At 34.6% G+C, this 72,089-nt stretch overlaps 1 non-coding gene and 1 pseudogene across 1 annotated transcript; both read right to left on the reverse strand.

Moving 5' to 3' along the window:
* Positions 1–36,253: 36,253 nt before the first annotated feature.
* On the reverse strand, positions 36,254–44,597 carry LOC114098621 (solute carrier family 2, facilitated glucose transporter member 3-like; annotated as a pseudogene).
* An 18,557-nt stretch (positions 44,598–63,154) lies between these two features.
* LOC114098658 (small nucleolar RNA SNORA13) lies at positions 63,155–63,286 on the reverse strand. Its single transcript, XR_003583765.1, has one exon. It is a non-coding gene; the product is annotated as a small nucleolar RNA SNORA13 (small nucleolar RNA).
* Positions 63,287–72,089: the final 8,803 nt, after the last annotated feature.

Consider the following 72,089-nt stretch of genomic DNA (forward strand, 5'->3'; position numbering starts at 1 on the left):
AGAGCAAAATACTCTAATGACATTAATTCCACTGCTCTTCCTTTAGAAGATAATCTTAAAGTAATTTTGGCTCAAAGACTAAAGAAAAAAAATTAATTTGGAATTTTTGATTACTACACCTTTTGCCTAGCACTTTAGAAAACCATTAACAAGAAAAACCACTGGTTTTCAAGATCACTGGAAATTGAAAGAATGAGAGTCTGTTTTTAGGAGTAAGAGAAAAAGCAAATCTTGAATACAGATTTTAAAATGTTGAACCTCAGAAGACTATCAAACATGTTTTAAGAATCCATTTTGTTAAAAAAATTTGCCACATACTTCAAATATTTTCACAATAACATTCAAAACAGTACCATAAAGTAAGCATTATCTTAGCTGTTTTGTAGTTAAGAAAACAGACTCAGAAGATTAAAAGAGATTTGCCTGGACCTACAGCAGTTGTGAATAGGGACAAGGAATGTTTACCCAATTATCCTCTTCTACCCAGGACACCACAGTCTTCCTTCTCCAACAACCTGAGGCCTCTACACTCTGTGTTATCCCTTGTGGATATCTGAATGGTAACTAGTGATGTTTATAAAGCTGCCTACTACTTAGCCCCTCAGGTACATTTAGCCCTGCTGGTTATTCCCACTTTGGCATACCCTGAACCACCATGTGCTTCTTCCCTTCCTAGCTGTAGCTACTTGTGGGCTTTCCCTAAAACATTTGACCCACTGCTCTTCTTACTACAAAAATTTCATTATTTCAGTTCCCCGTAGTTTCTCAATGCTTGGAATTTTTCTCTGAATGGAGTATCATTATTGAATTTATGTTTGGGGCTCATATATTCATAGATAAGAAATGCATTTTATTCTTTATATACAGACTGTATTTTATGTTGCACACTTATGCAAAGGACATGTTCTGTATAAATCTTACAAATGAAAATGTGAATGTGAACATGCAAATCTGGTAACACTGTGAATTGAGATATAAATAGAGGAGTCAAATACATGAAACATTTTCTTCAAGGCAGGAAAAATAGATCAAGGGAGACAGAAAAAGATTTGCTTCAGTGCTTGGGACCTTGTTTCTTGCCAAACTCGAGGAATACAAACAACAATATTGACTTTGTAAGGTCAAAGTGACTGAGTTTTAAACAAAATGACTGCAGTGGAAGGAATATTTTCAATGCACATCAAAAAAAGGGAAATACATATCTTTCATAAAATAGCTACAGCTTGCCAATCATTAGCATTTTAATCCTAAGGCACATAAACTACTTTTTAAATATTCTGTAGCATCACAGGAATGACAACTAGAATGTATTAAGAACCTATAATATTTTAGGAATCTTATTAGAATAATTTAATAAACACAAAGTACTTTGAAGATATTAATAATACACACATGTATACATATATACATCATTATATATCTATAGGTATATATTTGATATCTATTTCTATTTTAAAAAGCGAATATTTTGGCTGTGAAGTTAGATGACCTATCAAACTCTTAAATTTAGTGATCAGTAGGGCCATGATTTGAAATTAAGTTTTTCTAATTATGGTCAAGAATTATAATTTTGAATAAAATTAGCATTCAAAATTTGACCTCCAAAGGTGCTTTTATGACCTTGATATTCTGCAAATTTTAGAAGAATCTACTTTAAAATCCTTCCAATGGGTACTATAAACACGTAAATTTAAGATATATTGAATTTACTATTTTTCACTATAAATGTTGTGTTCTAAAATCAACCTCTGATATCCTCTCCATATTTGGATTTCAAATAATTTGGTTTTGTACCATTAATATATATCTAAGATGAGATATAATTTCCAATGATTCCATATCAGCTTCAAAATAACGTGAAAATGGAGCGTGGGATTAGAACATGGTATACAGGGACTGCCTGCTTAGATTAAAATTCAAGCTTAGTCACTTGATGCATGTGTGACCTTGAACAAGTTGCTCCATCTTTTGTGCTTCAGTTTTAAGACCAGTAAAAGGGGTAATTACAATTCTTAACTCACAAAGTTATTGTGAGGATATAACAACTTCATCCAAGCAGCATACTTGGAACATTCTCCTGCTTATTGTAAACATTTAATAAAAGTTAATTATTATTACCTCTTCTATCCCTTTGCATTTCTATCCTCATGTACAAACATTAAATCCCAATCTACAAAATTACTTGTGGATTACTGGATACTCTGAGTTCCTTTTGTTATTATTATTATTTATTTATTTTGTAGGAGGGATTGAACCCAGGGGCACTTAACCACTTATGCAAATCACGAGTTCTTTTTATTTTTTATTTTGAGATTTGAGACAGAACCTCACTAATTTGCTGAGGTTGGCTTTGAACTTGCGATCCTCCCACCTCAGCCTCCCCAGCCACAGGGATTACAGGTGTGTGCCAACAGTCCTGGCACTACTCTTGAGTTCTGTAATAACTGTTTGCCTTTGTCTGCATTGTTTCCTCTGTTTAAAATTGTTATATACACTTTGTTTACTTCATTATTCTTGGCAGAGTTAATTGCTATTTCTTCAGGTTCTACAATATCCAGGTATTCCTCTATGCAGAACATACAATATAATTTAAAATTCTGACTTTCATATACATTTTTTACTATTAAGCATAGTTTATCAGAAAAAATAATAATATTAGTTTCTATACCTTCAATAAGTACTATGATTATAGTTAACACTAAATAAATGCATTTACTCCAAATGGATAAATGATTTGGGAAGGCAATGCAAGTGTCATTTTCATGCCAGATGGTATCTTCACTATAATGCTTTTAGGAAATTCTTGCAATTCTTGCCATTCATCTCACATGATATGATTAATTAATAGGAACCTTTTAATATTAACCATTTGGGCATAACATGACTTGTGTCCTATAATTGTGAACACTTTAATGAAGTTTTAGGATATTTGATATAGGATTGTGAAGAATAAAATCACATTGTGTGTATGTGTGTGTGTGTGTGTGTGTGTGTGTGTATGAACACTGAAATCTCACTTTTTTGAGGGAAAATTAGAAAAGGAAATTGAAATACAGAAGATGGTCTACTACTTATATTACTGAGTGTCGGTCTGACCTCAGGCCTTTCACATTCACTTTCTCAATTTTCAGTTTTAAATATGGTTAGGTTATCTCCAACTTCACAAAGGAACAGAGAATTTTTTTAAATTTAATTTTAGTGATAATTTGAAAATGCTATGTCAGAGTGTGTATACATTTTATCAAATTGTAGTTTATATATAATAAAATGCCTCTCTTCCCTGTATGCTTTCTGTCACTCTTCACCATAAATAGGGTGACCTTACATTACAGTTTGCCAAGGGTTTCAGGTTGGTTTCCCTGAGCTGACAGTCTGCCATGGATGATGGGCTTCAGAGCAAAAATGTTGACTAGGAAGACCCTGAGGATTTTTCCCTGTGGGAAGGACAGAAGGAAAATTGGGAAGAAGGGAGTGTAGAAAACGCTAATGCGGTTTTAATAGAGGGCCCAGAAAATCTTTGGGAGCTCTGAAACTGAAATAACCCAGCAGAGCTCTGAGCAGAGGTGAGCAGGCTACCTCCTGGCCCCTACACACACACACACACACACACACACACACACACACAGTGGAATGAAAATTAAGATGTGCACTGCTCTGAGAAAGGGGTGCTCCTCCTTCACTAAGGCCACGTCCCTGAAGGGGGATATGGGCAGCACATCACAGTTTTGACCAGGCCTGGTTGTCCCTGGTTCAGGTTGTGTTCCAATTAATAATGCTCCCTTTCACACTGGAAATTATCTTAATTTGAAGTTGAAAACATATTACCACGCTGCCCTTTAATTTTGTCTCCTGGCCACAATAGACCTGGGGAAAAGAAAGTATATTCCAATGGAAAAGAAAGAGAAGTTCGAACTCTAACTTATTTTAACGTTGAGGAAGCTTAGGTGAAAAAATGACAGTGTCCCCACTTTCTGTCAATATGGAACCTAGGAAAGCAATATGTCATAGAAATCTCAGAAGGGCATGGAGCCTAGGAACACCTGAGAATATTCTAGGTGTTAGAAACCCATTTCAATAGGTAGTTTGTACCCTTAAACCTCTTGGCCTGTAGTCTCTAGAAGCTCTCTGTGTGAAATGTGGGATGGAGACAGATAGGTGGACACTTATGCATGGAATGACAAATCCCACACCATAGAATGATGTATGCAGAAATATGAAAGTACATCCATGTCTTGTATGGAGATAGCAAGACACTGATAGACCTACAAAGATCTCCTGTGGGAGCAGGAGGATTTCCAAGGCTCCCAGTTCAACAGTGTGTACTGTCACATTGAGAGCAGACCAGATAATCCAGTGTGGCAGAGACTGAAGGGGAGACAACGGAGTGAATTCTGAGATTTCTTCGGCTGCCTCACCAAAGACAACATTGAAAGTCTCTCACTCAAAATATTGTTCTTACAGAGCAATGATTCATCCATACTGGATGGAGGCCCACTGATATGGTACTCCCAGACCCTGTCCATGTCCTCACTTACACCTATTGTGGCTTCACGGATTTGTGAAATATGAACAAGAAAAGGAGTTTTGCAGCACAGCCCTTCCTTCTCTATTTCTTTTCTACTTGTTTGGGGCAAGCATTGATAGACCAGAGTCTCTGGGTAAGTAGTATTTTTTGTTTTCTTCCCAGCATTAGAAAAAGATTACTTGCCCATAGACATTAGGCGATTTTTAAAAACTCGACTTTATTGTTAGGAAAGGCAATACAGCATTTCAGTGATTCTAAGGTTCATATCCTTGCTGCATTTTGACAGCAATTGGTGCACATCTCACAACAAATAGGGTGTGACAGTCACTGTTGGACAAGTGGTAGTCATAACAGTGATTACTGACTACCCACTTGTTGATATCGAATACAGCAGTGTCAAAACCAGCTTAATGACTATCAAATATACATGGGGAATCCTGACAATTGTTTTTACAATTTAGGAACCAAACATTGAGGAAGTACATCAGATATGTTTAGGAACATTCTCATAGCATCAGTTAAAATTAGGCTAGACATTGAAAAGCCAGCTTAAAAGTCCAGGAACTATGGTTTCCAGATTTTGTTGTTATTGTCACTGCTTAAGGGACTGTTTTTAAATTGCTTCACCACCAAGACTTCTGCTTACAATAGGGGAATACTGCATAAAAAAGCTTGAAAATTGACCATCTGAATGAAAAACAAAATGCAAAGATGCTTTAGGAAAACTTTATAAATTTATTTGGTTTATATGTTCTCTTTGTATCTTCATGACTAATGCTTGGCCAAAAAAATGAATAATTTAACTTCTTTCATCATAAATAAAATAGAAATTATAAATTTTAAGAAAGTTCATTGCCAAATATTAACTAGCGATGTTGTCTTCCTAAAATCTATATAATAGTGGTTTGTTTATTTTAAAAAATGGTGCATTTACTGGATTCAAAGAAATGCGGTATTTTGGCCATCTAATTTACTCCTTTAAGTCTCAATTGGATCAAACCATGAACAAAATAATGGCACTATTTAGAAGATACTTTTAATGACTCCAACACCATTTTTTTTCTTTTTTTTTTTTCAGTGCTGGGGATGAAACTGAGGACCTGGCACATGCTAGACAGATGCTATACCCCTGAGCCACATCTTCAACACCAAACACCATTCTTGAGGAAGACAAAAAGAGAGAGAATTCTAAAAGACTGAACTTTTGCATAAACATTATTATTTTAAATAAAAGAATCCTTTTTACTCTGAAAGAGAGTCAAGAACATTGAATTGGCAAACTTAAGCTGCAATAGCATCCAACAAGTTGAAGAGGTTTGTTTAATAACAATTGGACTAGTTACAAGAAATGAAGAATTTATGTTGAATTCATGAACATTCATAAATACTCAGTAAACATACACCAGAAATCTCATTTCAGGACCCTCTTTGATCCCAGTGTACTATCTTGTCTTTCCTCTTTACACATTGTGTTTGTATTGTAAATAGTTCAATTCTATCTCGACTCAGCAATTTATACTTTGCAAGTAAAGTAGGTAAGGACAGGGAAAGGACCAGTGAACCCAAAATGCATGGAAGGCATTTGTTTTCTGGTTCAATAATCTTAACTTTTGGGGTATAAGTGAGGGCATATATCTGCAATGATAAAGAGAACTTAAAAAGGAAAGGTTGTTCAATATACACTTGAAATCAATCCATGGTTAACAAGGCTTAGCTTTGAAACTAATGAATATTTAATTAAATGTCCTCATCAAGGAGACTTAGTAAATTACTGTCAAAAGTGTTATGCCTATTAACATCCTTTCCAGCTCATGAATGTACCTAGAGTTAAAGTGCAGACAAGATGATCAAGATTCAAAGAATGTTGAGCTGCCAAGGTCTTTAGAGATCACCTCATCTGGGGCTTTCCAACACGTGTTCTGTTCAACACAGTTCCCAGATCTTGTCTGAGAACAGGGATCCTTTTGTCAAATGAGCAGACAGGGCAATCACCTGGGAGACTCACATGGCCCATTACCCAGCAAAAACTCCAAGAAAAAACAGCTTATTAAGTCAATTTAACTCAACCTTTCCTTAGACTGATTTTGCCATTGAAAACTAGTATATGTATTTGAACACATATGAGTAGTCTGTGGATCAGGTGGCTCTTGAAATGCTGAGTCCATTTCCTTTAACCATAATAAAATACCAGATGCTGAGAATTGTATTAAAAAAAAATAAAGTGATATTTAGCTCATAGTTTTGGAAGTTGAAAGTTCAAGACTGGAAAACCAGTTTGGTCTCTTGTGAGGGCTCTGTGACTGTGTAACACCATGGCAGAGGAGCAAAAATAAAAATGGCACCTACTAAAGGAATCAAGCATGTTGGGCAGCCTTACTTTGTAATAAGTTACTCTCCTGGAATGTAACCCAAGGATGCAATCCTTGGAGAAGAGCATGTGTGCCTTCATAGAGCAGTGCCCCAGGATCAAATCACCTCCCACGGGTTCCCATCTCTTAATGGCCCCATCATCTTTCAACATTGCCACTTTGAGGACCAAGCATTCAAGTACATGAAACTTTGTGAGACATAATCACACTATATCCAAACCATAACAAATGCATTTTGGAGAATGGTGATTTAATAAAAACAGCACACCATTTTTAATTAAAGTAAAGAAAAATCAAGCCCAAATTTGTTGGTGACCTAGCCAGGAACATCTGGCAAGCTAATGTTAGAGCTTCTGCGTCTATTAGCCAAGCCCCCACAGTTTTTCCCTAATACAGAGACTTCAAAATCAAATATTTGACCAGGATTCTTCTGTTATCTCTCCAATTTAATGGTCTTTAATAAGCTCATGAGTTTTATAATTTTCCTTCTTCTTTTAACATATACCTAAGGGATTAAACTTCTCATCTACAATTATGCAAAGGCTCAGCCTCACCGCATGTCAACATTTAATCAAATCTTTTCTAGTATCCTTCCCCCATTCAGTCCCAAGAGCTGCTAATTGCTTTATATACATCTCTACTCTGAATATTCTTAATTATGAAAAGGTTTGAATGGATACAAGTTTTAAATTTGATTTACAAAAATCTCTTAAGTGGTCTTCATCGCCTTTAGTGGAAAGTATCCTTATTTCTTTTCTCTTTGAAGAGGTGTTAATTAAATACTTTGAGTTAATTTAAAATTAACAGTGGATATAATTTGATGTCTTTCTATTGAATCAGCAAGTTCTAAATGAAAACTATCAGGTCAAGAATGCTCCTGCTTTAGGTGTGGTTAATCCAAGTGAATAGAGGATTTCTGAGAAGAAATCATCCTCCATCCTATAATTGTGTTATGCAGAAAGGAAAGAACAAAAGAGAATCCAAGACATTTTTAAATGAAAATTATTCTTCTAGATTCATGGAAACTTTCAAGAAGTTAAGAGGAGCCATTGGCTTTCTTTTCTTTCTTTTTTTAGAGAGAGAGAGAGATAGAGAATTTTAATATTTATTTTTCAGTTTTCGGTGGACACAACATCTTTGTTTGTATGTGGTGCTGAGGATCAAACTCGGGCCGCATGCATGCCAGGCGAGCGCGCTACCGCTTGAGCCACATCCCCAGCCCGAGCCATTGGCTTTCAAAGAATATGTGATAGAAATACTTTCATGAAATTGTCAGAGTTAGCAAGATCTTTGGAGGTCATGGGTTCTCATACCCTTACCATGAAGACAAAATAATGAAACATATGAGGGAGTGATGAATCCAGGACAGCCCTTTAATTAGTACCAGTGGAAATTTAAATAGTTGTCCTTAACTTTATCTCATCTAGAAAATTTAGAAGTACCCCAGACTGGTAGGTCCAGCCATTTATCCTTGTGGTAGTGCTATGGAGGCAAAAATCATTGTAAGCACTATGAATGTCAAAGTGCAGCATACTAAACTCTCGTCATTTTTGTTTGCCTGGTGAATTTAGTTTTCTATTGCACAACATACCACCCTGAACCTAAGAGCTTAAAAACAACATACATTTATAATCTCATGCTGCTGGAATATGAGTCCAGGTATGTCTGTTCTGGATCCTCTGCTCAGGATCAAAACTGTAATCAAGATTTCAGCCACACTGTGTCCTATCCAAAATTTGCAGTTCCATTCCAAGGTCATGTAAGTGTTAGTAAAACTCAATTTCTTCCTATTGTGGGGCAATTTCCTTCTTGGTTGGCTGTCAGATTTTCATTCCTGAAAGCCATTCATGGTTCCTTCCATATGGCCCTCTCATAACATGGCAACTTCTTCTAAGATAGCAGGAGAACCTTTCTCCTCTTTTCATTGATTATTTGATTAAGTCAGCTTCACTCAGGATAGTCTCCATTCTGATTGACTCAAAACCAACTAATTAGAGGATTTAGTTACAGCTGCAAAATCCTTCCACCTTTACTGTATAAAGTAACCTATTCATCAGACTGACATCATAATACCTATAGATTTCATTCCATTCATGGCAGGGGATTCACCTGACTTGCACATCATTCAGGTAGTGTTACTGTTTGGATGCGAGTGTCTCCCAAAAGCTTACGTGTGAGACAATGCAAGAAGGTTCAGAGGAGAATGATTGGGTTGTGAGAGTCTGAACCCAATAAGTGAATTAATCCTTTGATAGGGATTAACTGAGTGGTAATTGAAGTGGTTGGGTGTGGCTGGAGGTGGGAATTGGGGACATGGGTTTATGATATTATATATTTGTGTCTGGAGAGTGTGGTCTCTCTCTCTCTCTACTTTCTGATCACCATGTGAGTTGCTTCCCTCTGCCACACATTCCGTCATGCTGTTCAGCCTCACTTTGAGCCCCAAGGGATGCAGCCATCTGTCTATGGATGGAAACCTCTGAAACTGGGAGCCCTGAATAAACCTTTTCTCCTCTACAATTGTTCTGGTCTGATCTTTTAGTCACAGTAGCAAGAAGCTGACTAACACAGGTGGGATTCTTGTTCCCATCTCAGAGCTACACCTACCACACCAGTTTTGTTTCACTTGACTCTAGGGGTGGATTTATAATAAAGTTTATGTCACTTATATTTCATGTCTTCTTATTTGCATATTCTGGAGATGGTTAGGAGTTACAGCTTAGAGGCAGATAGAAAGCTGAAAAGAAAGAAATCTCATATACACATTTGTATGTCCACATTCTGATTCAAGAAGAAAAGGATCTAATATCACCAGTCATTTAATGATTTCCTTTCTCATTTTAAATAAATACACACTTTCTTACCTAATACTATGTGTGTGTGTGCGCGTGCGCTTTCCTGAAGGAGAACTTCTCAGTTTTTGTTACAGCAGCCTGGGTCTACCTTTGACTCCTGCCACTCACCATGATCTTTAGTACAAATAGTTGGAAATACTACTCATCTTGGAACTCACCATGATTTCTCAGGTTGACAATAGTACATAGTAAGCGGTAAAAAATAAAAAAAAGCATAAATAAATAAATAGAAAGAAAGAAAGAAAAAACAGTAAAAAAGAAAAACAAAAAAGAAAGTCAGTCAGTCTGCAGTTATAGCTCAGTGGTAGTGTGCTTCCCTAGCAAGCATGAGAACATAGGTTCTATCTCTAGCACTAAAGGAAAGAAAGAAAGAAAGAAAGAAAGAAAGAAAGAAAGAAAGAAAGAAAGAAAGAAAGAAAGAAAGATGCAGACAAGTACAGCTTGAAAAATTAGAAACTATTTTTTCCATTTTTCAGCTGCAAAACTGAATGCTCAGAAGACACACGTATCATGCTCAGCATCAAAAATTTTATGACGAAAAAATGAAAAAAACTTAATTCTCCTAGCAGAAAGAATTAATTCTCTTTCTGTTGCTACACCTATCAGTCACTACCCACCAAATGTGTATTCCTTGAGGTACTAGTTCTTAGCTGCCTACAGAGGGTATATATCAGTGTTGTGAACAGATCTGTATTCTAGGCACAACAGAGTAACTTGGTTCACAAATCCCATATTGTAATTCTAGACTGAGGGGATTCTAAGGATTGTAGTGAGGCCTTCAGGTCATTGGCAGCCAATAATTGCCCTATAACATATTCCCCTGAAGAGCAAGGAATACAATTTAATAAAAAGAGTAGAAAAATTAAACTGTGGCACGGTAGCTAAGAGGTCAGGTTCTGAAATCCAACTGACGTGAAAATGAGTGTGAGTCTTCCTCTACCTTAGGCAAATAAAGCAAATTTTTGTAAATTAGAGATAATAATTCCTACCTTTTGAGATTGTTGATCATATTAAATGACATAATGCATGTGCATTTCTTAGTGCAGTGTCTGGAATAGTCTTCCATAAATGTTAACTACAGATGAGCTCTAGCACACCTGTGTAAGGCTCCGTCCAATGCAATGTCATGTAAGTGCTCCTTGAACACTTAGAACTCTACATCATCCCAGAACCTAACATCAACAAGAATTCACATTGGGAGAATTTTTTTTTGTAAATGATTTTTTGAAGTTGTTTTCTTATGTATCATAAAGAATATTTGATATTTTTTTTACAAGTAAACATATATAACTAGCACCCCAGGTATCTTGTAAGTTCCCATTCAGTCACTACTCCATCTCTCACTCAAGAGGAACTTCTACTTTGACATCCAAAAACACAAATTAATGTGCATGCTCCATCTTGTCTGAATTTTCCCTCAATATTAAATGTGAGATTAATCTATAGTTGCAAATATATCTGTAGATCAACCAATTATCTTTGCTTTATAGTATTCTATCCTGTGAATATAACACAACTAATTTGATGTATATTTATGTAGTTTCCAATTTAGTGGTGTTATGAACTGGGTTTCAATAAACATTCTACTCTGTATATAACTTCTAGAATTGTGATAAGAATGTGTTTGCATTCTAGAAGTAGATTGTGAGGTTATACATAGATTCAGCTTTAGCAAATATTGTCAAATATTCCCCCAAATCGCTGTAACAAATTATACTCCAACCAGCAGTGCATGAGTGTTCTGGATTATCCATATCCTTGCCTGTTGGTATTTTCCTTCTTGCTCATCTTCTATATTCTGGTGTATATATATAATGCAATAGCAATGTGTTTTAAATTTATGTTCCCTAGTGAATAATGAACTTGGGAATGGTTTCATGTTTCAATAGCCATTTGGACATCCTCTTTTATGTATTATCCAAGTCCTTTGCACATTTGGGTGTCCTATTGATTTGTAGAAGTCCTTTATATATTCTGGAAACAAGTCCTTTCAGATATATGCATTGCAATTGTCTTCTATATTATTCTCCCTTTTTACTCTCCTGATAAATAGATCTTCCTAACTATAATATACTGTCATATTTATCAAATTTTAAAATATATTTCATGGGTTCTGTTAGTACTATTAAAAGCAACCCTTTATTCCTCCCCCCCCCCCCAAATAAGACTGAAGTAAAGTTCAATCCATCTAGTTTCACAATATAATTTTAATGCTTTCATCCCAGGCATGTGTTCCCCTTTGATTTACTGTAGGGTTGAGCTAATCTGTCTTCCTGTAGGTTGCAAAAGACCTCTCTTATTTTTCCATTTCTTCCAAAATTAGTTCTAGCCATTAACATATATAAGAGAATCAGCAGTATTAGAAGGTCAAATTGGATCACTTGGTAACTTAGGAAAAGGTAACAAGGCAGATTGATGGGAACACTTACATTTGGGAAAACATGGGTGGTTGCAAATCAGATCTATTGAAATGTAATTGGAGTTAAGTAGCATAAGCATAAATATGCATGCATAAAGATATTGATATTATTATGACTTGTCCATTCAATTAATAACTATTTATTGTTCAGTTTTGTTCTGATTGTTTTGCCTCTATTTATTTCACTCCTCATTGGATTTGGACTTCTCCAAAACAAGGATTGGCACATATGTTAGTCTTAAAAATCCTTTCTCACCATCTTGCTACCATAAAGAGATAGCTTTTCTGCTAAGGATATCAGAAATGAATAGTGAAGACTAATTGGTGCAAACCTGATAAGAATATGTTGAAATAATATCAGATACAGCATTTTCCACCCAACATTCTTGGAGCACAGAGACATTTATCATTGAGACAGGAAAATAAGAGGTGCCCAGAGCTAGGTTTTGAGGAATGAGATTTTCTCCAGGGAGAAAAGAAGGAGGGTACACATTTATACTTTCTTTTGTTAATCAAGAAAAATCAAACAAAAATAGCTTGAATAAGATTATCCTTTTACTCCTCATATTCACATAAACCACCATCCATTTCAGGTAATAGGGGTTTTTAAGACTGGAATACAGTCACATTGCTCATGAATGAAGATACATAGTTTTAGATAAAAGAGAAGAAAGAATGTCCATCTTGAATGTTTTTGGTCTAAACTGACTACAGAGTATTTCAGAGAATCATTGGGGAAAAATAATGCAGAGAGTAATCTTAGCACAGCAGATGGGCCCTGCAGGCAACATCTGAGGTGAGAAGTTAGTCTCCCGCACTATCCATCAAACTATTCATAGGGTCTATTCTAGTTTTAAGTGCTATCTCAGAAAAATGAACAACTCTATGTAAAACCTGCCTAAAGGCTGAAAGTTTTTATTTGGATTCCATCCTTATGTACTCCAATGTGTTAGTCAGCTTTCTGTCACTGTAACAAAATTCCTGAGACATGAAACTTTAAAGGAAAAATATTTATTTTGGCTCATTATTATAGTTCCTGGTTGCTTAGACACACTATATTAAGCCTATAGTTGGATAGCACAACATGGTGGTGGGAGAATAGGTTTCTCAGTTTATGGCATCCTATATGTGAAAGGGGGAGAAGGGGCTAGGGTCCCAAAGTCACCTTCAAGGGCATGAACCCAATGACCTAACTTAATTCTATTAGGTCTCAACTCCTAAAAGTTTCACCACATCCCAAGAGTACCAGGGACTGGAAATGAAGCTTTCAACAGATGAGCCTTTGGGGACACTTAAGATTCAAACCATAATGTTGGGTTTTCTTCTATTTAAAATAAATAAATAAATAAGTAAGGGTGGGTGATGTAGCTCAGTGGTAGAGTGCTTGCCTAGCCTGTACAAAGAACTGAGATGGATGTACAACACTGAAAAACCAATATATGAAATTTCCACATGTATGCAAGCATTTAAGTAAACTTAGAACACATACCTCGTTACTCTAAATATACCTTAACATTAAAATGTCCTTGTTAATGTCATCGAGCAACACAATCTGATTTAAATACAATGTAAGCCACATATAAACTGTTTTAGTAGCTACATTAAAAATAAAAATAAAAAGATAAAACTAATTTAGTAATGCATTTTATTTAAACAAATGTATTAATAGTATTATCATTTCAATATGAAAATTGTTTTTTAGAGAGAGAGGGAAGAGAGAATTTTAATATTTATTTTTCAGTTTTTGGCGGACACAACATCATTGTTTGTATGTGGTGCTGAGGATGGAGCCCGGGCCACACGCATGCCAGGTGAGTGCGCTACTGCTTGAGCCACATCCCCAGCCCTGAAAATTGTTAATCAGAACATTTTACATTATATTTTGGCATGGTTCTAGTCTTCTAAATCAAGTATTGTGTTTTATATTTAAAGCACATAACACATCCTGTTTTGGACTAGTCACATTTCAAGTGTTTTAGAGTCACATGTGATTAAAACCTACCATATTGGTGGCAAGAATAATTTTTAAAGAAAATATCAAAAAATAATTTTAAAACTAGTTATGTAACTTCAGGACTACCTTGAATACCATCTTTTTTTTTTGTTTTATTTTTGGATATTTTATATATGGAAAAGTTACAAATATAGTACAAAATTTCTGTGTACCCTACATGTTAACATTAGATATTAATATGACATATTTGTCACAGTTAGCAAGCAAATACTGATGCATTATTATTAAATAACTCCATGTTTTATTCATATATTTAAAAATGTTTTTAATATTCTTTTCCTTTCAAGATGATACATAACATTTAGTTATGATATGTCTTTAGGCTCCCCTGCGGTGTAATAGTTTCTCAGATTTCCCTTGTTAAGTTTGAGAATTTTGAAAACTATTAGTCAAACATTTTATAGACCATTCTTCAATTTAGATTTGTCTGATAGTTTTTGTTTTTTTCTCATGATCAAAGAGGGTTGTGGGTTTTGTAAGGAAGAACCCCACCCGTGGGATGCCATAGGGAACACATATCAAGAGCATGTGTGTGTAAACATGGTTTATCACTGATGATGCTGACCTTTATTAATTATCTAAGTTAGGATTTGTGCTATACTCAGTGACCCACATTGTACATTGTGGGTCACTGAGTATAGCACATAATTAAGTGGTATAGGGATGAGTATTTATGTAAACTATTTAAATTGTCCTACATAGGAGAATTGTACCATTTATTTTTATTTTATAACTTATCTTTACCAATAGGCACTTGGCTTTATACCTTTGCATATAGGACGATTCTGCATTATATTTTGTTGCCATTCCCCAAATTATTCCAGTTTTGGCACTTGGGAGCTTCTTCAGCTGTTTTCTGCCCTTTTCACATAATTTGATCATTTTGTTTTTAAGAAGTTCTTTATTTTTATTTTTTTTATTTTTTAAGCAGTTCTGGTATTAACAAGATGATCTAGATATACTTTGTAAATTTCATGCCCTAGTGCTAAAACTAGGTATTCTTGCAAGAAGCTTTGGTAACTTTTACTAGAAAATGGTATCAGAAACCAAGGTTTTGGTGCTGTTCTATAATCTCTTGATGGACGCATTCTGTCCTCTTTCATAAGTGTGTAGACTACTGTACACTGTGATGCAGTCAATATTTCAGATGGAGCTTTCTGACTTGATAGCTTGAGGACTTGCATCTTTTGACTCCTGTTGCTCAGTCCTATAGCAGCTGCAGTCAGAGAAAGATGAGCTGCAGTTTAATCTTCCTCATAGAACCCCTCTTTGTACAAATGAAAATTGTCAGGTGTTTTTATGAATTAATGCATAATTGAGAACTTTCTCTGAATCAATTAGGAGAACATAGAGGCGATTGCAAATGGAGAGCTTTCTGGGGAAATTTTCCATCAAGAATTTATCTCAATGAATAGGCTATTTACTAGACCGTTTCCCTTGAATTTGAAAAGAAGAGATGGCTGTGGAGATTTCCACAAGCACCAGCAACTACACCCTCATTTTATTCAGAACTGTGTGACTTTCCAGGGACTGTGCTAATTCATCTGCACCATCATCTCATTGAATCTTTTAAACAACCCATACATAGGTGCACTTACTGTTACTTTCATTTTAAAATTGAGTAAGTTGAACTGAAAAGATTAACCTGACCATGACCACACAGCTAGAGACTGACTGGGGGTGGAATTCAGAGTGCATGTCTCTCATTAGAATCTCATAAGATTCCCTCACTTACTATCAGAATATCCTGAGAGTCATTCTTCTAACACTATCCTGCTTCATAGACTTTAAAAGGGCTGCAACTATTTGTGCAATTTTGTAATTTATAATTTTTAAAAAGCCTTACTTGTTTTAAGAACACTAGAATTTTGTATCAGCAAGTGCCTTTAACATAAACATGGTTAGAAAATTCAATCAAAACTTATCTATAGAAACTCCAGAAGAGAGGACATAATTTATGGAATATTTTCTGGTACATCATGTTATTGAATAAGAAAATATGCATTTACTTTGCAACTTAATTACATATTTGGGTATAGATACAATTATGCACATTTGGTTACTAATAAAACTGTACCAAAGGATTTTCTCATAAAATAGATATTTCTTGTGGTATTTCTTTTCTTTAATTTTAACTTATAAAGCAGCATTGCAGAATGTTATAATTTGGGGAACCAAAGGGAATTTGATTCAAATCCGACTCTGCTGTTTATTAACTGAATGACTTAAGAAAGTTTATCAAATTTTCTGTGCCCCAGTTACCTCATTGGTAAAATGAAAAGTATATAGAATTTGCTATGAGGGCTAAATGAAATACCAAATACAAAGTACCTGACCCACAGTTCATCCCAGTCCTCCACAATGATATATCCAACTGTGCCATATTCATAACTTTTTGATGTCCAAAATGACAAGCACACACTCTATAAGTCATTGAGTTTAAAATCATGAACAATGTCATGTGATCCTCACTGAAACATGCTGAATTGTGCATTGCTATTATATGACCCCTCATATATTATGGTTGTTATCTGATTGTTAATCATAAATCTAAAAAAAAAAAAGAGAGAAAGAGAAACAGGAAGTATAGGGGAAATCAGTACTAGAATCTAGTTTGTGAGAGGCCAAGGCACACATTTTAATCACTATGTCTTATTAATTTTCATTTCAAGCCCCTTAAACAACAGGGCAAGGTCTATATTCTCTATCTTGTATTCTTACCTTTCTGCTTAATGCATGATGAATTGCATGGTAAGTTCGGTAAATATCTGATAGACCAGTGAAAGAGAACATCTCTCTCTAGGACTAAATGAATTTCAGCCAAATTAGGAAGAAATAACCTAATCTTTAGGCCCAGTCTTTTTTCTTCTCCTTCCTTGCCATTTCTTCAAAACTCATTTTGTAATAGGAGTGAAACACTCATTGCTTATTCTTTTATGTTAGCACTACAGAAGCAGCCTCCAGACCCATCCAACTGTAATTAAAAAAAAGGCTAAATGACAGGTCTATTATTAAAGTTTTGATTAGTACTATTAGCCGAAGTCCAAAGAAGGATTTTGTTCAATAGTTTTGAAAAATCTAAAGGCACATTTCATGTACGTTTATATGCATTTGCCATAAATGAGTGACTGACACTTCAGATTGTCAAAATGTCGAATTTCTTCAAAGGCTTCCAAACAGGACAGAGTAGAGGCAACTGTTTTTCATGTTTCCAGAGAGACTGATAATGTTAAAGTTTAACTTCTCTTTTGCCGAATTAATTTAAGTTTGGCATTCTCGATTTCTACTCTCTCTACTCAGCACTCCCCAGAGAAACAATCTAATTAGAGTTAGATTAGAGAAACTCTTGTTGAGCCAACATGGAGCATTGCACCCAGATGTGGTATTGTGGACTACTGAATTCACTGTCCTTAAGCCAGACTCCACATTCCCATCACTTTCAAATGGTGCAGCTTTGGGAATGATCCTGGAAACTGACTCACATTTTTATAAATACTGAGGTGCAGATGTAATCCATGAGTGGTACAGCATGCTTCAGCCATATGACAGGACAGTCCATTCAGTTTTCATCAAGTACCGCCACAGCATGCAGAGGCAGATTCAGTATCTGACCTAGATTTTGATTTGAGGAACATCCTGAAAATTCTCACTTGAGCACATGAGATCTCATTACTACTGGGCTTTGCAATCAGATTTGCATTCAGGTAGAAGGAAAACTGTTTACCAGAAAGTAAAATGGACTTTGAAATCAGAGGCTTGGTTTAATTCACTTCCCTGCCACTTAAAAATTTTATGTCAGTCCATGCAGTGGCACACACCTGCAATCCCAGCAGCTGGGGAGCCTGAGACAGTAGGATCATGAGTTCAAAGCCAGCTTCAGCAACAGCGAAATGCTTAGCAACTCTGTGTGACCCTGTCTCTAAATAAAATACAAAATAGGGATAGGGATGTGGCTCAGTGGAGTGCCCCTGAGTTCAATCCCTGGTATGAATGAATGAATGAATGAATGAATGAATGAATGAGTGAGTGACATTTTTATGCCAATGTAGGCCAATTTGTTTTAATGGCTACAGAATGAGTCCATAAACCCAACAGCACTTTTTCAAATGTATGCTAATTGGTTCCTCTGGAAATCCTGCAGAGATTATTTAGAACATTTGTTGCAGTTCAATTACCATGATAAAAAATGTGTGTTTGCGCAGGTGTGCCTGATGGGTGTGTGGCCAGTCTTCCCCCTTCACCATCAAGAGTAAAGTGCAAATGATGCCACTGCCCCTCTGACAGCCTTGGAAGGCTCTCCACAGCCTGGAGAATGGAATCCATGGTCCTTAGGAGGCTGTGGGGAAGGCTTTGTATGCCTTCCTACTCTGACTGTTACCATTGCAACTTTCGGTCTGCTTTTTAGCTTTTTGAAAGTGTGATTTTTGCCTGTTTAAGTATAAATTTAATAAACCTCGACAAACATACACACACACAATAAATGATCCAAATATCATGATAATGAATTCATACCCATCACCCTGAAAAGTTTCTCTTGTCCCTTTTACTTCCTTTTTTCTGCCTACCTCAAGTTCCCAGGTAATTATTAGCTTATTTTGTTTTATTAAAGATTTGTTTTTATCTTCTAGAATTTTACATAAACAAAAATCATACAGTTTTTTCTGTGTGAAACATCTGGCTTCTTTATCTTGGCATAGTTAGCTCTTCTGTATTGTTCAGAATTGCTGTTCTGTATTTTAACAGTAGTTCATTTTTTATTGCTTTTTAGCATATGATTCTATTGTATATCTATAATACAGTGTAACTTATTATTTGAAAAGTGGTTTTTTTCAACTTGTGACATGACAAATACATGTTAATTATTCATGGCTAAGTTCTTGTATGTAAGGATATTTTAATTTCTCTGGGGTGAATACTTACACTATAATGACTGAATCACTTTAGAAATATGTTGAATTTTTGACAAAACTTCCAAAATGTTTTCCCAAGGCTTTGTGCTATTTTATATGCCTATCAGCAATACATGGGAATTCCAGTTGTCCCACATCCTTTCCAACACACATGTGGTTACTTTTACAAATTTTCAGCATTCTATTTGGTATGTATAGGCACTGTTTGTGGTTTTAATTTACTTTTCCCTAATGATTAATGACAAACACTACTTGCCACCATATTTTATATATACACACACACACACACACACACACACAGAGTTTTGTTTTGTTTTTAAAAAATACTTTTGCCTGTTTACTATTTTTTTTCTGATTATCATATTTGGATAGTTTTTTAAAATATATTCTGGAACTAAGTCTATCATTAGATATTTGAAATGAAAATGCTTTTTCCAAGGCTGTGGCTTTTTAAATATTCTCTTAGCATTGTCCTTTGAAGAACAAAAATAGTAATTTGTGTTGAAATCCAATTTATCAATATTTTCTTTTACAGATTATGCTTTCATGGGTGTATCTGAGAAATCTTTGCCTAATTTAAGGATAAAAAGAATATATTTCCCTGTGTTTTCTTCTTTAAGTTTTGTAGTTTTACATTTAATATCTAGACATAGGAGCCATTCTGAGTTAGGTTTTATATACTGTGAGAAGTATGGATCCAACTTCACATTTTGATATCAGTATCTGATTGTTCCAAAACTGCCTGTTCAAAAGACTATCTTTTCTCCACTGAGTTTTCTTGTGTCAAAAATCAATTGTTCATAATTGTATGAATCTACTTCTGAGGATCAGTATTCTGTTGCATTGATCCATATGTCTATCTTTATGCCACCATCACACTACTTTGTCCTGTAGAATTAAAATAAGACTTGGAGTCAGGTATAGTAAGAATTCCAGGCTTACACTTCTTTTTCAAAGTTGTTTGTGCTCTTCTGAGTACTTTGTGTTGCCATGTGAACACTAGAATCATCTTGTCTATTGTTATAAAAAAATTATAGACTTTTTTTGAGATTATATTTAATCTACAGGTAAATTTGGGGAGAACAAACTTTTTTTGTTCTTAATATTGATCTTAATATTGAGTCTTATAATACATGAACACAATTATATCTCCATTTATTTAAGTTTTTTTAAATTCGTTCATCAATATTTTTGCTTTCAGTACATGTCTTATAAACCTTCTGTGAGAATGATCTCTAAATATTTCACAATTTTGATATTATTTTAAATGGTATCTTAAAATCAAATTTCAAATTCTCATTATATCTCTTTAGTTCTAGTACCTATTTTGTAATTTCCATAGTCTCTACAAAGACAATAGTGTTTTCTACAAATAAACATGATTTGAATTTCTCTATTAGAATCTGGATTCCTTTCTTCTTTCCCTTTTCCTCCTCCTCCTCCTTATTGTCCTCTTCCTTTCTTTCCCTCTCTTTTCTTTCATTTTTTCCCTCTATTTTAGCCTTCTTCACCCCCTCAAATCCTTTTCTCCCTTATTTCTTTCCTCCTTTCTTGCTCCCTCTCTTTCTCCTCCCCCTCCCTCTCCCTCTTTCCCTTCTTTGTTCCTTCCTCCCTTCCTTATTCCTCTCACTGCATGGATTGGAAGCCTTCTTTAGCAGAACTTGGCATTTCAGGTGGTCAGAGCAAATATTCCTACATGGTTCTTGATCATATGGGAAAATATTCAATCTTTTATCATTTCCTGGTCTTGAACAGATTAAGGAAATTCCCTTCTATTCCAAAATTGAGGAAAGCTTAAGGAAAACTTTTATTAGGAGTGTACCTTTGATATTTTAAATATATTTTCTGTTTCAATCAAGATGATCGGATTAGTTAATATGGTGCATTACGTTAAGTGATTTTTCAAATGTCAATTCAACATTACATTCATGAAATAAATCCCAATTATATAGCATGTACAGTTCCAATTTACATATTGTTGGATTAAACTCACTAAATTTTTGTTAAAAATTTTTTTATGCATGCTTATGAGAAATCATAGCTTACAGTGATGTCTTTGGTGTAGGTATCAATGAAATTCTGACATTAAATATTTGGGAAAGAGAGCTCTTCAATTTTCTGTATAAATGGGTATAAAATCATTAATTACTATTTTTTCCTGTAAATGTTCAGTGGAATTCACAAGTAAAATCATTTTGATTTGGAAATTTCTTTGTGGTAAGTATATTGTCTACAAATTTAATTTCCTTAATAGTTATAAGGCCACTTAATTTATCTACTTGTTTTTGAGTGGAGATATTAGTTTCCTAGGACTGCCATAAAAAAAAAAATTATCATACCTTTTGTGACTTAAAATTTCTTTTCTCTCAGTTAGGGTGACCAGAAGTCCCAAGGATGAAACTATCCCTGGAAATTCTGGAGAAACACCTTTCCTTTCATTGTTGGTTTCTGGTTGATCCTGCCATGCCCCAGTTTGTAGCATTGAAACTCCAATCAGCCTGTCTTCTCATAGTCTTCCTTGTCTTCCTGAGTGTAAATCTCTATCTTTTTTCTCACAATAAACAAGACATTAAATTTGGGATTCTGCCAAAATCCAGGAGAGTTTCATCTTCGGATCTTTAACAATTATATATGTAAAGACAATTTTGAGGAAGCTATCTTAACTCACTACCTTGTGCTTTAGCATTTGATGTCTTTGAAAAGATATTTACATTTCAACGAAGTCATCAAATTTATTGTCACAAAGTTTTAAATAATATTCATCTCTTTTTTTTAATTTTGGAAAGCATGTATCTATCTTCATTTATTCTGGATCAATCTGATTAGAGATTTATTAATTTTATTGATTTTTTAAAGAATAAGCCTTTGGTTTCATTGATTTTGTATACTGCTATTCTTTCTTCCAGTTTATTGAGGGAGCTTGCATTGAATCTTCATTATTTCCCTTCTTTACTTACTTTGCATTGAATATACTCTTCTTTCAGTTTGTTTTCTTTTTCTTTTCTTTCTCTTTTTTTTAAGATAAAGAATTTCATGCTCTTAAACTTCCCCTTCTTTTTTCTTTTCTTTCTTTTTTTTTAAGATGAAGCATTTCATGCTCTCAAACTTCCCCTAAGTTCTGTCTTCTTCTAGATAAATCACACAAATTGTGGTCTGTTGAATTTCATTTTCATCCAGTTCAATGTATGTCCTAATTTCCCCATTGGTTTATCTACTTTGGTCTGTGGGCTATTTACAAGGGTGTGATTTAGTTTTCAAATATTTGAGGATTTTTCAGACATCTTTTGTTACTGATTTCTAATCTAATTTAGTGTAGTGATAGAAGGTATATGTGTGATTTGAAATATTTAAATTTTATTAAAATATATCATGACCCAGAATATGGTCTATCTTATTAAATGTTCAAAGCATACTCAAAAAGAATGTGTATTAATTATGGTTTCTGCTTTAGTGTGGTGAAGATTCTATGAATGTTAGTTAGATCATGATGGATTTTAGTGTTTATAACATCTATAACATTACTGATTTTCTCTTTATTTTTACTGTGTTATGAGAGAGAAATGTTAAAGTCTCCAATTATGATTATAGATTAATAAATTTCTGATTTTTGTTCTGATAGTTTTTGTTTCATATACTTTGAAGCTCTATCATTAGGTACATAATGGTTTAGTATTTTTACTTCCATTTTAATAAGTTGACCTACAAAACAGTAATGATCCTTTGTAATTCTATAAAAGTTTTCTCTAAAATCCACTTTTTGGGGGGCTACTAAAGATTGAACTTGGGGCACTCAAACAATGAGCCACATCCCCAGCCCCATTTTTAAATTTATTTAGATACAGCGTCTCACTGAGTTGCTTAGCACCTCATCATGGCTAAGGGTGGCTTTGAACTTGTGATCCTCCAGCCTCAGTCCCCTGAGCCGCTGGGATTACAGGTGTGTGCCACCATGCCTGGCTAAAATTCACTCTGACATTGCTGTATCTACTCTAGCTTTCTTTAGTTTAGTATTATAGATTGGATCTTCAATGTACCACACAGGCATATGGTTTGAAGACTTGTTTCCTAATGCAACAATGTTTAGGAGTATTGCTTTTGGACATCATAAAATTCATCTGGAAAAATAAGAGACCCAGAATAGACAAAGCAATTCTTAGCAAGAAGAGTAAAGCAGGTGGCATTACAATACCAGATTTTAATCTATACTACAGAGCAACAGTAACAAAAATGGCATGGTACTGGCATCAAAATAGACTTGTAGACCAATGGCACAGAATAGAGGACACAGAGAGAAACCCACATAAATATAGTTATCTTGTGCTAGAAAAAGGCACCAAAAACACATATAGGAAAAAAGCCTCTTCAAAAACTTGTTCTGGGAAAACTGGAAATCCACATGCAACAAAATGAAATTAAGGCCCCCTTTCTCTCACCATGCACAAAATTCAACTCAAAGTGGATCAAGGACCTAGGAATTACACCAGAGACTCTGCACCTAAGAGAAGAAAAAGAAGGCCCGTACCTTCATCATGTCTAATTAGGCCCTGACTTCCTTAACAAGACTCCTATAGTGCAAGAAATAAAATCAAGAATCAATAAATGGGATGGATTCAAACGGAAAAGCTTTTTTTCTTATCAAAATAAACAATCAGTAAAGTGAATAGAAAGCCTACAGAATGGGAGCAAATTTTTCCCACACTCACATAAGATGGAGCACTAATCTATAGGATTTATAAAGAAAATTAACACCAAAAAATAACCCAATCAATAAATAAATGGATGAGGGAAATGAACATTCACTTCCCAGAAAATGATATACAATCAATTAACAAATCTATGAAAAAATGTCCAACATCTCTAGCCATTAGAGAAATACAAATCAAAACTGCTCTATGATTTCATTTCACTCCAGTCAGAATGGCAGCTATCAATAATACAAACAACAATAAGTGTTGGCAAGGGTGAGGGGAAATAAGCACACTCATTCATTGCTGGTGGGACTGCAAATTTGTGCAACCAATCTGGAAAGTAGTATGGAGATTTCTTGGAAAACTTTGAATGGAACCACCATTTGACCCAGGTATTCTACTACTTGGTTTATACCCAAAGGACTTAAAAACAGCATATTATAGTGATGCAGCCATATCAATGTTTATATAAGCACAATTCACAATAGCTAAATTGTGGAGCCAACCTAGATACCCTTCAATAGAAAAATGGATAAAGAAACTATAGGATGTATACACAATGGAATACTGCTCAGTATTAAAAGAGAATAAAATCATGACCTTTGCAGGTAAATGGATGGAGTTGGAGAATCCCCCAAAAAAACAAGCCTGAATGTTTTCTCTTATATGTGGATGCTGAAATATAATGGGGGTTGGGAGGGGAGCTTGAGAGGAATGGAGGGAACTTTAGATAGGGAAAAGGGGAGGGAGATAAATGGAGGGGGCATGGGAGTAAGAAAGATGGTGGTATGAGATGGATATAATTATCCTATGTACGTGTATGAAGACACAAATGGTGTGACTCTACTTTGTGTATAGCCACAGACATGAAAAATTGTGCTCTATATGTGTATTGTGAATTGAAATGCATTCTGGTGTCATGTATAACAAATTAGAATAAATAAATTTAAAAAAAGGAAAAAAAGAAAATTAAGATTATAAAAGAATTAAAAATGGTTGTTGGAAGATGATTGACTCATGAGGGCTCTGACTTCATTAATGGATTAATCTATTGATGTTTTCATAATTGAATGGAGTACTGGAAGGTAGCAGAAACTCTAGGAGATAGGGTCTATTTGGAGAACGTAGGTCACTGGGAAGATGCTTTGGTAGAGACTATCATGTCACCAGCTTCTTCTCTACCTCTCCCTACAGTCAAGCTGCTATGAAGTAAATAACTTTTTTCCACCATTCCCCTCTGTCATGATATTCTGTCTCACGAAAGGTCAGAGAATATGGAACCACCAGACCATCAACTAAAACCTCTGAAAACATGAGCCACAGCAAATCTTAACTGCTTTAAGTTGTTTATCTCAGGCATTTTGTGATAGCAGTGGAACATGGACTAACAGAGCTTATTTGTACCTCTATACTTAATATGTTTGACTTACAGTTAACACATAAGTAATATATAGTTTTTTTCCAATCTCATAATCTCTTACTTTTAATGGGAATGCTTAGCCCACTTATATTTTGCATTATTACTAATATAGTTGGCTTGAATAGAGACCTAGAAGACCAAATGAGGAAAGGTTAATGTAGACACGTTCTAGGGCAGGTAAGTCATCTAAAGGAACTAAAAATGGCTGTGTGGAGTTAGAGAGAGAGGAGAGGTGATAAGATGATAAGGTGATAAGATGAAGCTACAGAAAAAAGGACAGATAATAGTATTCAGAATCTTGTAGACCATGTGAAGGATTTTAATAAAATACCATTTTATTATTATTTAATAAAATAATAAATTATTGGAAGTTTAGTCACTTTGGTTGGAGTGATTTGGGACTGAAAAAAAAATAATGGCAGCACGAGTCAACCTGTTAGAAGGCAATTGCAGTCACTCAGGGGATGGAGAGGATGTTAGACTGGAAAGTAGTAGTAGCAGTGGAAGCAAAGAGAAGAAAATAAACTAGAGGGACATTTGCTTACAAAATGGACAAGGCTTGGACTTGAATAGAATATTGAACTTCATACAGGTGATTGATTACTACATTTACCTTAGAAAGAAGGAATCCTCTGAGTCCTGATTTTTAGAGTTAGCTGATCTGTTCCCAAATACTTACTTGTTTTTAATGAGATAGAGTACCTGAACTTTTTGCTTTGTTCAGTTTCCACATCTGATTTTATTACCTTAGTTCTGATTTTTCTCCTATGTATTGACTAATTAGTAAGCTTCAGAAACAGTATTTGGTACAACTCTTCAAGGGATGATATTGCATCTACTTTTCTACCAAATTCTGATATTTATCACATTTTTTTTTCTTCTGGTATTCACTTGTATGACCTACCCATTCAAGCTTAATAGTCCACAACTTCTCCAGGTAGTAGACAACATATCTAACATGTTTTCTTATTTTAAATTTAATTTATTTTATTCATTTTAGTTGTTGACAAACCTTTATTTTTTATTTATAATGGTGCTGAGAATCTGACCTAGTGACTCACCCATTCAAGGCAAGTGCTCTACCAGTGAGCCCCAGCCCCAGCCCCATCTAACATGGTTTTAAGAGTTACACTAGATCATGAAGGAGACAAGGGGAATTTATCTTCTCTTGCATTGAAAGATGGATCTCTAGTAGAGACTAGTCAGATTTAGAATTTATAAGTGATTTTTTAATTAATCACAGAACACAGGAATAGGAGATATGTCTTAGTTTTTTTTTTTTTTTTTCCCCTCACTGACATGTAATCTTAACAGCTTTGGAACTGAGATGCTTGCACAATGGGACCACCCTCTACATCTTTCATTTTCTTAATCAGAACACCCATTCACCACCTGCCTCTGCAGAATACTGTAAGAAATTTTGTGTATTTTTCAATATAAAAAGTGATGAACTTCTTCCTAGATGTTGAGTCTTTTGGGAACATAGTATGTAATTACTCTCTGCTATAATTCCCCATATTATAGCTTCAACATTCAGCATTGCATATCTATGTAATTACTTCTATATGTAATTACATTTACATAATACTTACATGATTTTATTTATATAATATCTAAGGTGATGATTCATATTTCAGAAAAAATTTTAAGTGTCCCAAAACAGGATTCACTAGAACTATATTTATTTCTGGAGAAAAATAACTACATACACATAAAATATAAAAATAAGTACATACATACTAACCTGTCATTATTAAGGAAGCACACAGAAATTTAGAATTCGAAGTAAGTAAATTAAAGATGAGTAAAAAAGATATATTAATTTATGTGTGAAAAAGTCATTGTTTCTGTGTAATATCCAGAGATATAAATTGCTTCCTAAAAATAACAAAAATAAAATAACTACAGAAGGACAATGAAAGTAAAAAAAAAAAATAAGGCATTGATTTTCTTCTAATGTTGTAGATATTCCATCATAGATACATATCAAATTTACTGGGTTTCAATGCATAGTTAAAAGAATTAAGATATTGGCTAGGCACAATTGTGCACAATTATAATCCCAGTGACTCAGGAGGCTGAGGAAGGAGGATTGCAAGTTCAAAGCCAGTCTCAGCAACCTAGCAAGGCCATAAGCAGCTCAGTGAGAACCTATCTTTAAATAAAATATAAAAACAGGCTAGAGATGTGGCTCAGTATTTATGTACAATAAGATTTTGGAATTAATTACATCTAGGTTCAAATTCTAGACATATAAATTACAGATAAATTATCCTGGATAGTTTAGTCTCCGTCAGTGAATTTTCCCATTGTTAAGTTGGGATAATAAAATATACTTCAGAACATGACTATAGTATTAAATACAATAACAGAGTGTTTTGTATAAATAAAGTGATTAGCAAATTTAAATTTTATTATATCACTTCTTTGTAAAAAAATTATGTATCTTTACAGTGAGTTTTGCTCATTGGTAAGAAAGTCAAGTAACTGAAATTATTTTACATGTGTAGCTAATTTCCAAATAATTAGTTTGTGTGCAGCACTGAAAATCCAACACAAGGCCTAGCACATGCTAGGCAAGAGGTCTACCCCGAGTCCAGCCCAAGTATTTTTAAGTCAGAGATTTTCAAACTTTAGAAAATACCATAATTATCTAGAAGAGTTGCTGAGCCCACCATTGCATTAAACCATAAGTTTCTGAGCCCATCATTGCATTTTGTGATTCAGTCTGGATTAGGCCCAGCAAAATGTATTTCTTACAAGTAATACTAATGAAGTTGGATGGAGACCATACTAAGAACTGCTGTCATGATTGATGGGCAAACTCCAAAACAATATGGTAGGTGAAAAAGGAAGAAAGGTAACCTGTTCCAAAGGCATATTTGCCATCCTAAGCCTTAGAAGACTTCAACAAAAGTGTTAGCACAATCAGGTAGATGGAAATCAACACATCCAGACCTGCCCTCTCCATTGTATGAACTTGGGAATATGGCTTCTGTGGTAATGGATTTTGTTTATCTACCATAAATATTAAGGTAATAAAACAGGTCAGAGCTTTGTGAGTTATGTTTTCCACTCACTGGTGAGAATTTAGAGCAAATTTAGTGATTTTTGTTGGTGGGGGACAAGAATTGAAAAGACAAGAATTAGAGGCCTTACCATTCCAAAGAGATCAGCTCTCTTATAGTTTTTTTCTCCTTATATAACTTTTCTATGTCATCTAGTTCCATCTAAGAAATTAAACAAAATCAAAACTAAATTTTAAAAATCTCACTTGAAGAAAAAATCTTTGGACTATTGATGGTCACTTTTTCTTGGCTTTTTTAGATATTGAATTCCAGCTTTGGAATGTTCAGTACTACTAGGTTTCCAAATTTATTATGATAATAGATAGTGCTATAAACCCAAGTAATCACAAATCTTCAAATTTTAAGCCATATTCAGTGAACTTTCATGGTGAATATATATATTTTTTTTCTATTTTGATTACTTAAAAACAGATCAGCCATTCTTATTTTCTGTGAATACTCTCTAACAATCTAAGAAATTTCATGATATAGCTGACCATTTTTGAGTTCTTGCTCTGTGTTACTCAATGTAATAAGAGCTTAAAATGTAATTCCTAGTTTAATTTTTATAAAAGCCTTTTTAGTTTATATCATTATTCCTAACCTACATATTCAGAAATTGTAACAAGGAAAATTAAAAGAACCTGTTCTTAAGTCACATCTAGTAAAAGAAGAGAATGGTACTTGACTCTAATGTATTTCTTTGTAAGTTTATTCTGTAAATACACTCAGGTAATCCAGTAGTCATCAAATGGAACAATAAAAATTTATTTAGATAGATCTCTTTGATACCAAGACAATATTTTAAAAGAAAGAACAGGAAATTTCCACAGGAGAGGAGCTCATCTTCCCCTAAGAAGGAACTTTCATCCTATGAGTTTGAAGGAAGAGAATATTAGCGGTTTTCCTAGAATCTTGTGTGCAGAGGTATACAGTATGAAACACTACCACTTCATTACTTTTTTACTTTTCAAACATGAACTTGACTGAAGGATTTTGGTTAATTCAATGAAAGTAAAAGATATATAAGCATGGGTCATATGTCTTTAGGAATTTGTAAAGCAATGAAATAAAAGACATCATCAAAACCCTACCAACAAAGAAAGCCCAGGACCAGATATTCTGCTGAATTCCACAAGACCTTCAAAGAAGAATTAAAACCAATACTCCTCAAATTATTCCATGAAATAGAAAAGGAGGAAACCCTTCTAAACTCATTATATGAAGCTAATATCACCCTGATACCAAAACTAGACAAAGACGCATAGAGGAAAGAAAATTTCAAACCAATAAACCTGATGAACATAGAAGCAAAAATTATCAACAAATTGTGGAAAATCACTTATAAAGACATATTCAAAAGATAGTGCACCACAATCAAGTGAAGTTCATCCCAGGTATTCAAGAGATCTCATCAATTGACTTAAAGGCAAGAATCATATGATCATTTTAATAGATGCAGAAAGAGCGTTTGACAAAATATAGCAACACTTCATGTTCAAAACATTAGAAAAACTAGGGATAGCAGAAATATACCTCAACACTGTAAATGCTATGTGTGCTAAATCCAAGGCCAGCATTATTCTAAATGGAGAAAAATTGAATGCATCCTCTATAAGAACTGGAACAAGTCAAAGATGCCTTCACTCAGCACTTTTATTCAACTGCATCCTTGAAACTCTAGCCAGAGCAATAGACAGAAGAAAAAGACATTAAAGGGATATGAATAGAAAAGGAAGAACTCAAAATATCCTTATTTGCAGACAATATGATTCCATATTTAGAAGATCCCCAAATTACACCAGAAAACACCTAGAACTCATAAATTAATTTAGAATTCAGCAAAGTAGCTGAATTCTACATGGCATTGGCACCAAAACAGCTGGATATAAAATTAATATCCATAAATCAAATTTTGTTCTTATATATCAGTGGTGAATCTACTAAAAGAGAAAATGGAAAAATTACCCCATTCACAATAACCTCAAAAAATTTGTGAATCGATATAAAAAAAAAGAGGTGAAGAACTTCTACAATGCAAACTACATAATACTAAAGAAATTGAAGAAGACCTTAGAAGATGGAAAGATCTCCCATGCCCCAAATAGGCAGAATTAATGTTTTAAAAATGGCCATACAACAGCAGAATTTTACAAAACCTTTAAAGAGGAACTAACACCAATACTTTTCAAGCTACTTCAGGAAATAGAAAAAGAGGGAGAACTTCCAAATTCATTCTATGAGGCCAACATCACCCTGATACCTAAACCAGACAAAGACACTTCAAAGAAAGAAAATTTCAGACCAATATCTCTAATGAACCTAGATGCAAAAATCCTCAATAAAATTCTGGCGAATCGGATACAAAAACATATCAAAAAAATGGTGCACCATGATCAAGTAGGATTCATCCCTGGGATGCAAGGCTGGTTCAATATACGGAAATCAATAAATGTTATTCACCACATCAATAGACTTAAAAATAAGAACCATATGATCATCTCGATAGATGCGGAAAAAGCATTCGACAAAGTACAGCATCCCTTTATGTTCAAAACTCTAGAAAAACTAGGGATAACAGGAACATACCTCAATGTTGTAAAAGCAATCTATGCTAAGCCTCAGGCTAGCATCATTCTGAATGGAGAAAAATTGAAGGCATTCCCTCTAAAATCTGGAACAAGACAGGGATGCCCTCTTTCACCACTTCTGTTCAACATAGTTCTCGAAACGCTGGCCAGAGCAATTAGACAGATGAAAGAAATTAAAGGCATAAAAATAGGAAAAGAACAGCTTAAATTATCACTATTTGCAGATGTTATGATTCTATACCTAGCAGACCCAAAAGGATCTACAAAGAAACTATTAGAGCTAATAAATGAATTCAGCAAAGTGGCAGGATATAAAATCAACACGCATAAATCAAAGGCATTCCTGTATATCAGCGACAAATCCTCTGAAATGGAAATGAGGACAACCACTCCATTCACAATATCTTCAAAAAAAATAAAATACTTGGGAATCAACCTAACAAAAGAGGTGAAAGACTTATACAATGAAAACTACAGAACCCTAAAGAGAGAAATAGAAGAAGATCTTAGAAGATGGAAAAATATACCCTGTTCATGGATAGGCAGAACTAACATCATCAAAATGGCGATATTACCAAAAGTTCTCTATAGGTTTAATGCAATGCCAATCAAAATCCCAATGGCATTTCTTGTAGAAATAGAGAAAGCAATCATGAAATTCATATGGAAAAATAAAAGACCCAGAATAGCAAAAACAATGCTAAGCAGGAAGTGTGCATCAGGCGGTATAGCGATACCAGACTTCAAACTATACTACAGAGCAATAGTAACAAAAACAGCATGGTACTGGTACCAAAACAGGCGAGTGGACCAGTGGTACAGAATAGAGGACAAAGAAACCAATCCACAAAACTACAACTATCTTATATTTGATAAAGGGGCTAAAAGCATGCAATGGAGGAAGGATAGCATCTTCAACAAATGGTGCTGGGAAAACTGGAAATCCATATGCAACAAAATGAAACTGAATCCCTTTCTCTCGCCATGCACAAAAGTTAATTCAAAATGGATCAAGGAGCTTGATATCAAATCAGAGACACGCCGTCTGATAGAAGAAAAAGTTGGCTACGATCTACATACTGTGGGGTCGGGCTCCAAATTCCTCAATAGAACACCCATAGCACAAAAGTTAATAACTAGAATCAACAAATGGGACTTACTCAAACTAAAAAGTTTTTTCTCAGCTAAAGAAACAATAAGAGAGGTAAATAGAGAGCCTACATCCTGGGAACAAATCTTTACTCCTCACACTTCAGATAGAGCCCTAATATCCAGAGTATACAAAGAACTCAAAAAATTAGACAATAAGATAACAAACAACCCAATCAACAAATGGGCCAAGGACCTGAACAGACACTTCTCAGAGGAGGACATACAATCAATCAACAAATACATGAAAAAATGCTCACCATCTCTAGCAGTCAGAGAAATGCAAATCAAAACCACCCTAAGATACCATCTCACTCCAGTAAGATTGGCAGCCATTATGAAGTCAAACAACAACAAGTGCTGGCGAGGATGTGGGGAAAAGGGTACACTTGTACATTGCTGGTGGGACTGCAAATTGGTGCAGCCAATTTGGAAAGCAGTATGGAGATTTCTTGGAAAGCTGGGAATGGAGCCACCATTTGACCCAGCTATTCCCCTTCTTGGTCTATTCCCTAAAGACCTAAAAAGAGCATGCTACAGGGACACTGCTACATCGATGTTCATAGCAGCACAATTCACAATAGCAAGACTGTGGAACCAACCCAGATGCCCTTCAATAGACGAATGGATTAAAAAAATGTGGCATTTATACACAATGGAGTATTACTCTGCATTAAAAAATGACAAAATCATAGAATTTGCAGGGAAATGGATGGCATTAGAGCAGATTATGCTAAGTGAAGCTAGCCAATCCCTAAAAAACAAATGCCAAATGTCTTCTTTGATATAAGGAGAGTAACTAAGAACAGAGTAGGGACGAAGAGCATGAGAAGAAGATTAACATTAAACAGAGATGAGAGGTGGGAGGGAAAGGGAGAGAAAAGGGAAATTGCATGGAAATGGAAGGAGACCCTCAGGGTTATACAAAAGAACATACAAGAGGAAATGAGGGGAAAGGGAAAAATAATACATGGGGGAGAATTGAAGGTCAGTAGAGGGGGTAGAGAGAGAAGAGGGGAGGGGAGGGGAGGGGAGGGGGGATAGTAGAGGATAGGAAAGGTAGCAGAACACGACAGTCACTAGTATGGCAATATGTAAATCAATGGATGTGTAATTGATGTGATTCTGCAATCTGTATATGGGCTAAAAATGGGAGTTCATAACCTACTTGAAGCAAAGTGTGAAAGATGATATATCAAGAACTATGTAATGTTTTGAACAACCAACAATAAAAAAAAAAAAATAAAACAAAAAACAAAACAAAAAAAATGGCCATACAATCAGAAGTTCTATGAAGATTTAATATAATTTCTATTAAAATCCCAATTACATTATTCATATAAATATAAAAAGCAGTTATGAAATTCATGTGGAAAAATGAGAAATCCAGAATAGACAAAGCGATCCTTAGCAAGAAAAGTGAAGCAGGATGTATCACAATACCAGAACTTAAATTATACTACAGAGCAACAATAACAAAAACAGCATGGCATTGGCATCAAAACAGAAATGTGGACGAATGGTATAAAATAGAAGACACAGAGACAAACCCACACTGATGTAGTTATCTCATACTAGACAAAGGTGCTGTAACATACACTGGAGAAAATATAGCCTTTCAACAAATGATACTGGGAAAACTGGAAATTCCTATGTAACAAAATGAAATAAAATTCCGATCTCTCACTCTGCATAAAACTCAACTCAAAGTGGTTCAAGGACTTAGGCATTAAAACAGAAATCCTGTGCCTAATAGAAGTACGCACAAATTTACATAATGCTGGGTTAGGAACTAACATCCTTAACAACTAACATCCTTAATAAGACCCTTAAAGTGCAAGAAGTAAAATCAAGAATTAATAAAAAAAGATTTAATCAAACTAAAAAGCTTCACAGCATAGGAAACAATCATGAATGTGAAAAGAGAGCCTACAGAATGAGAGAAAGTCTTTGCCACCTGTACCTAAGATACAGCATTAATCTCCAGGATATATAAAGAATTCAAAAAACTTACCACCAAAAAAAAGCAAATAATTCAAACTTAAATGGACTATGGAACAGAGGAGTCACTTCACAGAAGAAGAAATATGATCAGTCAACAAATATATAAAAAATGTTCAACAATAATAATCAGAAAAATGCAAATTAAAACTATACTGAGATTTCATGACATTCCAGTAAGAATGGCAGTTATCAAGAATACATGCAACAATAAATGTTGGCTAGGATGTGGGGAAAATGGCTCATTAATATATTGCTGGTGGGACTGAAAATTGGTGCAACCACTCTGGAAAGAGTATGGAGTTACTTCAGAAAACCTGGAATGCAACCACCATTTGACCCAGTTATCCTATTCCTTTGTTTATACCCAAAGGATTTAAAATCAGCATACTACAGTGACACGGCCATACCAATGTTTATAGCAGCTCAATTCACAATAGTTAAACTATGAAACTACCTAAGTACCCTTCAACAGATGAATGGATAAAGAAAATGTGGTATGTACATACAATGGAATATTAGTCAGCCATTAAAAAGAATAAAATTATGGTATTTGTTGCTAAATGGATAGAGCCGGAGAATATCATGTTCAGTGAAATAACCGATCCTCAAAATCCAAAGGCCAAATATTTTCTCTGATATATGCTAATTCACAATAAGGTATAGTGGTGGCTAGGGAACAATAGAAGTACTTTGAATTAGACAATGTACAATGAAGGGAAGGGAGGAACAATGGGAATTGAAAAGATAGTAAAATGAATTGGACATTACTATCCTTGTGCATATATGATAACATGACCAATGTAATTCTACATCATGTACAACTAGAAGCATGAGAAGTATATATGTATAATATGTCAAAATGTATTATACTATTTTGTATTACTAACTAGAACAAATCTAAAAAAAAAGAAACATAAGCATAAGCATACATTAAGTAAACTAAACTTCTATGGTCAGAAGAAATAATAAGCACTGTAGATATGGGGTATGGGTTGTATTATGAATTAGGAGAGGTGCCATGAATTTCACTGTAATGCCATCTCCCCCACTATGAAGTCTAATAACTTCTTTTTAAAAAAACATAGATACATAGGGATGAGTTTTAATATAATCTATCCAAAACAAGGCCATATAAACAAAAGAACAATAAACTAGTTTCAACCAGAACAATATGACAGTGCAAATACATTCATATTCTCTGAAGTGTGGGCTATACTGCACATGTACTCAGACTACTTCAAATGTGTCTATCAGAAAGATTCAATTTCCCTAAGCATACCTGATATAAGATCAGGGTAACATGGTAATAAGGGTAATTTGTCACATAACAGGCACAGACAGGCAAGCCATGACCTTAGAGCAATAACATACTAAAACTAGATAATCATTAAAAAAAAAATCCTCTCCCAGGGCTAAGGTTATGAATTCCAAGTTAGCTATAAATATTTTAATCTAAATCTCTTTAAAACAAGTTTAAACAAAACACATAAAATCTTAAAGAACAAAATGAAGAAATACTGAACATGTTGCAGAAACCAATTTTTTAGGTTTTTCATGTGGAGGACTCTGTCATCAGATAGGTGATGGAATTACTTAAAACATGAGTCAACTATCAGAGGAAGAAGATGTTTGGACTATGGAAGGAGAAGAGGGCTTTCTGCAAATAACCTTCCCTTCTCTGGATCAACTGCCATTAACTATAACATCATCAGATTTCAAGTAATACTATAAACCATAATCTTGATGAAAAGTCCCAAAGAAAATCAGTAACTTTTTTATATAGTCACTAGACTCTTCTGAGAAATTAAACTAAGTTTCCATCTGAAACACACTCTCATTAGGCAGCATGCAAACCTCAGGCACCATTTTGTATACCCTCCACTAACAAACAGTTCTTCCTCAATCCCTCCTTCTTGTTCCACTTTAATCTCTCCAGTTAACAAATCTTTGCCCTATAACCCCTCTTTAAACACCCCCATAACCTTTATATCCTTATGTTTTCGTTGTTTGGTAAAACTGCTTTTTACTTAAAAACTAAATATTTATGCAATAAAACCAGAACGTGAAATAAGAAAACTCAAGTTACTTTGCTGTGCAGAGCTGTGCGAAAGCGAGGAAGGTGCTCTTGTTTAATTTCCCACAATTCTCCACATGGTGTGTGTATATGCTTCCTGTCAAGTCAAGGTTGGAGGAACAGCACGCTCACTCTTTACTCCCCTATGTGCCCCAGTGAGGCAATTCTTAGAACCTGTGGGAAAAAGAGCTGACAAAGTTGTCACATACCAAGCAGTCAATCCCTCCTGAGATGAAGGTAGGCTCACTTGATCTCTCCTTAACAGGAAAGAATGTCTGAAAAAGGAAATATTTAAAAAGAAGTGAAGATCTGACTAACCCAGCACTGGGTTTATCTGGGTGTTCAGGCCTGTGCGGGATGAGAATCAAGTAGCAGCCTTCAGAAGCAGTCCTGGGTTCATCCTGATGAAGTCTCTCTACATATTCAGGGTAAGGTTGCTTTCCATGTTGGGAGGGAGGTGGAAGGAAGGCTGACAAGACATTGGTGATGGACTCCTTAACAGGTTGAATGCTGCTCATCTCCACCAGGTATACTGGACTTGTGAGCTTGCTCTTCAAAGTCCCGGGTGATATCTAAAAAGTCCTGCCTCAGGTCTCAGAGACTTTGAGGAAGGTGAAGATCAGGAATTTAATGAGGAAAGTGGTGAAGGCATGAAAAGCATAGGCTCCCAAATAGGCTGCCACTGAGGGAAAGAGAAGTCCAGCCAAAAAGTTGGAGGTCGAATTAGAACAACTAGCCTCTGCCATGGCAGCGGGGCATGGGCCCTGTCTAAAGAGTTCAGACACAATAAAGCATGGAATGGGGCCTTGTCCAGTCTCAAAGAAGGCCACATAGATCAAGACAGCTGTGATACAGATAAAGCTCAATGCATCACACTCATCTTTCAATAACAAAGAAACAGTCATGATAATGGAACACACAGCCATACCTCCAAGGCCTATCCTATGTAGAGTCCTTCTTCCTGCCCTTTCCAGAAGAAACAGACAAATTATAGTAAAAATAGTATTAACCACACCTGCTCCAATGGTGGCATATATTTACTCCTCAACATCTGCTTCCTTGAAGATTCCTGTTGAGTAGCAGAACATAGGATTGATCCCATACTTCTGTTGGGAGAGCTGAAGCATGATCAAAATGAGGATGGGATGTTGGTAGCCAGATGACCTAAGGAGCTGCAGCCCAAAGACTTGCTTTTCTTATGATATTCTGACACTCTCTTCTTTCATCTCCAGGATTTCCTGGTTCACATCCTGTGTGCCTCAGAACCACTGCAGGGTCTTCTTAGCATTCTCCTCTACTTTTCTGTTAATGATTAAGAACCTGAGACTCTCAGGGAACAATGGAAGGGCTACACTTTTTAGGACAGCTGGAATGAGTTTTAAGCCCAACAGCACAGGCCAGAGTTCTTCAGATCCCAGGATGACTTCCAGACCGAGGATTTGAGCCACCAGAATCCCAATGATGATCCCCAGCTGGTTGAGAGTGCCAAAGGCACCCTACAGATCAGGGGAAAATACTGTTCCAGTGTACATGGGCAGTAAACCTGTGGAGAGTCTGCAGAAAATGCCAATAACCAAGCGACACAGGGATTAACATCTCAACTGACATAACAATCTTTCAGAACCCCATGAGGCAGCCACTAGCAATGGTCAACAGGATGACCATAAGCACTGAAAATTGCACCTGTCAAAACCATAGACAAAGAGTCCACCAAAAAGGAAGCCATCCTACCACTAACAGAGAAGATGGCCACAGACAAGGACAGAGGGTTGTGAGCAACATTGTACTGGGAAGGTCTTCTAACTTTTCTTCCGAAGTGCAGTTGAGAAAGTTTTTTATGATAGTCTCCAGAGCATTGATGGCACCAGTGTTGTAGCCAAACTGGAAAAAAGCCGATTTTTGTAACAGACAGCAAAAATCAGGGATGGGGTCACCTTCTGTGTCTCCACAGTCCTAATTGAATTTTCTTTAAGTCTTTGAGATCAATGGATGGGATTTTAGAAAAACTTCTTCCAATCAACAAAACCTTCAAAATGTCCTTCTGGGCAGCAAGTTTTCTTCAAGTCTTCAGTGGCAATAGGTACTCACACTCACCATTGCTGTGTCTCTCAATAACCTCTTAATCATGAGCATTTATGCCAAAGATGCTTCATTCAGAGTCTCCTAATCATATGTGAATAATGAGGCAGATTACCATCATGGCCTCATGATCTTAGAGGACCTGAATAGTGATTTTCTACAAACTGTGAGCAGGTCATTAGTCCAGGGAATCATTCCAACATGAAAATATTCATCCACTTATTAATTGTTTAGGCAATTTGGAAAAAATAAATAAGGGGTCACTTTATAAATTCAACCTGACAATTGAGACCACTGTTTTAAGAAATTCCCATGATCACTCTTAATGTGAAAAACCTTGCAGCCTACAGAGGGTTCCAAGGTTGACTCTTTGTTCTTGCTTAGGACATTTATTAGGTAGGTACCCACACCCTATCTGGGCTGCTCATGTTTTTTTCTGCAGTTTTATTCACTGCCTATTGCCAGCAAGTGTTTATGAAGGTTGAAGAGAAGGGATCAATGCAAAATGTGCTTAAATAAAATGAATAAATACATTATTTTTACAAAAAAAAGAAGGAAGGAAGGAAGGAAGGAAGGAAGGAAGGAAGGAAGGAAGGAAGGAAGGAAGGAAGGAAGGAAAAAAGGGGGTTTTGGATTAGATGGAGTAGAAATCACCCTGGCCATACTGTTTCTTAACTCTTTCTTGTATTAATGTCAGTTCATTGGTACATACACAAAAACTTAAGAAATAAACATTAAGGAATAAACATAGATACAATATCTAAAAATAACCCATATGAGAAAAGTCACTTAGCTATTATAAAATCTATATATATTTGGCAACTAAATATCAAAACATCTGATTTTTACAGCATTTTTAGCCAGGAGCAGAGAAACATTGAATATTAAATGAGAATAATAATGTACAGATGAATAATGATAATCTACTCATAGACTTTTGTAATCCTTCCATTATATACTAATACACCTGGCTTGAAATTCTGATTATTGTTTCCTAGTCTGTATTTCTCCCAGTCTCTGTCAAAACCACAGGCATAAAGTCAACTCATATTTCATTTTACCAAATAATGAAATAATATGGTAGTAATATTCATAATATAATAATAATAATATGAAATAAAATTTAATTTTACCAACATACTTACTGTACATCCTTTGCAGTTGAGCTGTTTCCAGATGTCATCTATTTTGCAGGTCATACATTTTCATAATTTTAACCAATACCTGATTTTTCACTTGAAAATAATTTAATCTTACTATCTAAAAAGTGCATGCAAAGAATAGAGTATTTGGTTTAATTTCTGGTTTTAACCCCTACATTTTCACATTCCAGGGAAACATCTGTCCTACTAATCACTGTTACTTTTATTTCAATAGACAATGCACTCAAATACTGATTAGAATAAGAAGATGCTGCAAGCTCCCAGCATGTCACACAGAAGAACAATGAATCCCCAGATTACATTAGAAGGACTGTGACTAAAGACATTTCGACAGAATATGTGTTGATAGGGTAATTATTAGGTGGAGTAAATTACAATGTGGAATCTTAGCAAGTACTTGTATAAATAGTTTCTTTTCCACAAAAGAGATCTTATGTTAGGGGGAAAAAAGTCTCTTACTTCTAGTAATTTCTAAAATCAATTTGCTCAAGTTCCACTGTAAGAATATTCTTAAAGTTTTCATCTGAAACTTTAATATTTAATTTTGAATGGATAATTTTTGGTAGTGAAAAAAAAAAAAAAACATACCTGATACTGTTCTTTCTTCTTCCTGCCGTGCAGGGAAAATCAATAGATTGATGTTGAGAGATGGCTACCTGGGGTGATCTAAAATGAAAAAGGCATTTTGAAATTAGGAAAAGAAACCTGCAAATGTTAATAATGATGGTCACATAATAGGATGCTTTTCAGTCAATCAACAACATTTGCTGTGTATCCACTCTATACTGAGCATGATTTTATCTGGGCATGGATATGCAGACTTACTGAAAACACCTATATCACAAATCTTAAGCCCTAATTCTAGAGAGTAATTGGCCCCTGGAAGAAAATATATTAATGTTGATTATGCACAAACAAATACAAAATGTGTATATATATATATATATATATATATATATATATATATATATATGGATACATAGTTAGTTAAAGATACAAATCTCAGTTAGTTATACTATAAGAATTAAATTCCAAACCGTTTTGTCAGATATATTTGTAGTGTCTGCTACTGAGGAGGTTGAGCCAGGAGGACTATAACTTCAAGGTTAGCCTGGGCAACTTAGTGAGGCCCTCCGCAACTTATCAAGACCCTGTCTCCCCCCCAAAAAAAAATCTGGAGTTCTGGGAATGTAGCTTAGTGCCCCTGGATTTAATTCCCAACAATAACAACAAATTCTGAGTGATATTTACCTGGTATTATATCAAAAAGACTGGCCTCCAGAATCAACTATAAGACTCTATTATCCCTTTCTCTGCCCGTACACGAGGATTTAAAAATAAACCTGATGAACATAAAAAATTACTTTATTGGTGAAACTTGTGGTTTGTTGATTAGTGTAACTATTAAATATAAATTCTCACTGGTGAAATTGGAGGTGTTTAAGAGACACGAATTTACTCATATACTTTTGTAAACCTCCCCCTCTTCTCAACATTGTGATGAGAATTGAGTGGGACTATGCACTATAGCCTCAACAATAGTGGCCATGGTTTTATTCTAAATTGATTTGCTGGTAAATGAATGGAGCTGGAGAATATCATGCTAAGCAAAATAAGCCAATCCCAAAGGATTAAAGGCCAAATGTTTTCTCTGATCTGCACATGCTAATTCACAATAAGGGGTAGGTAGGACTAGGGAAGAATAGAAGCACTTTGGATTAGACGGGGGTCGGGGGGCAAAAGGAGGGGAGGGGTTCTGGGGCAGGAAGGATAGTAGAATGAGTCGGACACTATTACACTATGTGCATACATGATTTGATTACACGATTGGTATGCTTTCACATCATATACAACCAGAAAAATGAGAAGTTATACTCCATTTATGTATTATGTACCAAAATGCATTCTACTGTTATGTGTAGCTAATTAGAATAAATTTATAAAAGAATTTAAATTTATAAAAATTTAAAAAAATAAAGTTATATGTGCTCAGCCTTTAGGTTAGGGGAATTTGAAATTGCTTAAGAACAACTCTAAGAGTTGACAGAATTCTGCTACTGTTCATATCAACCTAAACAGAAGTCTCAGAACTCCTAAAAACATCACACAACTTTAAGATTCAGGTTGGATGAACTGTTTTGTGTTTGATAATGGATGTCTGCTTTTAATAAAATTCTATGTGTTTGCAGAATTCTATTTGAGATTAGTATTTTATTATAATGTGATATCAAATTTGGTGTACCTGACCCTCACCTGAAACTTCTTTTGAAGTGAACATTATCTGTGAGAAAAAAGTACTAGGAGATGATCATGACCCAATTGCTATAGCTCAATTCACTCTTTATCTAATGGGTTGCAGCTCTCCCAGTCTCCACAGGCTCTGCACTGATTCCTCATCTTGAAGAATTCTGTAAAGATGAATCACCTCATTCTAGAAACAGTCACTGAACACATTCACTTTGATAGACTCTGAGCTTAGTGCTGGTGATACAGAAAAATATAAGTGAAAATTACCATTTTTAGACTTTATAATCTAGTCAAGGAGTAGTGACTCTACAAGATAATTGTAACTCACTACAACTATGGAATGATAAAGGGTAACAGCTAATATCAAAGTTACAGAGAGCTACATGGCTGTGGACAAGTTACCTACCTCCCCAGAATTTTATTTTTCTTAAAAGTGTGATATGGATAAAAAAAAGCCAATATAAATATCGAATTTAGCACAATACCTGGCACAAAATTAAGTGACCGTAAATGGAAGTTGTTATTATCTTGTTAAATATTTGGATATATGTATTTAATATATGTATCTAATAATCCAATCATTTTAATTGAATTATATGCTTTCCAAGGAGGAAGTCACATGAATAAGTAAAATATAGTTCTTGCCATGTTACAGTTCTGCTTTGCAAGGTGCAGGTGTATTGTAGGTGCATAAAGGAATTAAAATTTCTGAGATCTCAATATGTTAGGTATTTGTCTTTAGCGTATTCAGAACATCAACTGTATTTTCCAGAAATATCCTACTTTAAACTTCTGTTTGTATGGCAACTGGGATTGAGATAATGAAGACCATTTGTAGTAGTATTAAGCTTAAGCCTTCTACTGCCGTCAGTTTATCTTGACCATTACTCGTGGGTGGGTATAAGTCAGTTCACCAAAGATGCTAGTCAAAGTAAAATTATGGATGGGCAATGGCTAAAGCAGATCAATAAAATTGTGATCCAATGACATTAAGACCTTTTGTTTTATTCTTCTTTATTGGATTTGTAATTAGGAAGTTCCTGGTATTTGTAGTGAGTACTTAATAAAGCAAAATGAATTAATAAATGATGAATGCCAGTAAGATAATACTCATACATCCATACCAAAGAATAGAAGCAACTTAGCATTATTTTAGATTATATATGATAATGATATATATTTAAAATAAATTATAAAATTGTTTTTACAATTGGTGGGGAAAATGTTATTTTGACAGCTACAGCCACAGCTGTTTTCAATAAACACTGGAACCTCTTGAATGGTGGCTCTTTTCTCTGAAGTGCATTAGGATGATTTTTAAAGTTTGATAATTACAGTTTTCAAAAAATGAACTGATTTTCATAGACTATAGAAGAATTTGGAGATGTCAGGGTACTCTAAGAAGTATGATAAGAAGAGGAACAGCAGTTAAGTTAGGGATGAGAAAAGAAAAGAAGGGATCAAGGAGGTAGATGGCTGTCTTCACAAACTCCCAAGTATTCTGTAACATACTGCCAACTCATGAGTAATGTGATGGATATACTTTTGTAGAAATTAGTAAAATGAACATATTTCAAATGGAATCGCCAAATTTGGGAGAACATAACCTCCCTGGTACTTAATATGTATTTAGGGAGAACTTTTAAATTTCATATGCCAAGAAATACAGAGTGATGTTGAAAAAAATTTTACTAGAGGTGAAGGATTTCCTAGAACAGTAAAAAATACTACAATGACACTATTCATTAATGCCATAAAGATAATATTCAGAATATTATCTATTTAAATTTTATTCAAGAAATGTTAGATATAAATATTAATCACAGAATGATGAGCCATTAAGAGCTCCTCCTATCCCACTCCAGATGCCCATGTCCCAATCTCCAGAACCTGAAATTCATCCTCTATGTGGCAGTAGGGACATTGATGATATGATCACATCAAGTAACTTGAGATGGAGCTATTATTCTGACTTATCTGGGTATAACCTCCTTTGGTCAGCTTTTGCTTTGTTGTAACCAAAAGAATGGACCTGATAGAACAATTAGAGGAAGGAAGTTTATTTGGGAGTCACTGTTTCAAAGGTTTCAGTCCATAGACAGCCAAGTCCATTATTCTGGTCTGGAAGTGAGACAGAACATCATGGCAGAAGGGTATGGGGGAGGATAGCATTTTAGGACTTGGCAATCAGAAAGTAGAGAGAGCTCTACTCACCATGGACAAAATATAAACCCCAAAGTGATGCCTCCAGTGATCTATCTCATCCAGCCACAGCTGCCTATAGTTTCCACCCAATTTATTCATATCAGATCATATTAATCCACTAATTAGGTCACAATCTTCATAATGGAGTCAGTTTGCCTCTGAAAAATTCTTACATTTTCTTGCACATGAGCTTTGGGGAGACACTTCATATCTAAATCATAACATTCTGTCACTGGCCCCCAAAAGTCCATTAAGTCCATTTCCAAGAGTCCCCATAGTCTTATCACTTTCAGAATTGCCCAAAAGCCCAAGTCTAAAGTCTCCTCTGAGACTCATGGAAAACTCATGGATGTTTTCCCCTATAAACATCAACATCAAGTTGCATATATCCAATATATAATAGCACAGAGGAAACATTTCCATTCAATAAGAGAAAAATAGGAGCATAGAAAGAAGGGGTAGGACAAATGCTAGACTGAAATCCAGCTGGACAAACAAGTCTTATAGCTCCACATCTGGCATCTAGGGCACATGGCTTCATGATGTTCTCGCTGAAGGGCTTTGCCCCTATTACCTTCCAAGTTACAATCAACATAGACTCTTTCTTGACTTGTCTCTGCTCAATTCCTACAGATTTCTTTGGCAGATCCTCCATGGCCTGACATCTCTTAATCTCAGGGGTTTCCACCGAAGCTTTGGCTTCCTTCTCACAACTTTCCACATCACTCTCTTGGGGACAGTCTGCAGGAACTCTGATCTTGATACACTTTACCTGATTTTTCATGCCTTTCTTTGAAATCTTGATGAAATCCTCCATGACCCCTGACTTCCAGCATCCTTTATTCTTTCAGAACCAGAATCATGTGATGGACTTCACTGTATGCTATTATCTTAAGCAGTAGCCAAGTCTCCTGAGTCCATAATCGCAGCAGCCTTTGAGGGCCTGAGTAGCTGAGCACAGTGAAAAAAATTTCCTAGGCCTCACTGTGCAAACAGGGTACCCCCATTGTCTTTTATCAAAGAAATTCTTACTTTTATGCCTCTGAATCTGAGACGAGTGTGTTCTTGCCAACTCCTGAGATGTCTTCAAGCCATTTTCTTGATGTTTCTGGGTAAATTAGCAATTCTTTAGTGGCTATAATGTCTTTAAGAACCACAACTTTCTAGTCTAGTCTCGGGTTTACTTGCACTTTTCTGGCCAAAGTGCAAGTTTTTCAAATCTTTATGCTATAATTTCTGTTCCTGATTAACAGAGCAAATTTGGCTTAAAATCACCAGCCAATACCCATGCCACTGCCTGAATGCTAGACTGCCATAAAATTTCCTTCACTGGGTTAATTAATACATCACCTTTAATTGTAGGCTCACAAAAAGTCTCAGGACATGGGGAAAATGTAAACAACTCTCAAGCATAACATAACTTAAATGGCTTCTAGTCCAATTTCTAATTCAGTCCTCCTCCTCTGAAACCTCATAAGCCCACTTTTTACTGTCCAAAGTACTGTCAGCATTCTCAGTTTTTTGTTTTGTTTTGTTTTGTTTTTGAGCTCCTCTTAGAATTGCCAGTAAAGCAATTGGATAAGAATATTCTAAAGATTCCCCTGGTTATGTTTCTAACCTTTTCAAAATGACTCTAGCTACAAACCAGTTTCAAAGACTTTTGAACCACATGCTCAGGTTATTCTCAACAATGACAAAAATTCTCTGTTTTTGTCAGGTTTTGCATATTCATGACCAAAAGACCTGATAAGTGCAATGAGGGAGGAGGAAAAGTTTATTTTTGCTCACAGTTTCAGAGATCTTAGTCTACTGACAGCTGACTCCACAGCTCTGGACTTCAAATGAGGAAGAATATCACATTAGAAGGGCATGGCAGTGGAAAACAGTTCAGGACATGGCAGGCAGGAAGCCGACACAGTTCCAGTCACCAGGGAGAAAATATAAATCTAAAGGCACACCCTCAGTGATGTACCCCCTCCAGGACTCCTCTCCTACCTACATAAACTACCTGGTTTATTCATATCAGTGGATTACTGCACTGATTAGGTTAAATCCTCAATACATGATCATTTCAACTCTAAACATTCTGGCAATATCTGACACCTAAGCTCTTGGGGGATACCACATATTTAAACCATAAGTAACCTAAGGGGCCTTATAAGGAAAAGTAGAGGAAATGGGACAGAGTCACAAAGAAATTTAAAGATGGATGCTGCTGTATTTGAAGATGAAAAAAGCAACCATGATCCAAGGGTACAAGTAGACTCTAGAAACTGGGAAGGTAAGAAAACAGATTCTTCACTAAAGCCTTCAGCAAGAATGCAACCTGCTAACACCCTTGGATTTTAAGCAAGCAAGTCCTCCAACACTGTAAGATTAAATGTAGTTTCTTAAGCCACTACATCCACACTAATTTATAATAATGCAAAATAACTCAATTCAGTAGAAATATTTTAAAATTAAACTATCCACCAGTTGACTTGGTTCTGAGCCTCTTTCTTGGCTCTCTAGCTTTACTCTTTACTTCTTTTGGACACCTTCTTTCTTTCAATTTCTATCCACATAACCTCAGTGACAGATTCTTTTTGTCAACTTTCTTCTACTCAGAATACTACTTTCACTTCTGCCTGGACTGAACCCGTGATCTGCCTTCCAGGAGGGATTCAGTGGCTGGCTTTATCTTTCTCTACACTGAGTTATGGCTGGGCAATCCAGAGCAGGTCACTGACAGTATCTTTCTTTGCTGCTATATCACAATCATGATCATCTTGTTTATGAGTAGAGACAGTTTGGTTAGAAAATTTAAAGTAAAATTGGGACTAAGGAAGTCAAGTCAGTAACCACAAAGGAGGCTTTTGGCAGTGCAATTTGTGTGTGTGTGTGTGTGTGTGTGTGTGTGTATGTGTATGTTTGTGTGTGTGGAACTTGCTTAAACCCATGGGAACTTTACCACTGATTTATATCCCCAGTCTTTTTTTTTAAGTTTTTAATTTTTAGACAGGGTATGGCTAAGTAGTAAAGTGGACCTTGAGCTTGCAATCCCCCTGCCTGAGCCTCTCAAGTCTCTAGGATTACAAACAGCATGCACCCCTATACTTTGAAGAAAGTAAGGAGCTTGGGTACATATAATGGGGAGATGGAAGGATATTTGTGGGGAGAGAAAGAGCTAATGAAGATGGTCCAGAAAATTCAGATGAGTCCTACTGTATCCTGAAACTAAAGGTATTTTTCTACATGTAAGAGAAGATTAGAGAAAAATAAAAGCTAGTTGAGTTTAGCAGTTTCTCATTTAACAACCCTGAATGTAGTGTCTCAATACAGTTTTCCCCAATTATCCAAAGGATATATCACCATGAAACAAGGAGACATGAATTTGCATTAGGATCAGATATAATGATTTTTATCAAGTTTACATCTTGAATTCATATTTAAGATGATTAAATCAATAGAAATTCTGGGCAGACATGTGACATTGTATCCAAGTTCCATTTTTATTTTTAAGCTTACATGTAGTCATTATGTCAATTAAATATTGTGATAATCACTTTCTGTATATCATATTATGCAATCATCATAGAAAATCCAAAATAAAATATTTTCAGTTTTACAAATGAGAAACTAAAGGCCAGAAAAATTATGAAACTTCATCTAATTAGTAAGCACTGATATCCTGCTTAATTATATGGCTGTCTTGCTACAAACTCTGCTTAATTCTCTTTGAGATATAACAACTTTAAGTTAATATAGTGTGTTGGCACTAATAAAATCACAATTTCACTTTGTAAAGATCATTTGGGTCTTATTTTTAAATTGTAGATTATTTTACTCACAAGAGTAAATATCATGATAATGGTTTTTTGCTGTTTTATTGCCTTTTCCTTTCATTTGATGACAGATGCCATGGAGAAAATAGATGAGTTTCCTCATGGAAAGGACTCCTGCCTTCTTTCATTATTTTGCCTCTATTGCAAAAAAAAAAAAAAAATTGTTCTAATTTCAACAGACAGATGCAACAAATAATGGAAAATCAGTAATGGAAGCTTTTACCAGAGATTCAATAAGTCATCAAAACTTAAAATTTGTAGGAAAGAGCTACTTTGAAAAGAATTATCATGAATTATACAAAGCCACACCCAATATTTCAGCTTGGCTACAAACAGGTAAAGTGATTTAGAATATTAAGGAAGTACATCGCTTTCATAGATCTATGCTGAATCTTGTCAATGGACATAACAGGACAGATTCCTATTCACAAGTGCATCTCTTTGAGGGTTTTCCCTCCTTTACTATACTGGTACACAGCACACCAGTGACCCAAGGGAGCTAAACCCATTACTGTGGTCTTATAGTACAGTTCATGCTCATCACATGCCCTGCCTTGTGCTTGGTGGCATTAAATATTTAACTCACTGTGACCACAATGGTATTGAAAAGCAGCAGCTCTTTGTGCATTTTTTATACACACTCCTAAAGAACAAATATAAAATTAAAAACTCTGTGTTCAAGGCTTGAGGTAGAATAAATGGTCCGGGGAAAATGCAATCTGTGTTTAGTTCCTGTAATTGAATTATATTACAAGGATTTCTAAATATATGTATGCATCATATTCTATAGTAGCTAAAATGAAATGTGTGGGACCATAAATAATAATCCTGTCATTACATTTCAATGTGCAAGCACAACTAGGATGAGAAATCATGCTTCTGAATCTCAAAACGAGGCTGGATAAAGAATTATTTGAACACTGAGACATCAATTAAAGTTTTGTTTTAAAAATATTTAAAACTAAAAATAATTGTAGATTTGAAAAAAATCCTATGATTTCTTTCTAAGAATGGGTAAATTGTAGAGTTTTAAGACTTATTTCTTGTTTAATTTGGTTGTCATAAACAAACAAACAAAAAACCAATTTGTGATAAAATGAAAAGAGAAATGAAGTTGTAAGTTTTACTCATATGCATTCTGTTTATCATGGTTCTAATTTTAGAAGCCTCTGGCATTAACAGTAATATGATAGCATGCTACTTTAGGTTTGAAATGTGATATATATATATATATATATATATATATATATATATATATATATATATGAAATAGCACAATAAACTAGAAGAGAAGAAAAATGATTAAAATAGCACAAACATTATAAAGATCAGTTTTAATTCTAAAATTTATATCAAAGTAGCATAATCTGCATAGTGTCAATAAGGTGGGATATGATCTATACACAATGTGCACAAGAACAGCGGATAGTGCAAAAAATATGTCATCAGCAGTAAAAGTCAGGCATTTACTGGATTCAGTTAAAGTGATTATCTAAAAATCTATATAGGAGACTTTTCTGGTTTCAAAGAGAGTCTGAATAATTTTAGATAACTGCTATTCTATGGGTTCATTTTGGACCATTTACTTTTAATTAATAAAGCACTAATTTTCCATATTTTCTTGAATATGAACACCATGTTATATAGTTATGTTATCTACAATCTTCTTCACTACAAGGGAATTTTTACAGTGCTAAATAATTTAAAATTAATTTTTCACCATTTTGACACATAATTCTACATATTTATGAGGTACCATGTGAGGTTTTGATTCATGGATACATGGAACTGTTCAATTCATGATAAATAGCATATCCATTGCCTTAAACATTATCATTTATTTTTGTTTTAATTTTTTAGTTATAGATGGGCACAATATTTTGTTTATTTTTATGTGGTGCTGAGGATCAAACCCAGTGCCTCACATGTACGAGGTAAGTGTTCTACAATTTCACCATAACCCCAGCCCCTAAACTAATCATTTCTTTATGGTTTTAAATTCCTCTCTCCTACTTTGATATACATGTGTGTATATATGCACATATATATGTATATTATATATGTATATATATATATATATATATATATATATATATATATAAAACCATACATTATTAATTTAATTTACAGTCTGTGCCATAGAACAACAGAAACATGCTCCAATCTAGGACTTCTCTTGGATCCCTAAACCTGTGAGGACAAAGAAAAATGGAATTTTCATAAAGATTTGATTGAGAAGTTTTCCCAGAGCAATGGCATACAAAATTTTATGTGGAACTGATGTATCTGTTATTTCTTTGCCATTATTTGTCCACTTGCTAACTCATACCCAGTAAGACCTAATTTCTTTCACTTCCCAGAATACAATCTATACCTCAGTTTCCTCTGTTCCTTGACTCTCTGTGTTTGGAATAGTCTTTTCCTTAAACTCCATGATCTGTCTGGTTAATTTGAACTCATCTGTAGCCTAGTCCACTGATAATTCTTTTAAGAAATAACAACTTTCTGAATCTGACTTGGTGTCCCTATTGTGTGATGTCCTTTTGTGGTGGACAGTTGCAGGTTTCCTGCTTTCAACAGCACCCTGATTGCACTTGTTTCATTGGACTGTTTCTGGTAGAGCAGAAGCTCCCTGAAGTGAAAGTCCATGATGTGCTTGTTAATCACTATGGAGAAACATATTGGTAAATCCCCTAATATAAATATATTTACATATGTTAATATATATACACATTTATATGTAAAAATGTATACACACACTATATATATATATATATATATATATATATATATATATATATATATATAATGGTAAGGAATTTGGACATTATCAACAAATAAATGGGAATATCACTGTGTCAAGAAAATATATCATCAATAATATTCTCCAACAAACTAGAAAATGTTGAATTCTCTTCAAAATACTTCTTCCTTAATAAGGAAAAGAAAGACAATGTATTCACTATAAAGACTTCCACTCAAGATGATCATAAGGTACCCATCAGTTTCTAGTACTTGGAGGCTACGTTTTTATGATATATCAAACTCAGGTATGCAGTTCAGCTCTTTACTGACAATATTGGATTGATAGACTGATCCAATACTATAGGTTCTATGACAAAACTTCTTTAAGTTGTAATTTTTTACTGAAAGAAGATCAGAAGTGCACCATGCTTAGAATAATCTGCAGTACTATTAGCAAGATTGGGAAATGCTTTACTGTGACACTGCATGACTCGGTATTTTTTCCAGTGACTACATTTTCACAGCGATTTATTGGATTAACTATAAAACACCCCCCCAACAATACTATTTTGTTTTTATTCAGAATTTGTATACCTTTCTGTGACTTTCACAGGCATGTTTTTTTGTTGTGACGTCTGACCATCCTGTGTTTCTGTAAGTTTCTTGATGTCCCTGTATTGATTGATTGATTGTTTGAATCATTCATAGAGAAAACATGCCCTTGTGTCACCTATCCACCTTATGTGCATAGTGAGTGAGTTTCTACAGTGCCCGGGGAAATCTCAATCACAGTGTCAGGTAATTAAACTGTGACAGGGACAATATTGAGAGTGACAGGTGCTATATGAGATGTGGAAGCTGATGTTTGTGGACTATGATAGGGAGATCAGGAGTGTGAGCCAAGGTTTTCTGTCTGATTCTAGTTGTGTTCACATTTTGATCCTTTATGTGACTGTTCCTACTAGCACGTGATTCTGATCATTGACTTAATCAATCACTAAGCTACATTTGCGCTCCTTTGGTAAAAAAGACATCCTGATGAATTCTAACATAGGTACCAATGTGAAAGGAACCATAAATGGGAGAAACCACTTCCTTTGAATTCCTACTACATGCCATATACTGAGAGAAATGTCTTGACACACATTATTGAGAAAAGTCTGAGAGGTGCAAATCAATATCCCACTTTTACATGTGTGAAAGTAAAGTTTGCTAAAGTCACAGAGCAACCAGGAAAGCATTTGAAATTTGAACCTAGTAATGTCCAAATTTAAATCCAGGCACTTACAGATAATAGTACCAACAAAGCTGAAATTGAAAGGCAGGGTTTCCCCTTTACTCAATATTGAGCTCTGTGAAGAAGGATCATGGAGACACTGATGAATGTGGCAGATGCTCTTCCTGGGAAAATAAATCATTTTTGAATATTCTTTTAGAGAATTCATGCACTCTGAAACATATCCATCCATAGCTGCCTGGGTCTCAGAATGACTCAACCTATAAAGCTGAAACCGTGCCTTATAAACCTTCCTTCCCACTTGGTACATAGGGACAGAACTGTCAGTAAATATTATTGAATAGAATAAAAGAATTTAAAAAATAAACAAATAAATTATTTTTTTTATTTTCATGATTAATAGAAATTATGCTTGTATGGAATTTGGGGTTACTTATATATCACTATATCCCATATTCTAATATTTATTGAGATCTACTAAATTCCAGATGTTTATAATCAGTCTCTGTATTAATGCTATTTAGTCTCTATATTAATTAATTTAATCATTATTATGATCTTCAATTATATAACCTTATTTTGACACTAGAACAATACCTGATAAAGAGTGGGGAAATTTAAGTGATAGGAAATATATATGCTCCTTAGTATTAATATTAATTTAGATATTTATTATTGCAAAGCACAAATCCAAATACTTTACATACATTATTCTATCTTATTCCTCACAATACCATGCAGCAAGTTCTCTTACAAACTTTGTTTTTCTCAAGAGATACTTGAAATTTAGAGAAAATAAAGGGTTTTGTCAAAGTTTAAGAAGCTATTGAGGACTAGAGACATTTTAATCCTGGTTCTTCTGACCTCAAATCCCCTGCAAAGTGAGACACAGGAAAACAACTTGCCTAGAATCACACAGTTACTAGATCAAAGCGTGGAGATTAAGTCCATTGTTTTATCCATGAGACCATTTTAATTCTACATTTGATCACTGTTATGGACTGCGTGTTTGTTTCCTTCCTTAATTCTTACATTAATACCCTAACATCCAATGTGATGGTATCAGGAGAAGAGGCCTTTCAGTGCTCTAGTATTCTCCTCTTAACTGAAACTGATTTCAATTCCTTTGCTTTCAGTTACCCATGGTCAACAAGAAGAAGTACTATAGTAAAATAATAGAGAGAAAAGCAGAAGAAAACCACATTCATAAAACTTTCATTACACTATATTGTTATTAATTATTAGTGATGTTTAATTTCTTACTGTGCTTAATATATGTTAAATTTTATCATACATATGTGCATAAAGTCACATGCTATGTAATGCTGTTTAAGTCAACATTGGGCTGGATAGATGATGGTAGTCTCATAGTTTATGTGTTCTATTGATGTCAGAACAATCTTAGTTTATGTAAGTATATCTGATGATATTTGCTCAATGATGAAACTGCCTAATGACACATTTCTTAGAATGCATTCTGTCATTAAGCAACGCATGACTATATACAGGATTCCGGGTTATCCAAGATTTCTGACATCCACTGGGAGCTCTTGCAATGCACCCCTCTTTGATGAAGGGGACTGTTATAATTATGAAAGTGGAGGTCTAGAAAACCAAATTGGTGCCCTTATTAAAACAGGAGAGTTTGTTCTCTCTCTTTGTTCACTGATATGTGAGAAATTGATGAGAAGAGGATTCTTACCTGGCCAGCCCAGTCATCAGGATTATGAGAATGAATTATGAGAATGAATTTGTGTAAGCAAATATGACTGCCACCCAACCTGACTAAAATAATACTTTAATATCAAGAACAGAAAGACAGCACTTTGTGTTGTCCTAATTTATAATTTGTTAACTCTAACAAGCTATGCTCTCTGTAAGTCAATGGATAGCAAAGGAAAGAGAGATACTGCTTTCACACACCAAACTTGGAAATATTATTGATCTCATGATGCCCCAAACATTTTAGACAAATAGTAATCAAATGTGTTGTAAATGCTTAAACTTGACCTAAACTCAATTAGGCTACAGAATGTCTCATTTCTTTCCCATTCTCAAATAAATGTGTTCTTACATTGAAATTAAAGAAATTAATAAGCAGTCAAAGGAATTACCAAAAGAGGCAAAATATGGCTGGTGGTATTTTATGTTATGAGATTGGATTAATTATAAGACTTTCTATTAAAGTGTGTAATTTTTGGCTACTTCCAAATTTCATCATTTGAATGTCTTTACTACCATTTTCAGTCCATGTGCATTCTCTCCATAAACAAGCATATATACATCAAAAACTAGGGTACCTACATCCCACTTAGCAAATAAGTTTACATTAAAAAAATTGCAGGGAGGCATTAAAAGTCTATGTTATGATCATGGGTTTTAAAGCCAGAAAGACCTGAATTTAAATCTTGTCCCTATTGGCAGTTGTAGAAACTTCAGGAAAATATTTATCTAATCTAAATTACAGTTTTATCCTCAGTAAAATAGAGATAATAAAATAGAAGTCTCATAGGGTTATGAATATTAGCATAAGATAATATAGATAAAGCACTTGGAATAGGCTCTGCATATAAAAGTACTTAATAAATGGTAACTGTGTTAAACACCCAACTTGCATTTTCCTAAGATTTAGACTTGCTAGTACTATTCTCAGACAGTATATATATATATATATATATATATATATATATATATATATATATTCATTCATTCACTCATTCTCATATATATATACACATACACAAACACACACACTAACATTCATCCTCTAGTGAAATTTTTGATTCATTAGTCTTCACTCCAATGTTGTGATATTTGATTATTATCCCCATTTCATAAAAATGAAACCAAAGCTCAAAGAGGTTAAGTAATTTGCACAAAATTAGTTACCTATAACTTTCTTGAATGCATCGTTTCAGCTTTTGTCTATATGGTTATACAATAATCAAAAAAGAACCATAGCCCCAATATAAATAAAATACAAAATATGTATGATGACCTATCCTATCATGTTACACCCTGCTTTCCAGTAAAGTAGAGCAAGCAATACACAGATAGCCATAAAAATAAAATTTAAAAAAATCACAAACAAGTTTATAAAAACTCTGGCCAAAGTATGCTTAATATTATTCAGACCATTAGTATTCAGTGCCATATTGAAAATCCCTTGACATTATGACTTTGAATCTATTGTACTTGTTATTTTTTGGTATTGAAAAACACATAGTCCAAGATAAAACCAATTATACAAAAAGAATTAGGAATTAGAAAGTGGTGAATTGTATAGTCTACCCCTCTTTAAAAAAATAGTCCAATAAAAAGGAAAGAAGCATGGAGAAAAGGTAAATAGTGGAAATGGGAGGGAATCTAGTACACATCAATCCAAATTCAAATCCTAATTACCTGTTCAATTTTTTCTTTTAAACTCATGAGTAGGATGACATAAGGATTCTTGCTAGATTCATTTTGTGTGTGTGTGTGTGTGTGTGTGTGTGATAAAGTTATCATCATACAGTGTGAATGGCTAAAGTACTTCAAAGGGATAATAACTGTACAGTAGGTGAAAAGCCTACCACAGAAATAGGCATCACTTTATCAAAAATTTCTGTGAGCTGCAGGTATCTATTGATACTTGCTGATAGACTTAATAGAACATTTTGTAAAAAAAATTACAAAATATTAAATATATGCACAAATTTTTATACTTAAATCTCAAAATCTCTTGCCTACATTGTTCCTTCCTGCCCATGAAATTCTATTTAATTTCCAATATTTTGTTCATTTAATCCTATTTTGCCAAATGCGTGCTCCTGCACAAGGTTATGTGCAAGAACTATTATGGTAAATTTGTGTAGTTTGACAATAACTGGAATTATAATAGAAATTCAATGATAATAGCTATTTGAGTCTATGAAAATTTCTGAAAAGTAACACAAACAAATTTTATGGAAAATTAAGGGAGTTTGATCAGCATTATAAATCACATTTTTTCTGACTTTCTGTGTTTTTCTACTTTAGTGCAAATATTATTTAGATACAAAATTCACTATTGACTATTACAAACTTTCTCAATTTATCAAATTATTAGCCTTAAGTTTCATGCACAGTTTTTTTATAAGTATGACTCAAGTATAAAGAATGAATAGTTTTGTGACTTGTGTTGCTGTTCGCATTTCAAATGACAAGTTTAATCATTTGTTTACATACAAAATCCTGTTTTTATTGAACAAGTTAAAAAACTCAAATAACAGTTCCTTTTGATATCACAATATCATGTCATCTGTCACTAAAGAACACAAATTATCTGCTTCACTCTCTTCCTGTATTCATTGACCATTAGCTCCCTAAAGCTGCAGTTAAATGTTTCATAGTCCCCTTTCATTACCTCTGTTATCCTTGCACCTACGCAGTCTCCCATCTGAATTCAGCCCTCTCTTTTCTTGATCTGCGTGAACCTTGTGACCAATGATTCACTAAAAACCCATAGATATTTGTCTCTGGGCTGGTTGGTAAAATTCAGACTGGCCCTTCTGTGGCCTGTGGATACAGGCGGATATTCAAGGTCTTAATGCTCTGCAGATAACTGTCAAGGAAGATAAGCTCTAGCTTCTGAAGACTCACACCAACTGGGGCAGCTACACCCCTTTTCTCCCTCAGAGGCAGTATGGAATATCTACCATCCCCTTTCCCACCACTGCCAGTTGTCTGACTTTCCCATAGCTCATTACAAAGTTCTTCTGCTGTATAACATAGCATGGAACCATGTGGCAGCAAATATATATTTTCATCTCGGGGCACATGCCCTGAAGTTTTACACACACTGTCACTTCTTTCATTATCTTTTGCCTGTCTTTAGCCAAGAAAACATTTGCCCATCCCTCAAAATCTATCTGAAAGGACACTTCCTTTACAGATTTTTTTCTTAATACATTTCCTCTGCTTCCTAAGAAGAGTTGGCTGCACCATACTCTGTGATCAGCTAGCACTGTAATTCTAAGAATGTCTCTCATTCATAATTTCTCATGCTGTATTTTATGGGATATGTGGGTCCCTGCTCCCTGATAATACTGCAAAGATCAAGAAGAAAGGGATCCCAGTTTGCTCATTGCTATCTACCCCAGCCATGTCACAAAGTTTGCCACTGAAGTAGGACACAATAAAAATCTTCTTGGAGTTATTGAATATCTATTTAATGGATGTTCTTTAGCTTCAGTGAAACAAATGAAAGAGATGTTGGAGTTGAGATACTGGAATTGAGATATTGGAGATATTGGAAAGAGATAAATAGAATTGAGAGTGATGGAGGGCAAGGGAGAGAAATGTGCATCTCCTTCTAAATTAATTATACTGAAGTCAGAGATATGAAGCAAAAAGTATCTGAGTGGAACAAGTAAGTGGTCTTTATAGTGTCTAGACACACTGTGAATCAATGTAAGAAAGCCATGGTATATTAAGCAATTAGTATATGCCAGCCAGAACACAAGGCATTTCATTGCTTTAACTCATTTAATCTACACAGCCTGTGAGTTATATATGATTCCCTTGATATTGTCAAAGGGTGATGTTTAGCAAGATGAAACAGGCTGGAGTATCATCACTAGTGATGCTAGAGTTAAGAGTTCAATCCAACTTAGTGCAACCTGAGAATTAAACATTTTCCCCTATAGAGCCGATTTAAAAGTCTCATGAATAATAGGAGCTAACCTGGAATTAATAATAATAGCATTAATAATGAAAATTTCTAACATTTACCAAGTCTTCATTTTGAGTCAGCGACAGAGATGAGCACTGGGGCACAGGTGAACTAGACACATTTTCCTCCTGAAGGCTCTAAACTGTATTTAAATTAAATGGAAGCTACAGCCCTGCTTATCTACCTTAAAGTAATTCTGGGATTTATCAAACAAACAGAAAGAGCTTCATTTTGTTTAGCTTTGTTTTGCTTCTGTGACTGTAACAGGAGGGAAAAGAGTCTCTTTATCAAGCAGTGTGAAGGCGAGAGGCTTTATTCCACACCAGGCGAGTGACTTCAATAATTACCAAAGGAGCTGGAGACACCAGCTCCTTCCAATTAACTTCTGTTACGGAGTGCTGTTGACTGCTTGCCTGACAGCCACGCACAGATGGAAGGAAAGGACTACACACAAGATTTTTTGCATTTCATAGTTCACAGATTAAAAGCAGTGTCAAGAGCAAGTCGGAGTGAAGGAATTGATTTATTTGGTGCTGACTGTGTGGGGAAGGGCGGCTTCTGAGTCATTACAAACAAGGTTGAGGTGCTTTAATATTATGTTCTACCTCTTGGAACACAAATCAAACATTTTTTTTTTCCTTTCAGATGCATTCACTCAGAGAGTTTCACTATCAGAAAAGGTGGCTAGCTCCAGCTCCCTTAAATTCTAGCCCTTATCATCTAAGTGGTAGCTGCCATAACCACTCTGACCTTGGCTCAAATGCTTGTTGGGAATTGTTGATGGAGAGAGGGAACAGGCAGCCACTGGACCAGTTAGAGAGGACCCCTGAGAGACTGCCCTAGGCCAAAGAGGAAGCAAACCATATTTCCAGGCCCAATTTATCATAACATATTAATCATAAAAATAGAAGAGTGATAACAGCAACTCCAAGAGTATCTACTTATGCCAGGCCTTTGTAACTATCTGCTTGTGTGTGTACTGATTTTTATATTCATTGCATTTCTAGGGCGTAAGAAATATTATTATATTCACTTAACAAATGAGGAAACTGAAGAACTGAAAAGTAACTTGCTCAAGGATTAACAGCTTACAAATGGGTGAATATGAAATCAAGTCCAGCTTGTTTTGGTCATAACATCCAAATATTTGGAAACAATATGACACAATAGCTATGGGATCTAAACACAACATCAGTAAAGTACTGTGTAAGCATGGAAATCCATGTGTGTGGGTACACATATGTATGCATATCAACACATACATCATATGTGTGGATCTGAATATGTCCATACATGTAGATGATCATGTGTATATATAGAGAAATAAACAGAATGTGATACAGCTCCTCAAAATTTCCCTCTAGATTAGCATACATTGATACTTCTTTCCTAATCCAGTCTTTAATATAATATACAATTTCCCTATTCCCATATTCCCTCTACATTAATCAACGGACCTTTGGAATTTTATTATAAGCCAGAGCTCTCCTTCTCCCTTGATGATTGATGTATTGATTCAATCTATTTATAATTCCATATGGCTAAATTAATTTCTACTTCTTCAATGCATGATAGTTTTTAATTGTACTTAATCATTTGGATTGTGATCCCATCAAATTCAGATCAAAGCCAATGACACAGGCGAGGGCACTTTTTCTTGACACTATAACCCTAAGATGCATCCATGGGATCCAACTTCTTTTAGGTTGCCACCTTATCTTGCAAAGATCGCTCACTTCTTTAACCATATTGTTTAAATATTTATATTATAGATATTCTAATTGAACATTAGAAAAAGTGATAAAGTTACAATTGAAGAGAAGACAAAGATGCTCAGCAAATAATCAATATTTAATTACAAACTTGAAAAATACTAGCAAAAAAATATACAACTACAATATGATACAGTGCCAGGAATCATGGAAGAGTTCCATAAAAAACACCAAGTGAAACCAGAGTTCTGAAGACAGTGGAGAGTTATTGCTTTCTAAAGAACTCTATGGTGAATTTGTTATTGTCAGCATTTTTACAGAGAAGTGACTTATGCTGGCTCTGGTGGTAGGACTTAAAGCTGAATGTTTGAGTTGAGGTTAGCTCCACAGCCTGTACTCATGATCATAGGTTATAGGATGAATATAAATGGTGGAGAAATGCAAAATAAATAAATAAATAAATAAAAAACAAAAATAAATAAGTAGAGAAAATCAAGGAACAAGAACTACAACAAAAGTTAAGGGATAAAAGTTTTAAGAAAAACATAGGCATCAAGCTGAATTCTGGTGGACAATCAAACAAGATAAGGAAAAAAAAATGCCCACTGTGTTTAGCAACATGTCCAAAGGGACCCCTCCTGACAGAGGGATGGAAGTAGAATCCACTTTAAATTAGCAGATAAGATTGGAAGAGAGGGGAAGAGAAAAAAATCAAGATACAGATGTCTCTGAAAATTTAGTTTATATGGGATGAAAGCAAATAAATCAGCAACTGGTTGGAAAATATAAGCCCAAAACATTTTTGTTTCATTTAAGGGAAGATAAAGGCTGGGCATTGTCTAGTGCTTGTGGAAAGAGTACTAAAAGGAGAGGTTGAAAACACAGGAGAGATTAATCTATGTTGATATTCAATGTTGCTAAATTCCAAAGACAGCATAAATAATCAGGATATAGGTTTACAAATGAAGGCTGCTTGAGATATTGAGGAAGAGAACAGCAAATGTACCTGGAAGAAATAAAGAGAAAAAAGAGCAGGTACTGGCCAGAGCACAAACTGGGAAGATGGAACCCAAGGTGAAAGATCTATTGAGGTGGTCTAGCTTGGATCAAGGATGCGTGAGTCAGAGGCATTTGATCAGTGCAAGAAAATTGGTGGGGGAAACAGAGATTTGTAGGCTTCATAGAAGTTTGAAATAGTCGGTTCAAGGAATGGGAAGTAGAGCATAGTAAAGGGGAACACTGCTGGGTAGAGCAAGACCAGGAGATGAAACCTTGGTACACTCACAGTGATGCCAGTTGCCCCACATTGTGTTGTGTTAACAGTGTTGAACTGCATAAGTAAATGTACTAATAATGTAAATATTTACTTATAGAATCCAGACTCAGGAAGAAAAAGAGTCTTAAGTAGCAGGTGTATATGTGGTAATTTCATATAAAAAATGTGTCTTGAGGATGAAGACTTTGACTTTTTTTCTTAATTCAAGATGTCCACATTCTGAATTAATTTTTGTACAGATGACACATAATGATGTTTTTGGCATTTGGTCTTCACTAACTCCTGATATTTGTAATCATGCCATGTGTTTCAGCTTCTCAGATAAAAATCTCTGTTCTTCCTTCCTTCCTTCTTCTCTCTCTACTATTATTTTTTATTGCCTCCTCTCCTACCTTCTGTCTTCTCTAATACTCCTTTCTTTCCACCATACTTATACAGAAAGAATTTTCAACCCTGGTTATAAATTAAAGTTATCTGGGGAGCTTCTCAAAAGCTAACTAGTTGAAATCAATTCAGAATATCTGGTGCTGGTTCCAGGCATCAATATAACACTAGGAATATGAACAAATATGATTCAGAATCAAAACATCAATGTCACACTAGGTATATGAACAAATATGATTCAGAACCAAAAATTCAATAAAATAGTTGTTTTTCATATATATATATATATATATATATATATATATATACACACACACACACACACACACACACACACACACACACACATATTTCAGTAACAAGATAATATGTATAGAAATAGCAGAACTAAAACAAAACAAAACCAGATGTTCCCTAGCCCTTCATGTGTCCTCAGCCAGTCCAGATTACAATCCATTCCATTTGATGATGTTCCCTACATGTTGCTATGTGAATTCTGATAGATCTAGGGGAAAATCAGAGGATACTTTTCCCTGGTGAAATTAATACTTTGGTAGAAATAGGAGGTCAGGTTTCTCATTTTACTCATTCTTCTATGTGAAACCTTAAGCAAGTAGCCTTACTCCTCAGAGATTCCATTTATTAATTTATAATTTGGAATGCTAAAACATACTTCTTACAGAAATTCTAGAGAGGGAGAATATAGCCCCTAGTATCCAAAAGCAAATTGATTTCATAATTGCATCACAATAGCAATTTATCAAATGTCTTTTATTGGTATGTCAGCAGTACCTGCTATGTTGTATTGAGTGATCTGAAATGATCATTGAGTTAGTAAATGGTTTGAGAACTCCTGTGCCTTCTTTAAAGCATAAGAGTTGATGAATGAAAATCTCAGATAGTAGCTTTTAGGCTGTCCAAAAGGCATAATTTTTGCCTCTTTCTTACTTAAACTATGAGAGGACAAGATTGTATACAGAGTAAAAAGAAAAATTAAGCACTCCATGAATTATTCCTAGGAGATAAGTAGACCACATTTCTAATGGCTGAGATACCTCAGTCAACAAAACAGAAGTGCTATCTGAGAAGAGAGAGGTATCCCTTTGTTCAAGACAAATCCTAGACTTGAATTTATATTTGTGTTACTGATGGTTCTTCTTGGGAAATTTATTTATTTTCAGAATACATCTGGTCCAAAGTTGGCTAACATTTTAATCCCAGCTGAAAGACTGCTGTTTGGGAGTGCAGTTCTAAGCTTCCAGGGCTTTCATTCTCTGCCAGACCAGAGTGACCACACAGCTTCTAGGCGAACCTCCTGGAACCTCATTTTGGATTACCTTCAGTTTCCCAGGCAGGGAGTCTGGCTATATGACGGAGTCTTCTCAGCTTTCATGGGGTTCCAAGATGCCTTTGCTTATAAAAGAGAAAATAAGCCTGGATAAAAACTTGTTTTTCTATTTGGTATAATGACATCTGTTGAAGAAGAAACTATTTTGGAATTATCAGACACCTATAGTTGTTGCACCAGCTAGTGTGTCTTCTATAAGAAAAAAGCAAATATATCATTTTATTCTAATGAAGTCACTTTATTCTCTTTTAGAGTTTATACATTTTTTCACATATATTTAGTGTGTCAAGTCCCCTGTTTTGTATCAAGTATATGAGAAAGCATCAGAAAATAAAACAAATGACAAGGTCCTAGAATAAAATTAATTATTATTATTTTGAGATGGTTTAATAAAATAACTATTTATCAAAATGTGCTCCGAGTGGATTCCTACAAACCTACCCTGGGGTTAGAAAGGAACTGAGGACCAAGTGCTAAAATAATTAGAAAGTAATTCCCTCTCATTTGCTATCTTTCCCACTGCTTCCTATTGGGGCTCTCCATTGGTTGAATCCAACAAAAGGTCAGGTTAGAGATTTATTGGTGTAGCCTTGCAAGTTGGTCTCCCAGATACAGCAGGGTGGGTACAGAAGGGTGTGCTCCTCCAGAAGGACAGATAGAAGATAATCAGCACACTGGGAAAAGAAAGATGATTGAAGGTCACTGCTCTGATTTTCATTTTTAAACATAACCACAAGGAAGTTACTGATGAAATATGACTGATTTTTTTTCTGCTTTTACATGTTGCCAAAAAATAAAAATCAAAGTGAATTAGTTTCAATCATTGTAATATGGCATTAACAGTGTTCTTTCTCAGGGGCAAGGCACTGTAAGGAAAGAATGATAACTTTGTAGCTCAATAAATCCAGTTACAATAGTGACTTTGACACTCATTTTCTATCTGACTTTCAGTAAATTATTTAACCTTTCTGAACCTTAATTTCCTCATCTGTAAAAACAGGATTAGTTGCATCTACCCATTACTATGCATGGCACATGTAATAATTCAGGAAAATAATTTTACAAATGTTTAACAATATTACAACTTCATAAATATCCATAAAATTATCAAATGATATTTAATAAATAGTATTCATAAGCTTAGTATTTATTTATTTATTTTTACTTACAAAACTCCTACATTAAAATATCAAATTTAAGCGCCAGAAAAGCCTGATAAGCATTGATTTATGCCTCTTTGACCCCATATTTACTAGTTTCAAAAAGTGAGCATGCCAACAAAAAGGCTATATTTATTGATATTTAAATTGACCATTGTTATTCTGAACCTTTATCCAAAGCATAATAACAACCCTGTTAAACAGAGGTTGCAACTATTTTACTAATGATGAAACCAAAGTTCAGAAAAGTTAAGGAATTCTCTCATGATCACATAATTTGTTAATGAGGTAATTCTGTTGTTACAACTCCAGATTCTTTTACAGTATATTAAGCATTATGGGATAAGACATGGCCTGGACACATCACACAGAATCCATGCTTGTGTTTATTATTTATAGTAAGCAAGATGATGGAGGGTCAGAAGTAAAATGAGTAAGGCCTGAAATTACAGAGCAATTAGCCAATATTATTCAAGGCATAGAAGATTTGAAGGGAATGCTACAAAAATATTCAGTTTTTGAAACACTGGTAGGAAGAACAGGAGAATGAAACTAAAAGGTAAAGAGTTCTCACAGGAGAGAATACTTGCTTGCTGGAGATAATTAAACAGAAGATGAATGAAAGTCAGTAATGCTATTTTGAGTCTTTTATGAAGAATAAAGCAGTCCAGCCATTTCCTAGAATGTCCTCTGAATCCTCAAGTTCATTCATTCTAAAGCCAAATTTCAGTCATATATAAATCAAATATATTTAGTAACTGTCATATACAGTTTTAGTCTAGGATATTTTAAGTGCATAGAAAATAAAACTGACTCAGAATAGTTTAATCCAAAAGGGGAATTGATGGAAAGATAGATATTTCATGGGGTAGAGTTTATGGCACCTGGAATCAGGGCTCAGGTTACTCTGCTGTTCCTCATCTCTGCTTCTCTCCAATCATTTCCTTCCTTTTCTTTCTTTTTCAGACCCTTCCTTTTGGCATGTGCATACCCCAAGAACTACAGGTCTACCCCGCCTCCATCTTTAGCACATCACAGCACAGCACAGAACAGATTGAAGTCCCAATTGACAGGAAAGAGAATCTGCCAAACTCCACTCATTTCAAGTGTTTTCTCCAGCCCAACTGGCTGTTAGGAGGTGATGTCATTGAATTCCACCAAGAAAAAACAAATTTTACAGATTTGGCATTTAACTCTACACATAAATTCACTTATATAATTCACCTTACATCCTATATTGTAATTTAAGATGCTTTTTTTTTTTCAAATTAACATATTTTTCTCTTGTTGTCTTCTAATTCTCAGGCCTATTTAGGGTTGTCCTTACTGCTCTTGAAGGCTCTGAGTTCCTCTCACTTACTCCTAGGAACAGTGTAACCTCTGATGCTCTGACTGTCCTCTCTGTCAGAGACACACTTTAGGATGCTTCTGTTCAGACCCATTTAACAATTTTAACATTTTTTATTTATACTTGATATTCCTTTTTTAGTGTGTTTTGTAATGGCTGTATAAAATTGTATAAATTTCTGAGTAAAAACATTCGGTTGTTTTAATTTTTTGTTAAAAGAAATGTTGGATTGTACATTAGAAAAAGATACAGATGTAGAGATTTAGATATACATATACTTTGTGTTTATAACTGATTATTTAGAATGAATTTCTGGGAACAGAATTACTTGGTAAAAATTGAGATTGACAAAAACTATGTGGTTCTTGATACAAATAGTCATCCAAAAAGGCTGTACCAATTTGAGGTCCGAAATACAAAAACACCTCCATCAATAGACTTATCAACTGGAAAGAATAAAATATCTTATTATGCTTTTTTGTCATCATAAATGTTGAATAATTTGGAATCCCTTTAATTGATATTCTAATTCAATTATTCTAATTCATATTTTGTTATACAGAATTTTTATTTTTTCCCCAGCCTTTCAAAGTCACTAATTTATGTAACCTAGGTTTTACTTGCCTATAATCTTTCTCAAAAGAAAACAGATTCTGGTCTGATATTCAATTTAGATAACAATCACAGAGTTGTAAAGACCATTTCAATGGGTTCACAAGAATAGAGTTTAAATGCAAGCTTCAAGTGTCCAAATTGTCCTGCTGTCATTTAACTTCTTCTGTTCTTCATTTAATCATTCATGCACAGGACAGAGATTAGGAACCCTACCTGAAAGGATAGGAGTCCTTTCTTCTCACTGGTCTGAGAACACAGGTGATGCTTGTATATTAGAGAGTGTCACCCCTCACATGACCTTCATTTCCTTAGTCTCTGAACTCAAGAAATACTGTATTTAGTTAATAGTTTTGAATTGCCTTACTCTTTTCCATCCCCAAGAAATTTTATTTTAAAATTACATTTTAGGTATATCTTGCTTATATGTTACAAAATCTCTTGTGTCATAATCATTTCTCATTTTAATGTCTATTTCTTGCTAAATGTATGTATAAATGAATAATAAGTGAATGAAGCATTACTTTTTCTGAAAAACATTTCCTCTTCATCCAAATTCTCTTCATTTTTATTACTTATTAATATTGTGGGTTTCTTTTTGTTTGAGGTAACAAATACAAGACTATTCTTATTGAGAAGACTTCATTTCTTAAGCATAAAACAATATGGTACTAAGTAGGATGCATACATCTGATGATAGTTCAAATGAAATCAAATGGTAAAAAGACACACACACACACACACACACACACACACACACACACACATATATATATATATATATATATATATATATATATATATATAACCTGCAAAGGTGAATTTGGCTTACTATATGGGGAGAGATTCAGAGAACACACAACACAAACTATGTAAGCCTTTCTCTTCCATTAAAAACATAAGAGGTCCAACACTTCTGGCAATTTATCAGGACCATGAAAATTATTTCTCACAAATGATCTAAAAACTGCATATTACATGAGCCATTTTTAGATTCAAATATGTCATTGCCTTTGTAAAACCCCCCAGAAGTCACTTTTTCTGCCCCTGAAATGGAAAAGTTCTCCTGGCCCTTATGTTGCTAAGAATGATGGATCTTCTGTTAGATCTTTGACGGACTGTGTAGAATCCACCTCCACTCCTCCTCCTGATTCCCATGGGATATCCAGAGTGAGCAGGATGTAAGATTTTACTGTCCAAAGAGTAATGATTCATTATTTGTTTAATTAAATCTATCCTGACTGTATCAATGATAAAGTGGCCTTTTAAAGTAATTTACTTAATATAACATGAGATGATTTCTACAAGTAAATTAATAATTTAACAATTTACTATATGGCTCATCAATTACATTTCTGCAAAATACCCCAAATAAATGAAATCGGGTAGCTTCAATAGAAATATTTGCAAAATCACATACACAGCAACATTATTTACAGTAGCCAAAAGGTTGTAACAACCCAAATGTTCAGGAACAGATCAATGTATTAAAACTATGGAATAACATTCAGCCTACAAAAGAAATAAAATTCAAATACATCCTAAAATATGGATACACCTTCAAAACACTATACCAGACAAAAAGAGGACAAGTTGTAGGGTATGATTTTGCTTATATGAGGTACCTAGAGTACTCAAATTTGTAGATAGAAAATAGCAGTAACAAAGCACTGGAAGGAATTAGGTACTAGGCAATTAGTATTTAATGGGCACAGAGTCTCAATTTGGATAAGGAGAAAATTCTGTAGATGAATAATGGTGACTGTTGTATAACAATGTGAGTATAATCAATGCCAATGAACTGAATACTTATAAGAGTTTATGTGGCAAAATCTATGATATATAATATATATACACATATATATACATATGTGTAGATAAATAAATATCTACACACATGCATACAAATCAATAAATTACTTAGATTGTTACTCAAATATGGAAAACTTCATTAAAATAATAAATAACATTTAATAAATACTAGTAGTGAATAGGCATGAGTTGTGGGGCCAGATGGAACTTGTATTTCAAATAATCACAGTTACATCCTTGCTGAGAATCTTTGGCATTTGTCGGCCTTTCTTAAACTCACATTTAGTGCCTCGAAAGTAGAGTTATTATAAAGATTTGCAAGGTAACATGCAAAACACATGAATGTGAACACATTGCAGAAAACTAAATAACAGTTCCAATTGTCTTGTCGCCATTGTTTATGTTATAATTAATATGCTTCAGAATGCAATAGGAGACTGAAATGTTTTCTATGCAGTGTTTTTTCCACATAATATAAATTTGGTTAGAAATCAAGTTATGAAAACTGAGATTTTCCTTCCAGAGAGTTATTGAATATTTTATCATTTTAGAAGTCCAATTTTCTTCACTCATTCTCAGTGTCTTCTGCCTTTATAAGATAAGGGACCGATTCAATTTATACTGTCAAACACTAGCTGCCTAGCTATCTAAAAGACTATTCCTTTTAACCTTCTTTTATGTTTACCTTGCTGAAAATATAGTTAAATGCTTTCAATATAATATAAAACCACCAACAGTCAGAACTTACCAAAGACTTCCATCCTTCCAAATGTAAGCAGATCTTTTGAGAAAGATGAACATTTCAGCTTAATAAAATTTTACATACCTGACTTTGTAGACAACACATGAGGAAGTAAGGTCATTTACATTTTGTTAAATGAATTTCTGTTGAATGCTTATTATGTGAGCATAATATGTTTGGGTTTGGAAACCAAACAACCAAAAAAAAAAAAAAAAGAAGAAGTTTATTTCCATAGACTCTAATCACACATAGCTAAAACCTGCTGAGTTTATTTATGTGACTTTTCTCTTCTGAATAAAGCCTCATGGGTGGAGTTTAAGATAGAGGAGAAGTGAATGACATAATGAGGTAAGCCTTATTCAGCTCTCTATAAAATTAATTTGAGCTACCTAATAAACTTCCTTTATAATATTAGTACACGGAATACTACTTCTTGGCTATGTTTTCTGATTATACTCTGCAACGTCTGGAGGGCACTTCTGCCTATATATGCTTATTTTCACCTTATACTAAATCTTCTGTTGGCCTCTCTGAAGTCAGCTCTTCCTGTTGCCCTCTACAATATCACCACACACGAAGTTCCTATAGCAGATTGTATACTGTTCTATATTTGTTTTTTTTTTTATCAATACCTAATGAGATGACATTACTTTAATTTAAATTTAAAACACCTGGTTGAAAAAATAAGTATTCTTCTCTGCATTTATATTCTTCATAGTTTCAGAAAATTGGTTATCGCAAATTAAATAAATGTAGTACTTGATAATAGGATTCAGTTTAGATAATGCTATACAAACAAGGAGCTTTACTCAGTCTTTCTAGCTATAAAGTACAGTAACAATGCACCCTATTACTAGTGTTGCAAACTTTCACAAATGTTTAGACTACATTGATAGATCTTATAAGAAGTTATTTCCCAATATTTCTCATGTACTTTGCTCATTTCTGCCTATTGTTCTCATTATTCCAGGTGGAGAGTTTGCCATGAAAGTTAAATGCAAGCTTATATATAAAGATAAGCAAAGAAATTAACATTTAAACTAATAATATATTTATAGCATAGAATAACTATGTTACAGAATTAAATTAAAATTACTGAGGGAAATGTCCTCCTCAATGAAAAATCAACCAGACATTTTTAATGGAACAGTCCTCCAATTAGAACTTTTCAGGTCTACAAGCATTTAATTTGATCATGTTATGTAGAATACCATTGTTGTATAATTCTTTATCCAAATTATTATATTTTTAAAAAACTTCTGGATAATGACTACATGTGAATGAATATAGTGAATAAGGTAAATTAATATGGTAAATATGGAAATAGGACCAGAAAATAAGAAAAAAGTCAATATTCTCACATATATTCTTTTAAGTACAAGTTTTGTATCCCTTATATTAAAATGCTTAGAACCAAAAATATTCTGAGTATAGACTTATTTGCAGTTTGTATTATTTACATATATATAATGTGATACCTTGGGGATAGATCCAAAATCTGTTCATGAAATTCATCTATGTTTCATACAAACATATGTGAATATCATATTTTGAAGGTAATTTTACACAATATTTTTAGTGTCCCTGTATTTTGACTATGATCCATCAAAGGAGGTCAGGTGTGGAATTTTCTACTTGCTATGTTATACGGGAATTCAAAACCTTTTAGATTTTGGAGCATTTGAACATCAACTTTTCAAATTAGAGATGCTCTCCTTGTACCTACTTAATGAGGATTCTCAAAAAGGAAAACCTAGGAGAAAATCCTATTTTTAAATTTTCTATCCCTATGGAAATACTTTATTTAAATTAATAAATAACTATAAGACACTTCATGTTTGGCTACTGTGTTTAGAATTATTCCAGAAAAAATAAAAGAATTAAATGTTTACTATATCTAACAAACAAAAGACCACAGATACATCCAGTTCGAATGCCATTTCTATAGTTTGGGTTTCCTCTTTTAATTAAACTAGAGAAAGTTACTTAATACATTATCTTTATCTGTGATTTCCCAATTGTTGTTCATACTTAAATTTTATTATACTATAATTTATCCACCTTAGTTGATTATATCACACACACACACACACACACACACACACATACATTTTCCTGCCAACATACTATACTGTTTACATCATGATTTGTGTTAAATACTTTAAAAAATTTAAGGTGAATTAACTAAATTAGGTACTAAACTAAGTAGACAAAGTATGCTCTATCAAAGAAATGATAATAGTGATAATAGCTCTGTACTTGCTATTAACAATTTTGCAACAATATTAGTAATAAATTATAATGGTTACCATGTCATGAAATTCTAGCATGCTAGGTATTTTACATTCATTTTACTGAGTCCTCAAATAAATCAGAAATTATACACCATTCTCTACATTTGAAAACTGAGTCCATTTTATCTTAAAATGTGAAGTAACCAGAGTACACAAGGCCAAACAACTAGTAAGCCGCAAGGCTGAGGTCCAGGGTAAGGTTTGTCTGTCTGCTTTTTAAGCAAAGTCCTGTCAGAATGATTCCTAATCAGGGCTTATAATGCCATAGAGGATGGACTTCCACGGTGTTACATGGTGCTATATTAGACTACCCTTATTTCTCCTACCATTTGACACCATTCCTTGCTGTCCAATACATCTGTTATAACAGCTGCAAAAACCCCTGTAACTCATGGTCACATCATTGAAAACACATGCTCAAAAAAAGAATAACAAAATTGCTCAATATTTTGGCAATGACTAGTTGTTAGCATTTGATGTTCAAATTATATGCCATCCATCTTAGTCCTCTGCACAGCTCCTTCATTAGAAGAGATGTAGAAAAGAAAGATGGACATAGGGAATCAATTAATGTAAGAGACTGACTAGAAAAAAAAAAAAAAAACATTCAATGGACAGTGATATCTAGACAGACCAACCATTCACAGAGTTGGCAATCAGGACGTTGCTGCTGTCCCCACACTGGTGTATTTCTGGTGAGTCAGTAATTCCTCCTGTCTGTGGTGTTTATCTAGCTGTCCTTTTGGAGTGGATCAAGTGCTTAAAAAGAAACAGAAAATCTTTTCATGTCTCTGGCATGGGAAAAGTGAAATAAGCTCTGTCAATAAATATCTGTGGACTTCACAATTTCCATCTTGCATGCTTATTCATGTCTCTTCAAACCTCAAACAAGCTCCCCAGGGATTTGAGAGTATGCAGTTTTCAGTCAAATTGCCACAAATACCCATGGAGAATTCAGTTTGACTTGGGGATTACCCCCAATGTTTCTTTGATCTAAGTTGTAGCTTGTAGATTTTTTGGACTATTTCAAACAGTCGTTTTGGAAACAGTTCATGTGTAAGTCTATGTGTATTTCAATCTCTGATCTTGCAGGCTCCAGTTGGTTCAACTAAACCAGCATCTTGGACTGTTTTCATTGAAACTCTTAATTAACAAGGATATGAAATTGACACCCCAAGGGAAAACTAGAATCTCTAATTTAGATAATCCATTCTATTTGTTGAAACTAAATACAAATTTTAAATTAGGATTCTAACTTTAAAGATCTCATGGTCTTTATGCCACATTGGAGAGTTTCATATGTGATATTTCCTTTCCAGGAGAATCCAGAAAAATCTCCAAGTAGTACACACATTTCTTCCTTTAAAAGATAATGGTAGGAAGGTAGTGGGAACTTCAAAGAAAAACAAAAACAAGCAACAAAACATGGCATGATGAAAATGCCCCCTTCCCTGCCAGGATTATCTAGTATTTGCACTGTGTCAACACCTGTGTATGGGCTAGTGATTCCTTAACACTGACTCCAAGGTTGTTGATCTCACAGGTTTGTTCTCTACTTTTCCCCTCCCTGCATACCCACCATAATTTTCTTCACATTTCCTAAACATGCTAAACTAGTTCTTGCATATGTAGATTACAGTTGAGAGCTCTCTTCTGTTCTCACCTCCCTATTTCAGCCAATGGAATTCCTATGCTTAGAGTTTTCCTGGATATCCTTTCTTCAATGAGTCTTCCCTGATTTTCTAATTCTGAATCAGTGTCCCTTCCACATATTCCCATGGCATGTTGTTACCCACTCAAAGCCTTTTTTCACACGGCAAATGCTATTCTGTGGAGATTGCTTTTCCTCTGTTTCTTATGTCAACTGGGTATTGTGATACTTCTAATAATTAATGATAGAAACATGAATCCTGGTATATTGGTATAGATTTTGCCTTTCACAAAGTGTTTTCATCCACTTGATTTTATTTCCCAAACATATCTCTGAAGAGGAAGGGCAATGAGTGTGAACTTATTTCATAGTAGGTACATGATACATAGAAAAGCCCAGTGCACAGACAAAACAATGTGTAGAAAACTGTCTACTGGGGGAAAGAGAGGGCTTAACAGTCCTGGTGCTCCAG

The sequence above is a fragment of the Marmota flaviventris genome, chromosome 9 (assembly GCF_047511675.1).
Source record: "Marmota flaviventris isolate mMarFla1 chromosome 9, mMarFla1.hap1, whole genome shotgun sequence".
Lineage (NCBI taxonomy): Eukaryota > Metazoa > Chordata > Mammalia > Rodentia > Sciuridae > Marmota > Marmota flaviventris.